The sequence below is a fragment of the Bos grunniens genome, chromosome 12, assembly GCF_055505025.1.
Source record: "Bos grunniens cultivar Pamir isolate PY7600 chromosome 12, Bosgru_T2T1.0, whole genome shotgun sequence".
In the NCBI taxonomy this organism is placed as follows: Eukaryota; Metazoa; Chordata; class Mammalia; order Artiodactyla; family Bovidae; genus Bos; species Bos grunniens.
This window is the reverse complement of record NC_141176.1, coordinates 53,443,242-53,515,330: the sequence shown is the minus strand read 5'-3', so window position 1 is coordinate 53,515,330 and position 72,089 is coordinate 53,443,242. Positions and strand designations below refer to the sequence as shown.

General features: G+C 39.3%; 1 long non-coding RNA gene across 1 annotated transcript; it reads right to left on the bottom strand.

Moving 5' to 3' along the window:
• Positions 1-21,717: 21,717 nt before the first annotated feature.
• LOC147361777 (uncharacterized) lies at positions 21,718-38,994 on the bottom strand. The gene is made up of 2 exons (XR_015137630.1): positions 38,713-38,994; positions 21,718-22,262 (listed from the first exon to the last, which is right to left on the bottom strand). It is a non-coding gene; the product is annotated as an uncharacterized LOC147361777 (long non-coding RNA).
• Between the last annotated feature and the right edge of the window lie 33,095 nt (positions 38,995-72,089).

Sequence of the window (72,089 nt, the reverse complement as noted above, 5' to 3'; positions counted from 1 at the left end):
AGCCAACTTTTTCACTCTCCTCTTTCACTTTCATCAAGAGGTTCTTTATTTCTTCTTCACATTCCGCCATAAGGGTGGTGTCATCTGCATATCTGAAGTTATTGATATTTCTCCTGGCAATCTTGATTCAAGCTTGTGCTTCCTTCAGCCCAGCATTTCTCATTATATACTCTGCATATAAGTTAAATAAGCAGGGTGACAATATACAGCCTTGACATACTCCTTTCCCTATTTGGAACCAGTCTGTTGTTCCATGTCCAGTTCTAACTGTTGCCTCCTGACCTGCATACAGGTTTCTCAAGAGGCAGGTCAGGTGGTCATGGCCATATTAAGGATTTATTCATCAATTCTAAGTTATTGTGTGCTTTAGAAAAAAAGAAAAAAAACATGATGCTGTTGTTCAGTCACTCAGTAGTGTCCAATTCTTTGAGATGCTGTGGCATGCCAGAGTTTCCTGACCTTCACTATCTCCCAGAGTTTGCTCAAATTCATGTCTATTGAGTAGATGATGTCCTCCAATATCTCATCTTCTGCCACCCCATCTCCTCCTGCCTTCAATCTTTCCAGCATCAAGGTTTTTTCCAATGAGTCAGCTCTTAGCATCAGGTGGCCAAAGTTTTGGAGCCTCAGCTTCAGCATCGGTCCTTCCAATGTACATTCAGTTCTGATTTCCTTTAGGACTGATAGATGTTGAATTTTGTCCAATGCCTTTCTTACCTCTATGAAGAACAGACATGCCCATAAGATATTTTTTTTTAAATCATCAGTCTGTTAAGGTGTTAGATTTTATCCATGGATTTTCAAATATTTAACCACTCTTTAATTCCTAAAATAACTCTTACTTGGTAAGAATTTTTAAACATTGATGAATTCTATTTGCTAGTAATTCATCTTAAGATTTTTACTTAACTATTAATAGGTAGAACTGGTGTGCAGTTTTCTCTTTTTGGTGAAATCTGTCAAGTTATGGGGGAAAAGATCTCTTACTAACTTCAAAAATAAACTTAAAAGTTTTGCCTCTTTATCCCTGAATAGAATAATTATGGAACATTGAGATGATGTGATTTTTCAACTGTACTTCTGAAAATAAAGTAAGTATGCTGTAAAGCCATCAAGTTCTTGTGCTTTTTTAAATCTACTTTCCATTTTATTCTATGGCAACTGGTGTCTTTAGCTTTTAATTTTACTGAGGTCAGTTTGAGTCAGAACTGTTTTTCTATAAAATGAAAAATCTGTTTTAAAAACAGAGACATAACTTTGCCAACAAAGGTCCATATAGTCAAAGCCATGGTTTTTCCAGTAGTCATGTATGGATGTGCGAGTTGGACCACACAGAAGGCTGAACACTAAAGAATTGATGCTTTAGAACTGTTGTGATGGAGAAGAGTCTTGAGAGTCCCTTGGACTGCAAGAAGATCAAACCAGTCAATACTAAAGGAGATCAATCCTGAATATTCATTGGAAGGACTGATGCTGAAGCTGAAACTCCAATACTTGGGCCACCTGATGAGAAGAGCTGACTCATTGGAAAAGACTCTGATGCTGGGAAAGATTGAGGGCAGGAGGAGAAGGGGACGACCGAGGACGAGATGGTTGGGTGGCATCACTGACTCAATGGACATGAGTTTGAGTAATCCCCAGGAGTTGGTAAAGGACATGGCAGCCTGGTATGCTTGCGGTCCATGGGGTGGCAAAGAGTCAGACATGACTGAGCAACTGAAAAACCACAACAAAGCTTTGAAAGAAATCTGCCTAGAGATTTTTTTTTTTTTAAATCGTACTCTAAACAACACTGAGCATGACACAGCTTTTACTCTTGATAGTGTACCACCAGGGCTGTAATAATCTCAGCATAGCGTATATTTTTTTAACTATTGGTTTTCTATTCTTAGCTATAATATATCACACTTTAAATTTTACTACTTTATGGATAGTTAAATTTGCTTAGAAACTTGCCATTATGCCAGTTTACAGATGAATTTGCATTCTACTTCTGAACAATTTTTATTGTAAAGAGATACTAGAACACCTACTAGAAATCTTTTCCACCTTTTTCAATGAAGTGTACTTTTGCATATGAAGTGAGAGAAGACATGGTTGCCAAACAAATTTTAGCATCTCTCTTTTTCAGTTCCAAGTTGCATTGAAATATTGCCTTCCAGACCTTGATAAGTCTTTCTGACAATACTTACAGAATTTATACTCCTGGTGTTTCCTCCTTTATACCTTCATCTGAACCTTCATACCTTCATCTCTTTTTCTCTTTCATATGAAAATGACCTGCTTTTATTTTCTACCTTCTAAGAAAAGATTCCCAGCCTTTTCATTTTAAAGTCTCTTTATCTCTCTTCTATATACCTCAAGATGCTGTATTTATTGTGTATTAAAGTTACATTTTTTTATCCATGCTAATTTTATCTATGGGTCTTTATGATTATAGATCTAAGGAAAGAATCTTTTTAGGATTATTAATTACACATTAATAATGACATATTATTAATACATTTCTATTTCATTTGTTAATATCTTTTAAATGTTCCTTTGTAATTTGAAGGCCGCAGATCCAGCAATTCTATGCCAGGAATCCCCATGGTAAAACATCCCCTTTCCAAGTCATCTCAACAAGAGTAAAACAGGAACTTGAAGAAGCAGTTTCCAGAGAATGTGGGAATAGCATATTTCATTATGTAAATAGATTTTTCCTGCACTGGTCTGCATTATGACCAGACGTCTGCTAATTATACCAGAGGGCAAGACTACAAAGGCCAATTTACATTCTGTTTATGGTGTCCTTGTTTCTAAATCTGTTTCTATCTTGAGAACTAGAACAAGATAAGAGGTTACAAAGTATTTCATTACCAACAGTCACTGTTTTGCCTTTGGCCAGTGGACATCAGTGTCTGTGGCTCCCACAGCACGGTACTGGTCACTCTGGGAAGGCCTTCTAGGATCCCCTTAGCATAGACACAGGATGCCGTAAGCACAGATGTGGGGCTTAGGTTTCTTCCTGAGCCATGGATGGGCACAGTACTCAGTATACTGAGGAATCAAATGAAACCAGCTGGTGTGCTCCTGTGGGTTAACAACTGCCTCCTCCTTGTGTTCTGTCCACAGCTTCCGTCATGTTTATATAACTACTTCTCTTCCCTGAAATTCATTCTTAATGAGATTATTCTCCTTGCATATCCAGAGTTCTCTCTCATTGTGTGTATTTGTGTGTGTGTGTGTGCGTGTGTGTGTGTGTGTGACTTATCTACAGACGTCATTAAAACTCAGTTTTCAAGGGACAGGAGGTTGCATCTTGGATCAAGACCCAGGGGACCTGAATTCTGCTTCTACATTTGGTTCTTATTATATGAGTGGCCTCAAACAACCTCTGTTCCTTTCTTCTCATAATTTAAAAAATCAGGTTAACAATGGATATTTTACAAGAATATTGTAATAAATAGTATACATAGAAATATTCATTAAAAATCCAAAATAACCCCGTGAAGGTAAAATGCAAATATCTCCATAGCTCTTGCTTATTTAACACTTATATATGTGCCAGGAAATATGTATATTTTAAGCATATTAAAATTTTTAATATTTACCAGTCCTCGAAAGAAGTATTATTATCCTCATTTTATATACAAGAAAATGAAGCACAGAGAGGTTAAATAACTTGCTGCAGGTCACAAGCAGGTCTGTCTACAGAGCTTTTAATCACGATACTGTACTCCCATATATACAGTGCCTTGGTCATAGCAGACCCTCAGAAAGGAGAAAAGGGTAATAATTAAACTTGGAAAATTATATCTAGTGAAAGACAGTTGTTTAAAAGATTTCAGTACTGTTCTTTGACAAATCCGCATCCTGGCCCATTAAAATAGGCCCATCAAATTTCCAGTTAACAGAGTCTAATCTTACTAGTTATTTCATATTCATTTTCAAATGTATTTATGAATGATGAAACTATGAGCTTTTTGTGGATACTAGTTTTGTAGCTGTGCATTTGGCATGCTTTGTTTTTTGTTGTGAGGAGAGTTTGGACTTTATTTTTCATTGCAGATTTATTTGGCAATGTACAATAAATTTTGTAAACCTGCATCATTTAAAGAATTATTTCAGACAAAAATTTCATGCAAGCAGTCATGAGTGCTGATTTTTTTTAATCTATATTTGTTAGAAAATTCACTGGTTATCTCAAAGTCATTTCATGTCTAATGTAAAAATCTTTATTTTTGAGTCATGAAATTTATTTTGAAATCTTTCCCATTTAAGGCAGGAGAACACTTCAATTTTCTTCTAATTCCAATTTAAACAGTATAATCCCCTTCTTATCTCCAAAGAAAGTCTATTAATTATTTCTCCTCTCATAGTTTTGGTTGCTGTTGGTACATTTGAATATTTATGAAATCGATCTATTGCTTTTCAGGCTAACCTTACCTAACAGCAGTTTAGGACTAGGACACCCTACATCTGCTCATTTGCACTCATGGTGACCCACATAGCCTGTGGCTTGATCTATTCTGATTTCATCTTCCAAAGAGTGTATTTCAGATGCCCCAAGTTGGGACATCTTTCTCTTCTCTTGTTTCATAGACTGAATGAAATGTTTAATCTGTCAATATAAGCTTTTGGCATTTTCTTATCACTTAATGTATGAGACTGAAGGACAGCTTGTGAGGCAAAGCACACCAACTTTCTTTTTTTGGGGGGTGGTTAGGTTGTGTTTAGACCTAGTAGCACCTTGTGGCATTAGCTGGGGGAAGAAAGTGAAGGATCTGCCTGTAATCTCCAACTGACTCCCTCCCCACAATCTTTCAGATGGGTAATTGATACTTTATATTGTATGAAAAAAGTGACATACAAAAACATTTTTGAGCCCTGCTTTTCAGAAATTGTGGAGCAGTCACTGTGTTTAGGAGGCCTGGATTCCCAGGCTTTCTTTTTCTGATGCCTCGGTCCCCTGGTCTGACAACTATCCCCTGACTAACAGTATAGGTGGGGAGCTGTGGGCATGTTTGGATTGTCTTCATCATCTTCTTTGGAGAAGGAAACAGCAACCCACTCCAATATTCTTGTCTAGAGAATCCTGTGGACAGAGGAGCCTGGTGGGCTGCCATCTATGGGGTCACAACAGAGTTGGACACGACTGAAGCGACTTAGCATGCATGCATAGAGAAGGAAATGGCACAGTATTCTTGCCTGGAGAATCCCAGGGACAGGGGAGCCTGGTGGGCTGCGGTCTATGGGATCGCACAGAGTCGGACACGACTGCAGCGATTTAGTAGCAGCAGCAGCATCATCTTTTTTCACGAGCACCTAAAGTTTGGGTTTACTGAACCCCAAAAGTCTTCTAATCTAACTCAGTCACAGTTTTGGTACATCTTGCCTCTCCTAATATCTACTCATGAACTATTTTCCCCATGGTTTTGTTGCTAAAAATTCAGGACAATGATGAGAGCTGTTTAACAATTTGAATTTCTGTTTAAAGATGGCTTACATGCAGTGTAAAATGTAATTGTCAACTTGAGAGACACAGGGGATATTCTAAACTAAGTTGCTCTGGATGGAGTATGTTTGCAACCATTCTACTTCTCATCCCTCTTTGGAGAACAATCTAAACCATGGTCCTTAGTTTTCCATTAGAAACATGTCCTCAGTTATGCTGTTCTCACATTAGGAGCTGAAGGACAAGTACTCATATTGCATTTATATACTTCCAGCAGGGAGGTTGGGGGGAGCAAAGTAAACCTTAAAAATGTGTAAAACCTCTATAATTCTGGGACCAACTTACTATAATAATCATCATCTGACAGTAATGAAAACTCTTTCTTCCTAAGGAAAGAACACTCTGCACGTTATCCAAGGGTGGGGCATGGGAAATGGGTCTTGTGGTTAAGTTATCTCTGGTTCCCGGACATCTATAATTCCTTTTCTGACAAGTTCATTTGTAATGTACAATGCACATGGATAAGCTATCGGTCACGTGAACATTTGAAGGAAGACCAAAAAAAACCCTGTTGAATGAAAGATCATTAATCTTTTATAACAAGGTTCCAAAGCATACTCGAGGCATAGTTTGTCCTGCTCCCTGAATGTTACATTGAGAACATCTAGTCTTTGCCGGGGAATGATGTATTAAGCCCAGATCTCCAATAAATAAAATGAAATAGAATGCTATTAAACTCAGTAGACAAATATTTGGATTGAGTATGATATATACAATGCACTGTATTTCAAAAAGTAACTAGTCTGTCCTATTTTTCTTTTGTAGAGAATTACACAAAACTCTATTTCATTGCCTATCCAAGGGCCACAGAACTGTTTGTCTAAATAAGACCATCTGTGATATTCAGGACAAAAAAAAATTAATTTAAAAATGTATACCGGTTGTGGATTCATTTTGATATTTGGCAAAACTAATACAATTTGTAAAGTTTAAAAATAAAATAAAATTTTAAAAAAAAAGAAAAAAAAATTTTTTAAGTTTTCTTTATTTAACTTAAAAAATTAAACTTTTAAAAATCACTTTATAAAAATTAAATACATCTGCCATTTTAATCTTGTCATATCATTAGCAGTATTAAGTTCACAAATGTATACCCAACTCCCATATGAATTTTAACTGAAAAAAGTAAAAAGAAGTTGCAAAGTTAAAACCACTCTCAAAGACAAGATGTACAGTTTCTTGATCATACATGGAAAAGAAACAGAAAGCAGTAGGTGGAATTCACTGGTTCCAAAATTGAAAACAGATAGAGACTGCTGACAATTTGGGCTCTGGTAATAAAAACTAAAAGTGTTACATACAACATGAGACTGTGCCAGAATTCACAGCCTAAAACTTGGAGTTTTGGTGAGTTCGCCTTGCCTTGAGCTGAAGCTCATAACAGGGGTGCTCACCACTTATGTGAACCGATGGTTAGAGCTTTTATAAAACTGCACCACTAGAGAAACAAGAGGAAGTAAGTAGGGTCTAGAAATCAAGGCAAAGACTACACCACAAGTCTGGCATCTGGTTTTGCACTGTTTACAATATCACCGTGTAACAGACATCCTAAGACACACTGCAGGACATGACAGACGTCCACTCAAGATGAACCTGGAAATCAATATCTCAAAATTCATGATGAAAAACCAACGTAGGAATGACAGCCATGAGACGAATTCAATCTGATAAAATGAAAAAATAATCAAGCAATATGAAAATCCATTTAAAGTGTATATGTTGAGTATCTTCAAAGAGATATAAGAAGGCATAAGTCCATAAGACAAAAAGGAAGGATATACAATAAGAATAAATGAGAGAAATGAAAAAAAAAATGAGAAATAAAGTAAAAATAGTACAATAATACAGTAATTGAAATTTAAAAAAAAAAAGCAGAAAATCTCTACACTGGACCCAAAAATAGAGACAATTAGTGAATAAGGAAAAAACACTGAGATGTTCTGTCAAGTCACTGTACAGGATACAGAGATTGAAAGTATAAAAACGTAGTTAATAGTGATGGAAAATGGTTTGACAGAACTCAAACATATACTAAATGGGCCTGTAAAACAAAAGAGGGAATGGCAGAAAAACAATGGAGAGCAAGTGAAAAGTGAAAGTGTTAGTCGGTTGGTCGTGTTGGACTCTTTGCAAAGCCATAGACTATAGCCTGCCAGGCTCCTCTGTCCATGGAATTCTCCAGGCAAGAATACTGGAGTGTGTTATCATCCCCTTCTCCAGGGAATCTTCCCTACCCAGGAAATGAACTGGGGTCTCCTGCACTGCAGGTGGATTAGCTAATAATTTTAACCATTTTTAGAAAGGTTCGAGTATTCAGACCATGAACACGGAGTGCTAAGCAGGTCAAATAAAAATAGTCATGTTTAAATTCACCATGGCTAAAATGCAGGTTACCAAAGATGAAGAGAGAAATCTCTTCAAGTAATACAGATAAATTACATTCAAAAAATACACCAACCAGATGGAGGCAGATAGGGAACAGGAGGGAGATTCAATGTAGTACCTGTCTCATTGAAGAAGAAGCAAGAGATAGAGAAAGAATTTGAGTTAGAGAAAACTATAGTCAAATGAATATGTGAAAACAGAGTAGAAACAGAATCTATAGCTTCCAAACTAGCAAGAGGAATATATTACCAGTCCAACAGAAAGCAGAAAGAAGAGCGTGCACGTGTGCTAAGTCACTTCAGTCGTGTCTGACTCTTTGTGACCCTACGAACTACAGCCAGCCAGGCTCCTCTGTCCCTGGGGTGCTCTAGGCAAGAGTACTGGAATGGATTGCCACGCCCTCCTCCGGAAGATCTTCCTGATACAGGGACTGAAACTGAGTCTCTTGTGTCTCCTTCATTGGTCGTCAGGTTCTTTACCACTGAGCCACCCGGGAAGACCAGAAAGAGGAGAGGAAGCATCTGAAAAAAAAAATAGAGAAGTCAAAGAGAAAAGTGAAAATTTAGAAGGTAGCTAGGATTCCAAATAAATGAATAATCAAAATAAAAATTAGTGTATTATCTGATTAAAAGACATATGATCAGTATTAAAAAATGAACACCCTTCTAAAATGAAATGACTCAAAAAGCTGAACATATAAAAGAACACATCTGACAAATACCAAGAAACAAAAATTGAATTATCAGTATTAATATCGTAAACAGCATCTAAAATATTTCCTTCTAACAATGAGACACTAACTTTCCACATCCAATTACAGATGCTGATTTCATGGTGTTTTCTTCACTACCAACTGACATGTGTGGCTTTGAGTGCAGTTCAACACACGTTGCCCTATTTTTAAAAATCTTTTATTCTCCCAGAGCTTTTCACTGATGAGTGCTAAAAAAAGGCCGTCAGTCTTTGGTTTCAACCATAATTTAACATAAAAATAATTTAACATCCAAATAGAATTTAAGAAAACCAAAACACGAATCAAGGAACATAAAATTTGTAATTTCTATATTAAATAACATAGAATTTAAAATTTCCTCTTTGCATAGAATTCAAGTCAGTACTAGAAAAATAACAATGGAATAAATCCAAATGAAGTAGAAATGAAAGAAATGGAAAGCACGAAAAAGAAGTCTTTTGAGATATTAACTAGAACTAAAAGTTAGTTATTTGAATAAATAACAAATAAATTAATAAAAATAGATTATTACAATGTGGATAAAATGATTTAGTGAGTTAAGCATTAAGATATAATATTTTCCACCTTCTTATCTTGACATATACACAATCCCTAAGTAATAGTCCTTATGTATCAATGACTATATATATTCTGATAGTTGTAAAATTTTTATTTCCAGAAAACACTCCTAAGATTTAGATCTATAATTTTGTTTGCCTCTTACTGGCCAACTATAACTGAGCAACAGTATCTCAAAACCCACATATTATTCCAACTCTACTCTTTTTTCCAGTGATCGTTTCTTGAACTTTCAATTTGAGTTCCAGTCTGGGTTGATGAAAAGGCCACCTGTCCAGATACCAGTAGGTGAAGCCTCGACTGACTCGTCTCACTTGCACTCTACCAACTTGGCCGTTTGGTTCTGTGGATTCTTCCATTAGCTATCATCAAGAAAAAATAGTACTTAAAAAACCATATTGCACAAAATATGTATTGACAAGATAAGAAATTTCTTGATGATGGCCTTAAATTTCTTTATGTTTTATTCAGCTCAGTTCAGTTCAGTCACTAAGTCATGCCTGCCTCTTTGCGACTCCGTGGACTGCAGCACACCAGGCTTCCCTGTCCATCACCATCTCCCGGAGCTTGCTCAAACTCATGTCCATCGAGTCGGTGACGCCATCCAACTTTTCCTCCTGTCATCCCTTTTTCCTCCTGCCTTCAATCTTTCCCAGCATCAGGGTCTTTTCCAATGAGTCACTTTTGTGATCAGATTTTCATTTTGCAAAAATGCATCATTTTGTTTTCAAAGACATGAATGGTATATTAAAAACTAAACAATGCCAAGTCTATGCATTATTGACTTAAAAATTTGCAATTATCCTTGCATAGATTATTCATGACATTAAATATTCCTCCTATGTTGCCAGGATATGGCAACTGAAAAACAATATTGAACCACTTTAAATAAATTCAAAGGAGCAGTGAATTTATGAGAAAAAGATTTCTTATTTTCCATTTATTAATAGATTTTTTTTTCCCCGTTCAAAGTCAGTGAATATTATGTTTTAGGTATTAACTTAATGGAGGTTACATCTGTGAGGTAATAAAATATATAAATATACACACACGCACACACACATAACATCTCCCCACAGTTCTTGGCACACAGCTCTTAAAACTCTTGCAATTTCCTAAGTGATAAGAACAGTAGAAGCATCTTTTGTTCTAATATTTGGTCTTTGACCCTGGTTCCCAACACCGAGCTCCTGAATCCCTTGGAATTTCCTGGGTGATAGAAGTGTCTATTCTTCTAACGAGGTGACCCTTGCTGGGCCTGTCACCAAGAAGACCAAGCCATGATTAGAAGTTTGGGACATTCAACACCTGTCTTCTTCTCTGAAGTGGGCCTTGAAACTGAATTAACGATTGAGCATGCCTACGTGATGGAGTCTCCATAAAAATCCCCAAAGCATTAGAGAAGGATTTAGAGAGCTTCCAAGTTGGTGAACCTATGGAGGAGGGGAGAGGAGCAAGCTTAGAGAGGGCATGGAAGCCCTGCCCCCCTGCCCACACAACATGTCCTACGAGTGAGTCTCGTCCATCTGGTTGTTTCTGAGTTGTATCCTTTATAATAAACTGCTAATCTAGTAATGAAACCATTTTCCTGACTTCTGTGAGCAGCTCCAGAAAACTAATCAAAACTGACAAAGAGGACTTCCCCGGTGGTCCAGTCTTAAGACTCCACCTTCCAATGCAGGGGGTGCAGGTTTGATCGCTGGTGGAGGAATTAAGATCCCACAGGAGGGTGGGGGGTAGGGCTGAGGAGGGCAGGTCAGTGGGAACCTCCAAATCGTAGCCAGTTGTCAGAAGCCCAGGTGACAACCTCAACGTGCATTCAGTGTCTGATGTAGGAGGGGAGGAGGCAGCAGTCTTATAGATCTGAGCCCTTAACTCATGGGATCCAAACTTCTCTCCAGGTAGATAGTGTCAGAATCAAATTAAATTCTAAGACACCTTTTAGGGTCAAAGAGAACTGCTTGGTGTGGGAAAAACTCCCCCTACATTTGGTGACCAGAAGTATCTGAAGTGTTCTATGTGAGCACTAAAGAAGAGACACACAGAAGTAAGCTTTTTTATCTATCCAGCATCTTAGTGCTAGGAGACAAATATATGAGCACATGTACAATATATCTGGTGAGGATAAGTGCAATGGACCAAAATGAAACAAGGTAAGAAGGCAAACTCTGACACAAGTACTATATATAGGATGGTTTGGGAAGTCTTTCTAATCAGGGAATATTTTTAGTCAAGGCTTGAAAGGAGTGAGGGAGCCAACTATGTGGGTATTGGAGGAAATAGCAACTCGGATGGTGAGAATAGCAAGTGCAAGAGCCCTCCAGGTTTGGCTTGTTTGAGAAAAAGAAAGGCAGTCATTGTAGCCAAGAAAAAGGAGGAAGGGGGCGAGGTAGAAGATAAGACTGGATAGACATTCTGAAAGCTGTCTTTTCACCTTGTTTATAGTTTCTTTTGTTGTGCAGAAGCTTGTAATTTTAATTAGATCTCATTTGTTTATTTTTGCTTTTCTTTCCAATATTCTGGGAGGTGGGTCATAGAGGATCCTGCTGTGACGTATGTACAGCCACTATGGAGAACAGTGTGGAGATTCCTTAAAAAATTGGAAATAGACCTGCCATATGACCCAGCAATCCCACTGCTGGGCATACACACTGAGGAAACCAGAAGGGAAAGAGACATGTGTACCCCAATGTTCATTGCAGGACTGTTTATAATAGCCAGGACATGGAAGCAACCTAGATGTCCATCAGCAGATGAATGGATAAGAAAGCTGTAGTACATATACACAATGGAGTATTACTCAGCCATTAAAAAGAATGCATTTGAATCAGTTCTAATGAGGTGGGTGAAACTGGAGCCTATTATACAGAGTGAAGTAAGCCAGAAAGAAAAACACCAATATAGTATACTAACACATATATATGGAATTTAGAAAGATGGTAATGACAACCCTGTATGTGAGACAGCAAAAAAGACACAGATGTATAGAACAGTCTTTTGGACTCTGTGGGAGAGGGAGTGGGGGATGATTTGGGAGAATGGCATTAAAACATGTATAATATCATATAAGAAATGAATCGCCAGTCCAGGTTTGATGCAGGATACAGGAAGCTTGGGGCTTGTGCACTGGGATGACCCAGAGGGATGGTATGGGGAGGGAGGAGGGAGGGGGGTTCAGGATGGGGAACACGTGTACACCCGTGGCGGATGCATGTTGATGTATGGCAAAACCAATATAATATTGTAAAGTAAAAAAAAAAAAAAAGACTGGACAGACAGTGGGTAACAGGTAGGCTGGGATGTCTAGGTCAGTCATGTGAATCTGTCCAATTGTTCAGTTGCTCAGTTGTATCTGACTCTGCGACCCCATGGACTGCAGCATGCCAGGCTTCCCTGTCAGAGTTTGCTCAAACTGATGCCCATTGAGTCAGTGATGTCATCCAACTATCCTATTCTCTATCATCCCCTTCTCCTCCTGCCCTCAATCTCTCCCAGCATCAGGGTCTTTTCCAATCTATCTAGAGCCAGATGTAATTATTTAGTGCATGTTGTAGTGACTTATCAGAATGAAACCATATACTTAAACACTCTTGGTATTTAGTGTTTCAGACTAAATTTAAAATTACATGTATTGATTGACTATTAAAAACTAGAAAAAGCCATTCTACAATGCAAACATAACATTCAAAATAACAAACTATCACAAGGGTTCTTAATGATCATAGGAAAGTGCTGAACAAACTTTTTGATTTAGGGTCAAACTGGCATTTCCTGCATTGCAGGCAGATTCTTTACCAGCTGAGCTACCAGGAAAGCCCTGATTTAGGATAGCCAGCCCATTAAAGCAACCAAATATTTACTTCCAAAAGGAACACACACTTTATGAGAAACATAAAAGTTGAACAAAAACATATTACACTTATGAAAAGAAGTATTTTAACAATATAGTGGGACTATATATTGCCTCACATTAGACAAGTTCATATAAATTCAAAATAATGCAGTTGGCCAAAGTGATCTGCATTGATGGTACAATAAGACTTTAACTTTAACCAGACAGCAAAGAAGCTGAGTTATGACAACGTAGCCCCAGAGGATGAACGAAAGGACTTGCATAAAAGTTATAACACAATAGTAATACTTTTTAATTAAAAATATAAAATATTTCTCAACTTACTTCTCACACATATCAAATACTGGGAGATCCAATACAAAATTAAGTATTGGGAAGCTCTACTCTCAAATAATTCTTGATTTAATTTTTTTCTTATAAACTAATTCCTTATCTATTTTATTTCAATAATCTCTTTGACCATCCCTGGTCTCAGACTCTTCACCAGAATTTACTCAGTGGCAGTGAAATGTAGTGTTTAAGAATGAGAGAATTTAGTTCAAACTGCCCTGGTATGAATCCCTGCTTTGTTACTTAATAGACAAATGGCCTTAGGCTTTGTTACTTAATAGATGAAAGGCCTTAGACAATTGCCCTCAACATTTATTTGTAAAATGTGGATAAAATAATATTTCTTTGTAGTGTGGTTTTTCAGGATTAACTATTAATATAGTAGTGTATTTAAAGCAAGCATGCAGTCAATAACTTGATGATGATCTTCTAAAATATGATAACAAAATGACCTAAATGATCTTCAAAATGATCTTCTAAAATATGAATCTAGTTTTACTCCTTTCTTGCTTAAAAAATCCTTCAATGTCCCTCTATCACTAAGAGATGAACAAATCCCACAGCAGACAGGTACTCTCATAATTGATTTGTGTCTTCTTTTTAAGTCTCATTTCTACTGTTCTCTATTATTAATAATCACATATTCAGGCCATCAGTTCAGTTCAGTTCAGTAGCTCAGTCGTGTCCAACTCAGTTGTGACCCCATGAATCACAGCAAACCAGGCCTCTCTGTCCATCACCAACTCCCGGAGTTCACTCAAACTCATGTTCATTGAGTCCGTGATGCCATCCAGCCATCTCATCCTCTGCCGTCCCCTTTGCCTCCTGCCCCCAATTCCTCCCAGCATCAGGGTCTTTTCCAATGAGTCAACACTTCGCATGAGGTGGCCAAAGTATTGGAGTTTCAGCTTTAGCATCAGTCCTTCCAATGAACACCCAGGACTGATCTGCTTTAGGATGGACTGGTTGGATCTCCTTGCAGTCCAAGGGACTCTCAAGAGTTTTCTCCAACACCACAGTTCAAAAGCATCAATTCTTTGGTGCTCAGCTTTCTACATAGTCCAACTCTCATATCCATACATGACCACTGGAAAAACCATAGCCTTGACTAGATGGACCTTAGTTGGCCAAGTAATGTCTCTGCTTTTGAATATGCTATCTAGGTTGGTCATAACTTTCCTTCCAAGGAGTAAGTGTCTTTTAATTTCATGGCTGCAGTCACCATCTGCAGTGATTTTGGAGCCCAGAAAAATAAAGTCTGACACTGTTTCCACTGTTTCCCCATCTATTTCCCATGAAGTGATGGGACCAGATGCCATGATCTTCGTTTTCTGAATGTTGAGCTTTAAGCCAACTTTTTCACTCTCCTCTTTCACTTTCATCAAGAGGCTTTTTAGTTCCTCTTCACTTTCTACCATAAGGGTGGTGTCATCTGCATATCTAAGGTGATTGATATTTCTCCTGGCAATCTTGATTCCAGCTTGTGTTTGTTCCAGCCCAGCGTTTCTCATGACGTACTCTGCATATAAGTTAAATAAACAGGGTGACAATATACAGCCTTGATGTACTCCTTTTCTTATTTAGAACCAGTCTGTTGTTCCATGTCCAGTTCTAACTGTTGCTTCCTGACCTCCTGAGAAACCTATAGGTTTCTCAAGAGGCAGGTCAGGTGGTCTGGTATTCCCATCTCTTTCAGAATTTTCCACAGTTTCTTGTGATCCACACAGTCAAAGGCTTTGGCATAGTCAGTAAAGCAGAAATAGATGTTTTTCTGGAACTCTCTTGCTTTTTCCATGATCCAGCGGATGGTGACAATTTGATCTCTGCTTCCTCTGCCTTTTCTAAAACCAGCTTGAACACCAGGAAGTTCACGGTTCACATATTGCTGAAGCCTGGCTTGGAAAATTTTAAGCATTACTTTACTAGCGTGTGAGATGAGTGCAACTGTGCAGTAGTTTGAGCATTCTTTGGCATTGCCTTTCTTTGGGATTGGAATGAAAACTGACCTTTTCCAGTCCTGTGACCACTGCTGAGTTTTCCAAATTTGCTGGCATATTGAGTGCAGCACTTTCACAGCATCATCTTTCAGGATTTGGAATAGTTCAACTGGAATTCTATCACCTGCACTAGCTTTGTTCGTAGTGATGCTTTCTAAGGCCCACTTGACTTCACATTCCAGGATGTCTGGCTCTAGGTCAGTGATCACACCATCGTGATTATCTGGGTCGTGAAGATCTTTTTTGTACAGTTCTTCTGTGTATTCTTGCCATCTCTTCTTAATATCTTCTGCTTCTGTTGGGTCCATACCATTTCTGTCCTTTATTGAGCCCATCTTTGCATGAAATGTTCCGTTGGTGTCTCTAATTTTCTTGAGGAGATCTCTAATCTTTCCTGTTCTCTTGTTTTCCTCTATTTCTTTGCATTGATCGCTGAGGAAGGCTTTCGTATCTCTCCTTGCTATTCTTTGGAACTATGCGTTCAGATGCTTATATCTTTCCTTTTCTCCTTTGCTTTTTGCTTCTCTTCTTTTCACATGTATTTGTAAGGCCTCCTCAGACAGCCATTTTGCTTTTTTGCATTTCTTTTCCATGGGGATGGCCTTGATCCCTGTCTCCTGTACAATGTCACGAACCTCATTCCATAGCTCATCAGGCACTCTATCTATCAGATCTAGGCCCTTAAATCTATTTCTCACTTCCACTGTATAATCATAAGGGATTTGATTTAGGTCATACCTGAATCGTCTAGTGGTTTTCCTTACTTTCTTCAATTTACATCTGAATTTGGTAATAAGGAGTTCATGATCTGAGCCACAGTCAGCTCCCCGTCTTGTTTTTGTTGACTGCATAGAGCCTCTCCATCTTTGGCTGCAAAGAATATAATCAATCTGATTTCGGCGTTGATCATCTGATGATGCCCAAGTGTAGAGTCTCCTCTTGTGTTGTTAGATGAGGGTGTTTGCTATGACCAGTACATTCTCTTGGTAAAACTCTATTAGCCTTTGCCATGCTCATTTCATATTCCAGGGCCAAATTTGCCTGTTACCCCAGGTGTTTCTTGACTTCCTACTTTTGCATTCCAGTCTCTTATAATGTAAAGGACATCTTTTTTGGGTGTTAGTTCTAAAAGGTCTTGTAGTTCTTCATAGAACCATTCAACTTCAGCTTCTTCAGTGTTACTGGTTGGGGCACAGGCTTGGATTACCGTGATATTGAATAGTTTGCCTGGGAAACAAACAGAGATCATTCTGTCATTTTTGAGATTGCATCCAAGTACTGCATTTCGGACTCTTTTGTTGACCATGAGGGCTACTGCATTTCTTCTAAGGGATTCCTGCCCACAGTAGTAGACATAATGGTCATCTGAGTTAAATTCACCCATTCCCAGTCCATTTTAGTTCGCTGATTCCTAGAATGTCAACATTTACTCTTGCCATCTCCTGTTTGACCACTTCAAATTTGCCTTGATTCATGGACTTAACATTCCAGATTTCTGTGCAATATTGCTTTTAATGCATCAGACCTTGCTTCTATCACCAGTCCCATCCACAACTGGGTATTGTTTTTGCTTTGGCTCCATCCCTTCATTCTTTCTGGAGTTATTTCTCCACTGATCTCCAGTAGCGTATTGGGCACCTACTGACCTGGGGAGTTCCTCTTTCAGTATCCTATCATTTTGCCTTTTCATATGGTTCATGGGGTTCTCAAGGCAAGAATACTGAAGTGGTTTGCCATTTCCTTCTCCAGTGGACCACATTCTGTCAAACGGCGGCTGAGAGGAGCAACCCCACGTCCAAGGAGCAGTGGCTGAGCGAGTGCAGGAGGGCCGAGAGGAGCTACTCCATGTTCAAGGTCAGGAGGGGTGGCTGTGAGGAGATACCCCTCGTCCAAGGTAAGGAGCAGCAGCTGTGCTTTGCTGGAGCAGCCGTGAAGAGATACCCCACATCCAAAGTAAGAGAAACCCAAGTAAGACGGTAGGTGTTGCGAGAGGGCATCAGAGGGCAGACACACTGAAACCATACTCACAGAAAATTGGCCAATCTGATCTCACGGACCACAGCCTTGTCTAATTCACTGAAACTAAGCCATGCCGTGGGGGGCCAACCAAGACGGATTCAGGCCATACAGAACTACAATTCTTATACTTCATCAATCCCTACTACTTTTCATTTGGAATACTGTCTCCCCACTCTTCCTTTTCTACATGGCAAACCCAGGTTTAAACATTTAGCTCACAATGTTGGATATGTTTTCCTGCTCTATTCAGTAGCCTTCTGTCATGTCTCATATGGCATATACACGTCATATGATACACAGGCAGAAATTTAGATGCAAGTTTTCTTACATTTGCTTTTCTGTTTTGAGTACTAAACACACAACTTTTTTGTAATAATAACTAAATCTAAATGTCCAAATAGTATACTTGAAGTCTGTGCATCAGAAAATATTTACATCTACAGAACCTAGATATCTGCAGCCAAGAATTAAGATTAGGTCAAATCTTCTCATTCACTCATCACTAGATTATTATTGCAGCCTATACAAATGTTGGTGTATATTTAAGGGCAGTACCACTCTTACTCCCAGGCAACCCTTGCCTATGCTGCAGGCAGCCAGGTGGGAGGACGCTGTCTTCCAGGAAAACATCTAAACCTCCTGCTGGGGCCTGGGAATTACCTGTGCAGAAACACCAAGGGTCTCACGCCAGTTCTCACCTACAAGAAAGTCATATTCCAACTCTTAGTCAGTTTGGCAGATAGCAATCCAGATGTGAGGAGGAGTCCCAGTGGGGTCATTCAGAGACCCAGTGTTCTGATCAGATTCCAGGAGGACGACCTAGCTAGGGGATTCTTTTTCTGACCAGCGTGGTAGTTCCTTCAAGTTATTTCTTGAGTTTGAGCCACCAGAATGATGCTGACATGTAGGTCTGGGGTCACTCAAAAATTGTTTATAGAGAGACCCCCACCTCATTACACACAATCACACACTTTCGGCCTCTACATTTAAAGATTGAGTAAATTCATATATGGGGCTTCTCTGGTGGCTCAGATGGTAAAATAATCCGCCTGTAAAGCAGGAGACCTGGGTTCCATCCCTGGGTGGGGAAGATCCCCTGGAGAAGAGAATGGCTACCCACTCCAGTATTCTTGCCTGGAGAACTCCATGGACAGAGGATCCTGGCGGGCTACAGTCCATGGGAGTCGCAGAGTCAGACATATTCATATTACTGACCAGTCCCCTGGAAGATCCTAAAGCCCCGGTGCGCACTCTCCGGCATGCTGCCTTGGGGTCTCGGTTGGACCACTCTGGGAAGATGAGTCATGTGATATCCAGCTCACCAATCAGAAGCAAAGATGCAACCAGGGTCCGCCCACCTTCCTACCTCTGCTAACCATCGCTCCATCTAAGAAGGCTTTTGCATCGGAGGGCCTCTGTTTCTAAGAACTTGGTGATATGATCACCTAGTCAGACTAGGAGGAGGAGAGAAGGAACCGCAGTCTGAATTCATGCGTGGTGAGGCAGCCAGTGGGACTAAGAACAAGGTTTCCCCTGCTGCTATGGATACCAGCAGTGTTGGCACCCCTTGGGCTTGGGTTCAGGCTGCTGCCCAGAGGACCCCAGTCTTCTGGCACCACTGAGCTCCTCACAGCTTGAACGCTTCCTCTAGAACCTCCCTGGTGGTCCAGTGAGTAAGACTCTACGGCTACCAATGCAGAGGGCCCACCAATGCAAGGGGCCAGAGTTGGATCTCTGGTCAGGGAACTAGATTCCAAATCATGACTAAGAGTTCAACTGCTGCTGCTGCTAAGTCGCTTCAGTCGTGTCCGACTCTGTGCGACCCCATAGACCGCAGCCCACCAGGCTCCGCCATCCTTGGGTTTCCTCCAGGCAAGAACACTGGAGTGGGTTGCCATTTCCTTCTCCAATGCATGAAAGTGAAAAGTGAGAAGTGAAAGTGAAGTTGCTCAGTCGTGTCTGACTCTTAGTGACCCCATGGAACGCAGCCTTCCAGGCTCCTCCATCCATGGGATTTTTCCAGGCAAGAGTACTGGAGTGGGGTGCCATTGCCTTCTCCACAGAGTTCAACTAGAGATCCCCTGTTTCACAAGTATCTAAGACCCAAATGCAGCCATATAGATAAATTAACTAAATTGAATATTAGAAAAATAAAGCTTCCTCCATCACAGCCTTCATTTTCATCATCTCTGGGGACCCTGACCTGCCCTCTGTAAACTGGGCAGGTTCTGACCCCGGAGGGAGAGGGAGTTCTCACTGAGACCTCAGAGGATAGTGGTCCCTAAGGCCCAGAACTGATACGTGCTCCCAGGAGCAAGGCCTCAAGGGGACAGCTCACGGGGGCCACTGGTCAGTAGACACAGTCAGACAGTGGTTCAGGGGAAACCGTGCCAACAAGCAGCACCACCAGGAAGATCCTGGCCAGACACAGAATCTTCCAACGTCCCATGTGTTTCCTAGAGCTTTCAGGATTCAGGGGTCTGAGCTTTTGCTGACGTTTACTCCAAAGTCTCAGCCCAGCAGCAGACACCATGCTGAGGCATCTCTCTGAACTGCGACATCCCAGCCAGGCTCTGCTTTTTGCAGCCACGACACCACACTGTGCCTGAACCTCCCCAGCCGCCACACAGGTAACAAGGGTACTTCGCTGCCATCCTTTTCCATCCCCTGCTGGGGGCTGGCCTGAGTCCTGTTTCTCCCACTAGACTGACCTTAGGAGGTCTTGTCTTGTGCTGTGCCTTGCCTTCCAGCCTGGTGGTAATACCATCTTCCTTGGCTCCTCCTCACCTTTTCTCTTGGTGCATTTTCCTTTCACTGTACTGTGCAGTATGTTGAGAGCATCTCCTTTGTCACATTTCTTGGCCTGAGCCTCTCACCTCTTCCATTGGGCTTTCTGTTCCAAGGGTCTCCCTCCTACCATGAGGATGATTATTTTGCTCTAAGGCGTGCTGCAATTCATGGGGTCGCAAAGAGTTGGACAGGACTGAGCGACTGAACTGAACTGAATGTATATCTGCTAATCCCATCTCCTAATTTATCCCTCCCACCTTCCTCCATCAGTAAACATAAGTTTGTTTTCCATGATTGTGAGAATTTGTGAAAGAATATATAATATAATAATATATATGAATTACTTTGCTGAACACCAGAAACTACCATGGGCATTTTAAATCAACTAGACTTTAATAAAATATAAAAAATAATTTTTAAAAATTTAAATATAGCTCAGTTTATTATATCCCTTTTCATTGAGGTGCTTTCCCCTGAATAGGGGTTCCCCCCACCTCACTACCACCCCCCACTTTGTCTCATACCCCCCAGCCCCCCGTCTTTTTCCTCTCTTTGGTCCCTGTGGATCTTTGCACATATCACTAATCATGACATTTATTTAATTTGATGTTAACTGTAGACTTCTCTGATCCTCTTCACTGTCATCACCATCAAAGGGTGACCTTCTGGCCCCTGAAAACTGTGTTTCTCATCTCTGCATTCTCATTGCCTAGTAGAGAGTCAAGCTTATACGACAGTCCTGATAATTGTCTGTTGAATGAATTTAGGCTTCAAACATGACTTTCTTCTTTTTTTTTTTTTTTGAAGAGAAGTTTCTCCTACAAACTGCTATTAAAACTCAGAGCAATTTTAAAGGTGTGTTAAGTTTCACTAACCACTGTGATGCCTATGATGATAGAAGCAACAAAACAATAACAGCAAGCGTACTTATTCTAAGAACCTTGACAAATAGTGGGCAGGTTCCATATAGGCCTGTTTTTAAACAATGACCATTTCTCAAATAAAAGTTTGTAAAAAAAAATTCTTAAACCATGTTATGGCTTTGATGAGAATCATAAAAATAAAATATAAATTGAATGATAATAATATGCATAAGCTCCAGGAGTTGGTGATAGACAGGGAATCCTGGTGTGCTGCAGTCCATGGGGTCACAAAGAGTTGGACATGACTGAGCAACTAAACTGAACTGAACTGGCTATGGATAATTAAATAGTATAGCCACAATTGCTATTTTTATTGTGGTATAACTAATATGTAACACTTTAGTTTCAAGTGCTCAACATAATGATTTGACATTCATCTATTGTGACTAAATTTTTCTGTTAGTTTCAGCAGTTACTTAGATTTTAAAGAACAAGCTTGATATGCTATTCTTATATAGCATCAACTTATAGTCTCAAAAAAATCAAAACAAAATTTTAATATCAGAATTGGTTCTTTTTCCTGCAGAATAGTGAAATTCAGGAGCAGTCTATTTAAAGACTGAAAGAGCTTATGAAGAAAATAAATTCAATTTTAACTGTTTGGCTGGTTATTTATAAAGTTTCATGAAAGCATATTTATTTGAAATAATTCCTTAAAGTTCTCAATACACTGCCTTGGTCTAGTCACATCAAAATTTGGGGCACATGATGCCTGAAATTTTTAGATCATATACCTGGACAAAGGCTGAATTATATAGAGTTCAGAGGTGAAATATGCTCTTAGTGTTTATTATGTTTAGCAAGTATTTTTATAGTGTCTTTACTGCACAGAAGACAAGGTAACAGGATTCTTGTTCCTCATAGATTTCCTAAAGCATAGAAATCCATCCTGCTATGAGTGCAATCGGGTGGAACATCATATGGAATCTCTTTGCCCCCATGGCCTGCCTGAGAGTGCATTTACCCAGCCAAGCTGCAGTCCACAATGAGATTTCTCTTCTTCAGAGTGCAGCTGTGGGAGTGGTGGGCTCTTGATGTGGGAGCCAACTCCTGGCTCTGGCAGCATCCTTCGGCTTCCTTAAATCTCAGGAAACGTGAAGTGAGGTCCGTCAGCATGGACCTCGATCTTAACCTCACCTCTCAAACTTCTCTGCATCTGCAATGCACAAAATATTGTGTAGAATGAGGCAATGGGGAACTGTATTCAGTTAAAGGGACTTATACTTTCTAGTCTATCATAATGAATGTGTCCTGGGAAGTCTCACTGTGGAGATGCTGTCCTGGTAGGTGACAGACAAACAGGAAACCAAAGGAATGCATGTTCGTATAACAAATGTAAATTAATCCCTTAGTTAATCCCTGTTCCTCATCTGAGATATGACAATATATTGTGCCTATGTGGACACTGCTGTTCTCTAGTCAGTGATTTACGTATTGGTCTTAAATCGAGTTAATTTTAGCCCAGTTAAAGATTTTAACTATACATACATACATATATATATATATATATTCTCCTGGGAGAAAGAGATATTTCATGTTTTTCTTGATGATATTGACATTAAAAAATATATTTTTTGATGCAAAGCTAGTCATTTATTTTATTAACATTTTCTACATTGGTTAAAATAGCTGCTTTGAATCAAAGAAAATGCTTGAATTTCACAGACAGTTCAATTTCATAATCTTACATTTAACAATGAGTGCATGCATGCTGTCCTTCAGTCATGTCTGACTCTTTGCCACCTGTGAACTGTAGCCCACCCAGCTCCTCTGAACTTGGTATTCCACAGGCAAAAATACTGGAGTGAGTTGCTATGCCCTCCTCTTAACAGTGAGTATCAGGACCCTATTAAAGTTCTCTTCGAGCACTCAAAATACAGATAACAGACATGGCGCTTGCTGTGGGTTGGGACTACGCGTAAATGCTTCTCTGACAGAACCCTCTTCTCTTCTGGTGTTTTAGGTAAGTGTTCTAGAAAATGTCGTTATTGAATGGGAACACAGCCGCTATCTACGTACACATAAATGTCTGCTTTGTACACAATTTACAAAATAAAATCTATTCATAGTCCTCAGATAAACAAGGTCTCTTCGTAAACAATTTTGTCAACATTTCTTGGAACTCACAGTCTGTCATCACAGTCCTCTCTGTTCTGTGTCTCTTCCCTGTGTTTCCCTTCACCTTCCTGCTCTGATGGAGCCCTGGCTTTCCCTGAAAATCCTCTGCCCCTCATCCCTCTCCTGGGGAGCTTTTTTTCTCCACAGCCTCCTTGTCTTTGGATCTGGAGATAATTCTCTGCATACCTTACTCCTCATTGGCACTGCCAGATGCTTGCCCTTCCTGACTTCTTGTAAAAGCCTCATTTTTGAAGCTCTTGTCATCATTAGAAAATTAGTCACTGTGCTTTTGTTAAACATATCTACAAATCCCTGAGCTATTCCTATAACTCCTTATAATTTGTGTGTGCATGTTTTTAAGCAGATCTCTGTCATTCTACCTTATACAATTGTCATCATTTCTAATAATTTCAACATCTAAATGTTTATCATTTTAAGAAGCTGTGCATACAATTTCCAAGACAGATGTGTTCCAGTTTCTCCACATCCTTACAAATACTTGATATGGTCAATTTTTTTAGATTTTGGTCATCCTTATAGATGTGTAGTGGTATGTCATTGTGGTTTTATTGCATTTTCTTAATGATTAATATTGAGCATCTTTGCATGTGTTTATCTATTATCTGTGTATCTTTTTTTGGTGAAGTGGCTATTTGAATACCTTCCCCCCCCCTTTTTTTTAAATGGGTAGTTTGGTTTTTTATTGAATTTTAGGAGTTCTATTAATATATTCTATATGTAAGTCCATTATCAGATACGTGAGTTGCAAATATTTTCTCCCAGTTTGTGGCTTGGCTTTTCATTATCTTACTGGTGTCTTTTAAAGAGTCAAAGCCTTTAATACTGATTAAGTCCAATTTATTCTTTTATAGATTGTGCTTTATAGTTTGTAGCTAAGAATTTTTTGCTTAACTCACAAAGGTTTTTCTTCTGTTTTCCTCTACTAGATTTATAGTTTTGTGCCTTATATTTAGTTTATGACTCATTTTGAGTTTTGTATTTGGTGTGAGGTCTGGATCAAAGTTCTTCCTTTTCTTCTCTCCTTCCTTCCCTCCTCCCTGCGTTACTTTCTATCTTACTTGCACATGGATATCCAGTTGTTATTGCACCACTTGTTGAAAGGACTGTTCTCTATCCACTGAGTTGCCTTTGCGCCTGCATCAAAATCCATTTCCCACATATGCGTGGATTTATTTCTGGACTCTGTGTCTTGTTTAATTGGGCTGTTTTTCTATCGTGATACAATGCTGTTCTGATGTGAGTAGACTTATAACTCTTGAAATCAGATATTGTTAGTTCCTCTTTTAAAAAATTATTTAGGCTTTTCTAGAGTCTTTGCATTACCATATTAAGATTTAAATAATTTTGTCATCTTTTACAAAGTAACCTGTTAGGAATTCTATTTGGATTATATTAAATCTAGAGGTCAGTTTAGGAAGAATTAACAGTATTCAGTTTTGGATTCATGTACACGAGGCAGAGGCATTTATTTAGTGACTGTTGATATGGTTAAGCTTAAATCTTTCTTCTTCTTAAGTGTTTTCTCTCTGTCCCAATCTGTTCTTTGTTCTCTTTTCTCTCTTTTTTCTGTCTTCTTTTAGATTAATTAAATATTTTAAAGTATTTAATTTTATTTTTTCTTGGTTTTTGTTATCTTAGTGTTTCTTTAGGGTTGGTATAACATACATCTTTTTAGACTCTAGTTTACCTGTAAGTAATATTATGCTACTGAACATATAAGAAACATGTGATAGTATTTTTAATTTTTTTCCCTTACTGACCTCTGTGCTTTTTACATATGATGTAAAACCTATACAGCATAGGTATACAGACAGATAGATCTGTCATTATCTTGTCTAACCTGTCAATGATCTTTTAAAGATATTTAAGTAATAAGACAGATTTGGATTTATGTTTAACTTTGCAGTTCCCATTTCCTGTACTCTTCACTCCTTGGTGTAGCTCTACAGATCCTTGTGGTATCATTTTCTTTTTGTCTTAAGAACTCTTCTTAATAGCTCTTATAGTGAGACTCTGTTGGCAGTGAGTTCTCTCAGCTTTTTATATCTGAAAAAAAATTTAATCTTCATATTTGAAAGATATTTTGATTTGGTGTAGAAGTCTAGGGTGCCAGGCTTTTTTTTTTCTTCAAGTATTTAAAATATTACTCCACTGTCTTCTCATTTGCAATGTTTCTAACTACACTCTAGTTATCTTTGTTTCTCTACATGTAATATGTTTTTTTTCTTTGCCTACTTGTAAGACTTTTCTTAATGGCTAATTTTGAGCACTTTTATTATGATATGTATTGATGTAGTGTTTTTATATTTCTTATGCTGGGCTTTATTGTGGTCCTTGGATCTATACATTTATAACTACTATCAAGTTTGGGAAACTTTTGGCTATTACTTCTGTAAATATTCTTTCTGTCTCCTGCTCTACACTTTTCTTAAGAGATTCCTTATGTGTATATTAAGCCATTTGAAGTTGTCCTACAGCTAGTAAGGCTCTGTGTGTTGTTTTGTTTTGTTCTAATTCTCTCTTCTCCCTGGGTTTCATTTTGGATAGTTTATGTTACTCTGTCTTCAAGTTTATTCATACTTTTTTATAGTGTCAAATAGCTATTAATCCTGTCTGATTTATTTTTTGTTTAACACTGTAAGTTTCATCTCTGGAAGTTTGATGTATGTCCTTTTTATTCTCTACTTTTTAAACATATGAAACACAGTTATAATCATTGTTTTTAAGTTTTTTCTTTGCTAACTCAAATGCCTGTGTCATTTCTGGGCTGGTTTCAACTGATTGATTTGTCTCCTCATTGTGAGTGGAATTTACCAGGCATGCTTATTTGCATGCCTGGTAAATTTTCATTTGATTCAGGGCACCTGGACTTATGCTTTATTTAATGTTGAGTATTTTGTGTTCCTGAAAATATTTATGAGCTCTCTCTCGGCTGTGATTAGGTTACTTGAAAACAGTTTGATCATTTTTGGTCTCATTTTTTTAAATTGTTGGGTAAAACTGAAACAGTGTCAGTCTCAGGCTATTTATTCCACATTACTGAGGCTAGATTCTTCTCTATACTTTGCCAAATGTCCTTTAAATTTTGATCCCACTGCTGGGCATACACACCGAGGAAACCAGAATTGAAAGAGACACGTGTACCCCAATGTTCATCACAGCACTGTTTATAATAGCCAGGACATGGAAGCAACCTAGATGTCCATCAGCAGATGAATGGATAAGAAAGCTGTAGTACATATACACAATGGAGTATTACTCAGCCATTAAAAAGAATGCATTTGAATCAGTTCTAATGAGGTGGATGAAACTGGAGCCTATTATACAGAGTGAAGTAAGCCAGAAAGAAAAACACCAATACAGTATCAGATCAGATCAGATCAGTCATTCAGTCTTGTCTGACTCTTTGCGACCCCATGAATTACAGCACGCCAGGCCTCCCTGTCCATCACCAATTCCCAGAGTTCACTAAGACTCATATCCATCAAGTCAGTGATGCCATCCAGCCATCTCATCCTCTGTCGTCCCCTTCTCCTCTTGCCCCCAATCCCTCCCAGCATCAGAGTCTTTTCCAATGAGTCAACTCTTTGCATGAGGTGGCCAAAGTACTGGAGTTTCAGCTTTAGCATCATTCCTTCCAAAGAAATCCCAGGGCTGATCTCCTTTAGAATGGACTTGTTGGATCTCCCTGCAGTCCAAGGGACTCTCAAGAGTCTTCTCCAACACCACAGTTCAAAAGCACCAATTCTTCGGTGCTCAGCCTTCTTCACAGTCCAACTCTCACATCCATACATAACCACAGGAAAAACCATAGCCTTGACTAGACGGACCTTTGTTAGCAAAGTAATGTCTCTGCTTTTGAATATGCTATCTAGGTTGGTCATAACTTTCCTTCCAAGGAGTAAGTGTCTTTTAATTTCATGGCTGCAATCACCATCTGCAGTGATTTTGGAGCCCAGAAAAATAAAGTCTGACACTGTTTCCACTGTTTCCCCATCTATTTCCCATGAAGTGATGGGACCGGATGCCATGATCTTCGTTTTCTGAATGTTGAGCTTTAAGCCAACTTTTTCACTCTCCACTTTCACCTTCATCAAGAGGCTTTTGAGTTCCTCTTCACTTTCTGCCATAAGGGTGGTGTCATCTGCATATCTGAGGTTATTGATATTTCTCCCAGCAATCTTGATTCCAGCTTGTGTTTCTTCCAGTCCAGCGCTTCTCATGATGTACTCTGCATATAAGTTAAATAAGCAGGGTGACAATATACAGGCTTGACCTACTCCTTTTCCTATTTGGAACCAGTCTGTTGTTCCATGTCCAGTTCTAACTCTTGCTTCCTGACCTGCATACAAATTTCTCAAGAGGCAGATCAGGTGGTCTGGTATTCCCGTCTCTTTCAGAATTTTCCACAGTTTCTTGTGATCCACACAGTCAAAGGCTTTGGCATAGTCAGTAAAGCAGAAATAGATGTTTTTCTGGAACTCTCTTGCTTTTTCCATGATCCAGTGGATGTTGGCAATTTGATCTCTGGTTCCTCTGACTTTTCTAAAACCAGCTTGAACATCAGGAAGTTCACGGTTCACAAATTGGTGAAGCCTGGCTTGGAGAATTTTGAGCATTACTTTACTAGCGTGTGAGATGAGTGCAATTGTGCAGTAGTTTGAGTGTTCTTTGGCATTGCCCTTCTTTGGGATGGAATGAAAACTGCCCTTTTCCAGTCCTGTGGCCACTGCTGAGTTTTCCAAATTTGCTGGCATATTTTGTGCAGCACTTTCACAGCATCATCTTTCAGGATTTGGAATAGCTCAACTGGAATTCCATCACCTCCACTAGCTTTGTTCATAGTGATGCTTTCTAAGGCCCACTTGACTTCACATTCCAGGATGTCTGGCTCTAGGTCAGTGATCACACCATCGTGATTATCTTGGTCATGAAGATCTTTTTTGTACAGTTCTTCTGTGTATTCTTGCCATCTCTTCTTAATATCTTCTGCTTCTGTTAGGTCCATACCATTTCTGTCCTTTATCGAGCCCATCTTTGCATGAAATGTTCCCTGGGTAGCTCTAATTTTCTTGAAGAGATCTCTAGTCTTTCCCATTCTGTTGTTTTCCTCTATTTCTTTGCATTGATCACTGAAGAAGGCTTTCTTATCTCTTCTTGCTATTCTTTGGAACTCTGCATTCAGATGTTTATATCTTTCCTTTTCTCCTTTGCTTTTCGCTTCTCTTCTTTTCACAGCTATTTGTAAGGCCTCCCCAGACAGCCATTTTGCTTTTTCACATTTCTTTTCCATGGGTTGGTCTTGATCCCTGTCTCCTGTACAATGTCACGAACCTCATTCCATAGCTCATCAGGCACTCTATCTATCAGATCTAGGCCCTTAAATCTATTTCTCACTTCCACTGTATAATCATAAGGGATTTGATTTAGGTCATACCTGAATGGCCTAGTGGTTTTCCCTGCTTTCTTCAATTTAAGTCCGAATTTGGCAATAAGGCGTTCATGGTCTGAGCCACAGTCAGCTCCTGGTCTTGTTTTTGCTGACTGTATAGAGCTTCTCCATCTTTGGCTGCAAAGAATATAATCAATCTGACTTTGGTGTTGACCATCTGGTGATGTCCATGTATAGAGCCTTCTCTTGTGTTGTTGGAAGAGGGTGTTTGCTATGACCAGTGCATTTTCTTGGCAAAATTCTATTAGTCTTTGCCCTGCTTCATTCCCTATTCCAAGGCCAAATTTGCCTGTTACTCCAGGTGTTTCTTGACTTCCTACTTTTGCATTCCAGTCCCCTATAATGAAAAGGACATCTTTTTTGGGTGTTAGTTCTAAAAGGTCTTGTAGGTCTTCATAGAACTGTTCAACTTCAGTATACAAACGCATATATATGGAATTTAGAAAGATGGTAATGATAACCCTGTAAGCGAGACAGCAAAAGAGACACAGATGTATAGAACAGTCTTTTGGACTCTGTGGGAGAGGAAGAGGGTGGGATGGTTAGGGAGAATGGCATTGAAACATGTATAATATCATATATGAAATGAATTGCCAGTCCAGGTTCGATGCATGATACTGGATGCTTGCAGCTGGTGCACTGGGACAACCCAGAGGGATGGTACGGAGAGGGAGGAGGGAGGGGGATTCAGGATGGGGAACATGTGTATACCTGTGGCAGATTCATGTTGATGTATGGCAAAACAAATACAATATTTTAAAGTAATTAACCTCCAATTAAAATAAATAAATTTATATTAAAAAATAATAAATAAAAAAATAAAAAGGTCAAAAAAACCAAATTTTGAGACTTTTCAGTTGGCTTCATGAGACAGACACTATTCTCAGTCCTCTATAAGCATTAGTCACTGTTACTTCTCATCCTTCTAAGTGATTCAAGAGCTCCAGACTCCAGGATTTTCCCCACATGCCTAGGCAGAAGTCTGCTAAATACCTGAGGGCCCCTCTGCAGAATTCCAGAGTTCTGTCTATGCGTGTCTCTGCTGCAGTGCCTAGCCATCTTGGTCTCCCAGGACTATCAGTTCTACCTTCTGAACTCAAGGAGCCTGCTAGGTTCTGGCTGGGTTCTTCCACCCTGCACCATGGCTTGGAAACTCTCTCTAGATGGTAACCTTAGAGAATTATAGGACTCACCTTTCTTGTTTCTTATCTCACATATATCAATGTCCCCTGATATCTAGTGTCTTGAAAACCATTGTGTCTCATATTGTTTTTCATTTTTAAAAGTTAGTTCAGGTGGGATGTTATATATATATTCCCTGTTATTCCATCTTGGCTGAAAGTGGAAGTCTAATAGTCTCACTAAGCTTTTTATTCCAGTTATAACTTCCCTCCCCCCTTAAGTATCTACTGGCTAATTTTCAAATAGTCATGATTCTTTTCTTTCTTCAGATTTTCTTATTTCTTGATCATTTTAATATTTTCTCATTAAATATTTCAAACACTCTAATTTTATATTCCAATAAATCACTTTTTTGATATTACCAAAACGCCATTTCTCTTTTAGCTATTCCAGTTGATTCTCTAATATGGTAGCTTCTTTCCTTATGTATATTGTAATTTTTCTAAAAAATTAATTGACTTTATTTTTTAGAAAAGTTTTAGACTTATAAAAAAAATAAATACAGTGAAGTCCCATATCCCTCCTCCCCCCACATATACACAGAGTTTTCCCTGTTGTTCCTATTATACATCAGTGTGGTACTTTTGCTATAATTGATTAAAAAAACAATGTAGATACATTGTTGTTGTCCGGTCACCAAGTCGTGTCCAATTCTTTGCCTCCCCATGGACTGAAATACACCTGTATCCCCTCACCATCTCCCAGAGTTTGCCCAAGTTCGTGTCAATTGAACTGGTAATACCACCCAACCATCTCATCCTCTGTTGCCCTCTTCTCTTTCTGCCTTCAATCTTTCCCAGCATCAGAGTCTTTTCCAATGAGTCAGCTGTTTGCATCAGGCGGCCAAAGTATTAGAGTTTCAGCTTCAGCACCAGTCCTTCCAAAGAGTATTCAGGGTCGATTTCCATTAAGATTGACTGGTTTGACCTCCTTGCTTTCCAAGGGACTCTCACGAGTCTTCTCTAGCACCACAGTCCAAAAGCATCAATTCTTCAGAGCTCTGCCTTCTTTATTGTCCAGCTCTCACATCCATATGTGACTACTGAAAAGACCAGAGCCTTGACTATTTGGACCTTTGTTGGCAAAGTAATATCTTTGCTTTTTAACACAACTGTCTAGGTTTGTCATAGCTTTCCTGCCAAGAAGCAATCAAGAGTCTTCTAACTTCACAGCTGCAGTCACTATCTACAGTGATTTTAGAGCCCAAGAAGAGGAAATCTGTCACTGCTTCCACATTTTTGCCTTCTCTTTGCCATGAAGTGATGGGACCAGATGCCATGATCTTAATTTTTTTCAATACTGAGTTTTAAACAGGCTTTTCCACTCTCCTCCTTCACCCTCATTAACAAGCTCTTTAGTTCTTCCTCATTTCCAGTATACCAGCTGTAAGAACCCCATGAACTGTATAAAAACACTATTCATATGTCTGAGTGTAAATATACCCTTAAAACAAGGTTTATTTCTAAGCTGAGAGGTTGAGCTTTTTGTAGTAATTAAAAGTGCAGCCTGCAAATACATTTGAACATTTCTATTTGGGGAAGAGCTTGTGAGGCTCAGGAACAATGTTATATATTAATTCTCTGGGACGGCTCGATATACAACTACCATACAGGTGTTTCCTGTTGAGATTCCAAGTTCCCATACGAGAACTCAGAGGCCAGCTGAGAACAAAACTTAGCCTACTTAATTATATTTGCCCAGTATGCTGCATAAAAAGTCATTGACCAAAAATAACATGTTTAAGTAATGTTCAAGTTGAGATACAAACCAGAAGCCGTCCGGAAATTCAAAATTAAATCTGATCTCCACCCTTCACTTGTCTCATTGTGCCCGGGCAGCACCAAGGTCAGAAATAAATTGGGGACACAACAAAACACACAGCCTGCAATATTTCAGCTGAGGTCACAAGAAAAACTTAGTTAAGGCCTTATTAGAGGAGTTTATAGGACCACATGACTGGGAATATGAAATTAGAATCTTGCCTTGATGTATCACCTACTCACAGTGATTTGTTGGGAATATTTTCAAAATGTAAGTGAGCATAATTAAGCTTCTGTTTTATGGGAGTCTGGTCATCTGTCTCCAGGTGCCCTTGTCTCTGTAGGTCTGACACTGCAAATGCCCAGAATATAATGAGACACATTTCAGTCACTCAGTTTTAAGTTCCTGTTTGGACATTTGTGAATTAAAAGAGGCCCTTAGAATTGACAGTACAGGTGCAATTAACATTTTTATCCATACTTTTTCTTCTGCATAAGCATAGATATAAGATAAAATTTCAAGGATAATATCACCATGAAAATTAGTTGTATACTGCATGTTCCATATTCTATCCTTCAGTGAAACCCTTGGACACCACACCCCCTACCCCTCACCCACCCCTACCCTCACCCTTCCCCCCCCAACCCCGCAAAAGAAGCCAGACTCAGCTAGGATTATAAATGCCTACTTGATTGCTAAAAATAAGTGGAGGGAAGTATTTTCTTGACTTTAGACTATTCCTTGTTGTTGTTTAGCTGCTAAGTCATGTCTGACTCTTTTGCCAACCCGTGGACTATAGCCCACATGGCTCCTCTGACCATGGGATTCCCCAGGCAAGAATACTGAAATAGGTAGCCACGTCCTTCTCCAGGGGGAGCTTCCCTACCCAGGGACTGAACCCACGTCTTTGGCATTGGCAGGCAGATTCTTTACCACTGAGCCACCAGGGAAAACTAGACTTTTCTTGAGGTGTTTGTATTTGCACTCTTTAGTTCCAGGACAAACTCATTAATTTCTTTCAGTTTTATTAGAGACACTGCTGCTTAATGTTAATTAAGCTATTTTCTTTAAATAAAAATATTTTATCTTTTTAAAAGATTAAGGAAAACAGTAAAATAGAAATGGCTATAGAAAATCAGGTAGTACCAGAAATTTGAGGGTTTTTTTCATTTAATGCTTAACCATCTATGGTGTTCTAATTGAAGAATATAATTTAATTTATACTAAAGATTCCAATCATATGTGCCAAGATTGGAACCAAAGGTAAATATGTCATTAACTCAGGTTAACTACTATTTCCTCAACTGATTTGTTTTTTTATTATATAATTTGGAGAAAATTATTTTGAATTTGGACTATATTTATTTACATTTAATTACTACACCCCCACATTGTTCCAAAAATAGATTTATGGAACTTTTTAAAAAGTCATATTGACAGAGTTACAATGTCTCTTTCAAAGTAACATTAAACATTTCCAACCCATTCTGCTCCAATTTGCAACTATTCAAGGATATTGCAGCTGCCTATATTTCTTGGTATAGAAGAAATAAAATAACCAGAAAAAAAGTACAATAACTCAAATGTTACACTAAGAGTGGCATGATGTAAAAAAACTATGTTTAATCACTCCACATATTTTAAAATTTAAAAACTAAATCTAAACATCCGTTAGCATCTATAGTTTACTTTTTACATTGCATGTATGGATTTCAATTTCTGGGTCACTGAGTTCGTTCTTTTCTCAAGAGACCTGGGAGAACGACACATTGTGAGGCTGTGCTGCGTTGCCAGGCACACGGGTTCAGTATTCAGACACTCCAGTTCAGTTCTCTGAGTTTTCTATTTAATTTTTGTCAATTGCCTTCTAAGCATCCAAACAGCAGACAAGAACATAATGATAAACTCTGTTGAAATGACTGGTTCCCTCACTACCAGGGAGTTGCCTAAGAACAATTCTGTATTCATCCTTTTCAGGCACAAAGGAAGAAAGAAACCCACCCGAAACGTGACCTGCTGCACAAAATACCTTTTGTTATCAATGCAAGTGCTCTTCTGAATCCTCAAACCACCCATTGATAGATATTTTTTCCCACATACATAATTTATGTCACCTAATTAATTTTTCATAAGTTAAACAACTGTTAATATTAGGTCCCGGCCATCATCAATGGCAAAAATTAACTTTTTTTTCCAATTCCACTTGAGAAACATTCTTTTCTTTCTTCAATACTGTACAGAGCAGAGACTTAAAATGTCTATAGCCTTCAGTGGAGGAGCAGTCGCCAGAGTCCTTGTTCAGACAAAAGCTTCCACACTGTGAGCAAGTCTTAGCAGAAGATTGCTTAAGGGGAAATCCTATACCACATGATATATCACTGACCTTTCTCCTCTGTCCTGTTGCATGGAGAACAGAACCGCTCCTCTGTCTCCATTTATAAAGTATCTGACAATGACTGATAGTTTTATTTTTTCATAGCTGTCATTGCTTGAAAATGTGGTTGCTGTTACATGGAGTAATGGAGACTACAGAGTGAGTCTGAAAGGAGCAGGAAAAAAATCTACACAAATCCTTCATCTGTTAGGATCCATTAAGATCTACTTTCTCCAATTATGAGTGACTTTTAAACTCCTGATACATAACAAAAATGAAGGACGATTATACACTGGAACAAACAGATTTCTGAAATGCAAACTTGGACTCCTCTGGCCCCTGAATGCAAGGGGAAGATTACATGTGGGTCAGCACCAAGAGGCTTGGATGATTTTTCTCTTTACCTTTATGTAGCTCAGAGATGGGCTTCCCAGGCTGCACTAGTGGTAAAGAACCCACCAGCCAATGCAGGAGACACCAGAGACGCAAGTTCAATCCCTGGGTCAAGAAGATCCCCTGGAGGAGGGCATCGCAACCCACTCCAGTATTCTTGCCTGGAAAATCCCATGGACAGAGGAGCCTGGTTGACTACAGTCCTTAGGGTCACAAACAGTCAGACACACCTGAAGCTTCTTAGGATGCACTCCTGCACAGGTCAGAGATAAGACTAGAATCCCCAATTTGGGATCACATAAGGGACTAGCATTAAAAATAAGGGCCTGATGTTAAGTGAAATAGAAACCCACTCAGTCTTGAAAAACATGATTATAAAGCACAAAAAGACCTCCACTCCCACCTCTTTTTTTAAAGTCAAAAAATCCAATTGATATCATTTTTAAGTCTCTAGAACTTGTCCACTTCCCAGTACCCTAGTTTCACCATTCTTATCTCTTCCTAGCTTCCTTCCACCACTTGTAACCAGACAGCCAACCTCCACTTTCCATACTTACAGCAGGAGTCATCATCCTATCACACAAGACAAAATGTGTTGCTTTCCTGCTTAAAATCCTTTCTTAGCTCCCCATTATTCCTGGGATGAAGTCTAAAGTTCTTAACAAGGCGTGTGAGGGCCATGGCTTATAAGGTACCTGACTTCTGCTTACATCTCCAGCTCTGACACCCTGCATTATGCCTGAAACCTCTGCTGTACTCTCCTCTGGAAAGTTTCCTGAGCTCTGCTTGGCCACCTCTTCATCAGTGCTTGGAGCTCCAACAGGTTTTTGGGGATGCGTTCTCACCCCCTCTGTCTGACTTCACTGCCTCTGTCATTTGTGCTTCCTTATCCTTTTTGCTCTCTATCTTAGGGTGCAGCGCCCTGCATTATACTTGTCGCTTTATTGCTACTCGTCTGTTTTATTCACCAGACCTAATGTTCTTTGTGGTCAGGGATCATGTTCACAGTACAATACCTGTGTTTGGCAGGGCAGCCTAGAGAGATCAAAATCAAATCTTGTTAAGGAGATACATATGCTTTCAGAGAAGACTCAAATGAATCAGGAAATAAAACCCAAAGGAAAATCAAATAATAGTATAACATTGTTATTATCAGTCTTATCATTAACATATTTATCTAATAAAATACATGTGAATTTATCAAACATCAAGCTTCACTTTTCCTTGTTCCTAAATTCCTCTTGCAATAAAAATCTTATGCTATATTCAATATCCTGTAATAAATCATAGTGGATACAAACATGAAAAAGAGTGTATATATATTTATTATTTATATTTGACTATAACATTTATATGTTATATTGATGCTTTCTAACTGTGGTTTGAAACTTTTGAACTGTGGTTATATATTGATGGTTTCGAACTGAGATTTGAAGAATTGATGCTTTCGAATGTGGTACTGGAGAAGATTATTGAGAGTCCCTTGGACAACAAGATGAAATCAGTCAACCCTAAAGGAAATCAACCCTGAATACTCATTGGAAGGACTGCTGTTGGAGCTCCAATACTTTGGCCGCCTGATGTGAACAGCCGATTCATTGGAAAATACCCTGATGCTGAGAAAAATTGAGGGCCAAAGGAGAAAAAGGCATAAGAAGATAAGATGGTTGGATAGCATCACTGATTTAATGGACATGAACTTGGGCAAACTCCAGGAGATGGTGAGGGACAGGGAAGCCTGGCATGCTACAGTTCATAGAGTGGCAAAGAGTTAGACACGATTTGGCAACTGAACATAACATCTGTATATAAACATATTTGACATATTTGAATATATAATATTTATGTAATGTATAATTATATATCTACATATATATTTAAATATAGAAAATACATTTATATATTTGAATGACTGTGCTGTACATCTGAAACTAGGACAACATTGTAAATCAACTATACTTCAATGAAATAAATCTTAAAAACATATGTATATAATCTTGTGAATTCTCCTAAAAGTTTATGTCCTTCAGTATTGTGTGGTATATGGGAAAGAGGTGGCATTTAGTAAGAAAATGTATTTTATTTTAGGTTAATTTACTATTAAAGATTTATTGCAGGGTTTATTTATAGCCCTTAATAGTATCCATTACTCTATAACTAAAGAAAATTCTTTTTTACATTTAAGCAATGCTTATTATTGATTTACTTTAAATTAATTATGCAAAGAGAAAATACTACCTGTTAACTACAGATTTTGTTTATACTTGCTACATCATGTTTGTTTGGGGAAAACAAATACTTATTAAAGTAGATGGAAATTTAGCTGTTATGTGGTCAATATGAACAGCAGCAGCAGCATTCTTTACACATACACACACACACACTCACAAACATACTTCTTCACTGTCAGCTCAGTGGTAAAGAATCTGCCTTCAATGAGGAGAAACAGAAGACATAAATTCGATTCCTGGGTCATGAAGATCCACTGGAGAAGGAAGTGGCAACCCACTCCAGCGTTCTCGCCTGGCAAATCCCATGGACAGAGGAGCCTGGTGGGCTACAGTCCATGCGGTCACAAAGAGTCGGAAACTACTGAGCAGCTAAACAGCAGCAACAGCGTTCTTTACACACACACACACTGACACACATACTTCTTAGTCTAACACAGTGAAATTTACTTGACACTTACTAGTCCACGGCAGGTGTCCCTCATCAGCCTGCTACCTTCCATGCGGTGATACAGGGGCTCAGGTTGTTTCTACCTTGTGGCCCCACCATCTATTCATGTTCATATTTTCACACAGAGAAGAGAGCCAAAATACTATCTATAGATGATAGGGTACTTATTTTGTGCTTATAGTAGACTTTGAACTTTTTTAATAACGATTTTGAGCAAAGGTTAATATTGTTCATCTTACAACATTCCAGATTAAGTCAGTGATTCCATATCAGTACACTGAAGTTTAAGTGCTGTATGTCAGTTCATTGTGTAACTTTCAAGTGTGGATTGTTTGAGTTCAGGGGTGAGAGGAAGAAGGAATGGGAGGTTGTGGCACCTTGTTTTCACATAGAAGAGAAGATCTGGTTGAACTCTCAAGACGTGATCTAGTTTCATCTCCTCTCTTTCCATAAATAATTGACCGGACCATCCTAGGCCTGTACCCTAAAAGCAGGGTTTATGCACAGGCTTAGCAGTCTATCACAGTGCCCAGCATAGCACAGGCATACTAGAGAGACTCCTGATGAGAGTGAAACAGGAGAGTGAAAAAGCTGGTTTAAAAACTCAACATTTAATAAATGAAGATTATGGCATCCAGTTCCATCACATCATGGCAAATAGATGCGGAAAAGAGGAAGCAGTAACAGATTTCATTTTCTTTGGCTCCAAAATCACTGCAGATGGTGACTGCAGCCACAAAATTAAAACTTGCTCCTTGGGAGAAAAGCTATGACCAACCTAGATAGCATATTAAAAAGCAGAGACATTACTTTGCCACAAAGGTCCATCTAGTCAAGGGTATGGTTTCTCCAGTAGTCATGTATGGATGTGAGAGTTGAATCATAAAGAAAGCTGAGCACTGAAGAATTGATGCTTTTGAAATGTGGTGCTGGAGAAGACTCTTGAGAGTCTTTTGGACAGCAAGGAGATCCAACCAGTCCATCCTAAAAGAAATTAACCCTGAATATTCACTGGAAGGAGAAGGCAATGGCACCCCACTTCAGAAGTCTTGCCTGGAAAATCCCATGGACGGAGGAGCCTGGTAGGCTGAAGTCCATGGGGTCGCTAAGAGTCGGACGCAACTGAGCGAATTCCCTTTCACTTTTCACTTTCATGCCTTGGAGAAGGAAATGGCAACCCACTCCAGTGTTCTTGCTTGGAGAATCCCAGGGGATGGGGGAGCCTGGTGGGCTGCTGTCTATGGGGTCACACAGAGTCGGATATGACTGAAGTGACTTAGCAGTAGCAGCAGCATTCACTGGAAAGACTGATGCTAAAGCTGAAGCTCCAATACTTCGGCCACCTGATGGGAAGAGCCAACTCATTGGAAAAGACCCTGATGCTGGGAAAGATTGAGGGCAGGAAGAGAAGGGGACGACAGAGGATGAGATGGTTGGACAGCATCACTGACTCAATGGACATGAATTTGAGCAAACTCTGGGAGATAGTGAAGGACAGAGAAGCCTGGTGTGCTGCAGTTCTTGGGACTGCAGAAAGTCAGACACAGCTTAGCATTTGAACAACAACACTGAGTAACAAATTACAAGTTTGGTGATTTGCAGCACCATCCATCATCCACTCTTTACCTCACAGTTACGGAGGTCAGAAGGCCAGGTAGGCTCAACTGGATTCTATCCTTAGAGGAGCAAAAAAGCAAAATCGAGGTATCAACCCTGTTATCTGAAGGCTCTAGGGAACACACTTCCATGCTCATTCAGACTGTTGGCAGAATTCAGTCTCTGTGATATTCAGGTAGAGGTTTCTCTTTCCTTGGGGACCCATATTCCTTGCCATGTGGCCTCTTCAACCTTCAAGCCAGCAATACTTTTTCAAATCCTTCTCACACTTAGAATCTCTCTCACTTCTTTTCTGCCAGCAGGAGAAAACTCTCTGCTTTAAAAGGGTTCCCGTGATTAGGTTAGGCTCGCTCAGTAATCTCTCCACTGTAAGGTGAACAGATTAAGAACCTTAACTATGTCTGCTGAATGCCTTTCACCACATAGAGTAATCACAGGTGTATAGCAAGTGCAAAGGGCAGGATGGCCATGTTAGAATTCTGCTTAGCACGCTAGGGATGTGGTTTATAATTCCTCCCACTATAGTGCTTTCCAGTGGCTATTGACTTGTGGACAAACAGATTCTTCTTGATGTCAAGTCTTAGGTGTATGCCATGAGGGCTTGTTCTGCCTTTTGTGGGTTAGTGTTCCCAAGCAAGCCTAAACTAGCTTCCCCTCTGGGGCAAAGGGGGCATCATTTTCTCCAGTTTATACCGGTGAACATAGAGAGACCTTCTGAGAGAGGTTACCTTTTCTCTTCAACTCTCAACATGGTTCTACTTAGGGATTAATTGCTCAGCATTTCTTAAGTCTTCAAAATTTTGTTTTCTTCTCCTTCTACGTGCTCCCCCCTAGGTAATCATAATAGTCTTTAAATAGCAGTGTAAAGTAAGACTATGTTATACAGTTCTGATCACTTTTCTAAGCTCCAGACTTCCTTCCTTACACATACACTTCAATTTTCTTAAGGTATGTAATCCTCACTTTCCATTCTTCCATACTCCAAACTTCTCTTCACCTTCCCCAAGTCAGTAATTGGCAAAATACTGCAAAGTTAACTTTTTAAGCCAAAAGTCTATGGGTCATCCCCAATCCCTCTCTTCCTCTCTCTGTTATCAAAATTCCATCAACAATCTTGTCCACATTATCTTTAATTTTTAAAACAATCTACTTCTGAATAATAGAACTATATTATCACTGTTTTGCACCACCAATTAACTAAGGTGTTGAACAAAGATTATCAGCAATTGCTAAAATCAAGAGACAAGCAGATATGATATGCCTCCTGATGGAAATGTAACTGCCTAAGAAAAGAAATCAAACTTTAATTCAATTAACAAAATTCTCTGTATGCCAATTTTCAGAAGATACAAGGGATAGAGGAACATATTAATATAAAATAACACCATTATAGAGGAGAAGGTAACGACAGAGGATGAGATGGCTGGATGGCATCACTGACTCGATGGACGTGGGTCTGGGTGAACTCCGGGAGTTGGTGATGGACAGAGAGGCCTGGCGTGCTGTGATTCATGGGGTCGCAAAGAGTCGGACACGACTGAGTGACTGAACTGAACTGAACTGAATGCCATTAAGAAAATCCAAACTGGTGAATACTCTTCAGGAATTGACTCAACAAATAAATTACAGGGAAAAGAAAAGATATTAGGTCTAGCCACCCTGAGGTTCTTTTTGTCCCTCAAATATGTCATGCTTGTCCCTGTCTCATGGTGTTTGTCTCAGCAATCGTCTCTGCATGAGAGGCTCTTTCTCTTGCCCTCTCTCAGACTGGCTTCATATTCTGGTTTTAGGAAGGGTTTCTCCCTGTATGCTCAGTCAATTCAGTTGTGTCTGACTCTGTCCATGGAATTCTCCAGGTAAGAACAGTGGAGTGAGTTTCCATGCCCTCTTCCAAGGGATCCTCCTGACCCAGAGATGGAACCTGATTCTTCTGCACTGGAGGCAGATTCTTGACTGCTGAGCCACCAGGGAAGACCCAGCCTTTCTCATTACCACTGAGCAAAAGGAGCCATTCCACCCTTGCTTATTACAAGACCTTGTTTTTATCAGTGATATCTAGGTAGCTAGTTTGCTAATCTACTACCATTTTTATCCACTAAAAAGCTTTATTAGAAGAGGTTTCAATAGTGTATCCCCTGTGTCTAGAACAGTCACGCAAATTTTATTTGAATGAATGAATTAATTTACATAGGATCTAAGTTTCCACTCCAATTCTACATTCTTATGAATCTTGTTTCAATGAGTTATGTGACCAGTAAGATTCAACATGGAAGAGTTAATCTCTCACACTGTAAGTGTGCAGCTTTGGAAATTAACATCTCCCAGCCTCTGTCTGCTCCTCTGTGAAATGAGGATCCTACCAGGTGGTGAGCATGGTGTGAATTATAATTCCCTGTCTTTCTCATGATGAGCCAAGCCACTGACTCCTTAACTAGTTTGTTTGTTCCAACCCATCCTTCACACTGGAGCCAGGGTTATCTTAAGAAAAATTAGATCATGTTCTATCAGTACTTGAAAGCCTTCAACAGCTTCCTGTTGCTTTTTAACATACACTCTAGGCCCTGTGTGATCTGGCCTCATTCCACATCCCCAGTCATCTTTGTGGAATTCTTCCAGAATCCTCCCTGGCTCTCACATCCTCCAAGAACCATTCTCTGTCCAGAGTACCCATTCTCTCCTCTTTTCCAGCTCTTTCTGCTCATCCTTCACATTGCAGCACTTTCTCAGAGCAGGTCAGGACACCAGATCTCCTAGTGTCCTTTTCTATTGTTAATAGTTCTTATCACATCTTTTAATTGTATATGTATTTATATTTGGACTTCCCAGGTGGCTCAGTGGTAGGGAATCTGTTTGCAGTGCACGAGACACAGGTTCGATCCCTGCCTCATTGGGAAGATCCCCAAAGAAGGAAATGGCAATGCACCCCAATATTCTTGCCTGGGAAATCCCATGGACAAAGAAGCCTGGTGGGCTACGGTTCATGGGGTTGCAAAGAGTCAGATAGGACTTAGATAGGACAACAATAACAACAGTTATATTTATTTAGGTTATATAGCATATGATTAATATCTGTCTCATCCTTGTTATGAGATCAAAGATCATGTTGTTTTACTCACCAGTGCATCCTAATACTATCACAGTACCAGGCACATTCTAGGCTCAATATATATCTACAGAATAAAGGAATGAATGAACAAGTGAATCCCTATCCTATGTCCCACCACATAGTAAGTCCAAGGAAATTTTTACTGTAAAGATGGAAATATGTAATGGTGGTAGTTTCAACATTAACCAGAAGGGTCAGGTGAAGGAGGTCATACAACCAGATCTTTGGAATTATCTCTGTCTCATATACCCCTGTTGCAGGCAGAGAACTGGATGGGGGCTTCCCACACACTCACTGTGACCCTGGTGCCCACACCTCTGGTTTGACAGCCTGAGTCTTCATTTCCTCTCTGACCCTGCCGTGGCCATCTAACTCAGCTTGCCTTAGGTTTCTTACTGCTCTCACTTCCTGTTTGCTTACTCAGGATTATACCACATCCTGATTTCTATGTTTGCACCTCAGCCTGGTAAACCTAAAAATGACTTCTCTGGTGACCTCCCGGCTTTCTAGGGTTTAAAATCCTGCTCTAACCTCTGACTAAATGAGGGCACTACAGCTCCCTGACATGAATAATGAGATGAAATCATATAAATGAAATACAATATTCTTTTTTTGTAAAATAGACATAGTAAGAATGCTTCCTGCTGTCTAACACATTTACTAAATCAAGATATCACATCAGCATATTTCATAAAAGTATTTTATTCATAAACTCTTATTGAACAAAATTTCTTGGGTTATTTCCCACCCCTTATCATATGTGTGTTTAAACTCTATTGTCTCCCATCTACCTGAATGTCTTCCTTTTTAGATTAAACAATTTCTCAAGGTCATCTTATATTGTATTCTGACTTCTGAAACAATAACTTAGTAATAATTGTTGCTTAGTTTAGTCTTAACTGAAAACTTGATCAGGAAATTGTTGACTATACTTTCTATCAGATTTATTCATTGAAGATCACCATGAGTCCAATCATTATATCTGTTTAAAGTTTTTAAAATATCAATTATGTGAAATATTTAAAATGGGATTGGAGAGTCTTTAGTAATATTAAAACATTCTTTCTCTAGAAGTATATTTGAATTTGCAGCCCCTCAGAGACAAATCTCCACTAGATAGAACATAAGAAATGCTGTTTAAAGATTATTCTTTTATCACCTATAAGATTAGGTAAACTGACATATGATGTGTGTTTTTTTTTCTTACATTGTGATTTATTGATCCTTTATTTACAGAATCTATAGGATTTTCAGTCTGAATACGATTCATTTTTTTGCATCCAAGTTATTTTACTATTTGATACATAACAGTTTCTGTCCTAATGTAGCCTCTTGATTTAGGATTCTTTTTAAATAGCATTTTAAAATCTTCAGTGTATGAAGGAAAATAGATGTCATATTTTAATGGTGGCTAGGTATAGCTTCCACTTGAAATTTATATGGAAAGCACAAGAAAAGAGCTCCTTTGACTTCAGAATGGTTGTCATGTCTTTCATAAGAAAACAAGAAATCAGACGGCATCTTGGGATGTTGTGTCTTGAAAACAGTCCATATTTTCATGCCAAGAGTCATCTGCAGAGACACAGAGGCAGCTGCAGACCCGACCCACAGCTGAGAAGAGACTTCCCAAGAATCCTGAGGAGGCTGCTGCCTGCAGTCCGTGGGGTCATGGCTGACCTCTGACCCCGCCTGACAGCCAGCCCTCTTGTCATCCTGCTGGGCAACAAGTCAAATGAGGCTCTAATTATGCTGCAGACAACAGGCTGCAATTATACATTCAAGTCCAGGAGTCTGGAAGGAGGGTGATGACTGTGGCTGGAAAGGGATGAGGAGAAGTCAAAAAGTCACAAGACAGACCGCTTTTTGATACTTTTCTCTAAAAAAGCATGACTGTAATGTGTGCTCCCTGAGGAGGAGGATCAAACCACAGTGCAGAGCAACTGTTCTCTGATTTAAAACACCACGAAAAACATGACTTTTTGCAGATGGCAATACACCAAAGGCCATGTGACTGTCTAATAAATCAAAGAAACAACAATGGTTCCCAGAAGTTCCTGTGCAAATGGTGTTTACTGATTCTAATTCATTTTAATGAAACAAACAAAAATAGATTAAGAAGAAGAATGGCGCAGACTAGGACTGGGAGGCATACGACCATAGTTTTCTTTACTTCAAAGTTTTTTTTTTTAATTGAAGTATAGTTAATTTACAATGTTGTGTTAGTCACAAGTATACAGAAAAGTGATTCAGAGATAGACACTCTCTTCCAGATTCTTTTCCGTTATAGGTTATTATAAGGTATTGAGTATAGTTCCCCATGCAGAACTATGTGTGTGTACTGTGTTTGCAACCCCATGGGCTGTAGTCCATCAGCCTTCTCTGCCCACGGAATTTTCCAGGCAAGAATACTGGAGCAGATTGCCATTTCCTACTCCAGAGAATCTTCCTGACCCAGAAATCAAACCCATGTCTCTTGTGTCTCCTGCACTGGGGCAGGATTCTTTATCACTGCATCTCCTGGGAAGCCCTGTGCTATAGAGTAAGTCCTTGTTATTTACATGTTTTGTATGTAGTAGTGTTTATATGTTAATCCCTAACCACCCCCATCCCCTTTGGTAACCATAAGTTTGTTTTCTATGTCTATTAGTCTGATCCTGTTTTGTAGATATGTAGATTCCACATGTCATATGATATTACATATCATATAAGTTATATATGATATATGGCACACATATTTTTCAGTATGTTTTACCAGGCTGACTAGTTTGTTTTTTCTATTACATTTCTAAAAATTCTTTCATGTCCAACTCTTTGCAACAGCATGAACTGTAGCCTGCCAGACTCCTCTGTCCATGGAATTCTCCAGGCAAGAATACTGGAGTGGGTTGCCATTTCCTCCTCCAGGGGATCTTCCAAACCCAGGAACTGAATTTGGGTGTCCTGTACTGCAGGCAGATTCTTTACCATTTGAGCCACCAGAGAAACCACTATAAAGTCCAGGAACTCTCTATTAGCACAAGCCACAGTTATTCTGGACAAATATTTTTAATGATCTATTTTTAAATATTTTGCACCAGAAAATTAAGTAGGTTGAACAGCATAGATATATACCAATAGAAATAGGTCTGTCCTGATTGCCTTTGAGACTATCTAAAACATTATTTGGCATCTTTGACCCTTTGGATCCAAAATTATAGATTTACCACATAATTTAGACTTTTCTCAGGGAGGAGGTAATTTGTATTTGTTGATCAGTTTTCTGATATTTGCTGTTCTGTGTGTGCTTGAATGTAGGGCTAAATATCTACCTCCTAATGGAAGCAGCCCATGCCATCCTGAAACGGCATTATCAAAAATGTCTTCCTCCTGTTAAAACAAAACGCACTGATTTAATTATCATCCACAGGCCCACCCTTTCCTTTGTATACCAGTCTCTGGACACATTACACTTGGAAAATCTCTGAATATTTGAAGATAGCTATAATTCTATTCTGTCCCACCAGAACATTCATGTTCTCTTTGACAAGATTTCAACGCTTTCAGCAATTCATGTGGACATACATGGGCTTCCCGGGTGGTGCTGGAGGTAAAGAGCCCACCTGAGTTCTTTATGCAGGAGGTGCAGGTTCAGTCCCTGGGTCGGGAAGATCCCTGGAGGAGGGCGCGGCAATCCGCTATAGTGTTCTTGTCTGGAGAATCCTATGGACAGAGGGGCCAGGCGGGCTACAGTCCGTAGGGTCATAAAGAGTTGGACACGACTGAGTGACTTAGCACACACTCACGCGCACACGGACTTACGTAACCATAGGCTCTATAGCACCTAGAATTTAAAATTTCAAAGGCGTTCAACGCAGTCAGTGGAAAACAGCCTGTCACTAATCCCCTTCATTGTTCTAATAATACTCTTAAGATCACAGAAGTTCTCTGAGCTCCCACATCAAAGGGTTGCCTCTCTTGCAGCTGATTATAAACCAAATTCCCAAAGTTTTTTCACACATGCTCCAGTGTGTGTGTGTGCGTGTGTGTGTGTGTGTCTTCCCCCACACCATTAAGCCCTTAGCTCTTATCAAGTAATTAATTCTGACACTATCTACCTGGCAATAGCCTCAGATCCCACAAAGTACCGATTCAGTCCCACAAGACTGTCCCCACTTCAGGCACCAAAAGAAGGCCGGTTTATCACCTGTGCTTCTGATTGGTTGTAAATCAGAGGTTCCCATAACCCCCCTCTTCAGGTTGAATAATTGCTAAAGTGACTCACAGAACTCAGAAAAAATGCTAGATAAACAGCGTATTATAAAAGGACATCAGAGGAGAATAGCCAGATGGAAAAATGCACAGAGAGCAATGTATGTAAGAAGGGGCGCTGTGTTTCCAAGCCCTCTCCCAGCAGGAAACTCTCCCAGAATCTCTTCATATTCACCCATTGGAAGCTTTATGGACTTGTCCTTTTGTGGTTTTATGAGGGTATTATTACAGAGGAGTGGGTAGCCATTTCCTTCTCCAGAGGATCTTCTGCACTCAGGCATTGAACCTGTGTCTCCTGCAGGCAGATTCTTTACCCTCTGAACCACCAGGGAAGCCCAATTACATAGCTATAATTGATTAAATCTCTGGTCCCTGGCAACTGATACAATCTCCAACCTCTCTCCCCTCCCTGGAATTCAAGGGAATAGAACTGAGAGTTTCAACCCTCTAATCACTTCCTTGATTCCCCTGGCAACCATCTCCCTAGTTGTAGGTTACCTAGAAACTGCCAAAAGTTACCTTGTTAACATAACAAAAGACATGTTGATTACTTTCACTGCTTCAGAAATTCCAAGGGTTTTAGGAGCTCTGTGCCAGGGACAAAAGCCAAATATATATTTTTATTATAAATCACAATTTCAGGTATGCTAAGCCACATACGGCAACCCACTCCAGTGTTCTTGCCTGGAGAATCCCAGGGACGGGGAAGCCTGGTGGGCTACCGTCTATGGGGTCGCACAGAGTCGGACACGACTGAAGCGACTTAGCAGCAGCAGCAAGCCACATACATTCTCTTGGGTATTCCTACTTTGCTTTCTTGAACCCAAGAGCCAGTTCTTACATTTATGTTTGTTAAATTATATCTTGTTCATTTCAACCTCATAGTACCAATTTTCAATATCATTCTAGACATTATTATTTAAAACATAAGTGCCCAATCAAATGTTATTAGTGAAATAAATTAAGCAAAGATACCAAAAATACAAATACATGATTTATAGTTTTATATCAATACACTAAAAATAGTATGACATTACAATTACATCATTGGGGTATGCCCTCCATAGTTCATTCAAGAAGGATTATTTAACTGAACTGAACTAAGCTCTTTCACTAATATTATGTTAATCTAGTAGCAGGGAGTAAGGTCTTGGAGACAAACAGCTGATATTCATACATTGGCATCTCTTTTTGCTTGTTGAGTAGCTTTGGAAACATTTACTTACTCTCTAACCTGCAGTTTTCTTGCCTGTAAAATCAGAATATAGCTCTCCTGAAAAGTGAAAAAGTGAAAGTGTTAGCTGCACAGTTATGTCTGACTCTGAGATCCCATGCACTGTAGCCCACCAGGCTACTCTGTCCACGGAATTCTCCAGGAATTCTCCATGGAGTGGGTAGCCATTCTCTTCTCCAGAGTATCTTCCCAACCCAGGGATTTATGAATTCTTTACCATTTGAGCCACCAGGAAAGCCCATATATCTCTCATAGACTACATTAAATATTAAATGAGATAACACATATATTTAGTACAATGCCTGGCACATACTAAGTGCTCAATAAATGATAGCTATAAGATTTTTACTAGTTGAACAATTTTGAGTAATTTTGTTCAACTCTTTCCAAATCTCTTTAACTGTTTTAAACCCAGTCTATACTTCCCAATCTCTTCCACTAAAATAGCATAATCAAACTTATCAATGCTTTGCCAATGCTTCTAAACATTTGTCATCTATCGGTTACATATCCTTGACTATTCAATAAGGTAAGCACATGAAAGAGGAACATGAGTTTAGTTGAATAGGACTTCTTCCAAATATCTTAAGGAATTCATGAGATATCCTAGTAGTTATTCCATAAATATTCATAGTCTTTTAAATATCCATTCAATATTTTGCCTGGAATGAATGTCAAATTCATATTTTTGAAATAAATATCCTTACAATAAGTTTAAATTGGGTTAAATTTTTTTCTAAATATTTATTTTCACATATTTTTCTTTACCCAAAAATAACCTTATTCATAATTACAGAAGGCAGGAAAGGAAAGTGAAAGTGAAGTCACTCAATCCTGTCCAACTCTTTGAGGCCCCGTGGACTGTAGCCTACCAAGCTCCTCTCTCCATGGGATTCTCCAGGCAAGAATACTGGAGTGGGTTGCCATTTCCTTCTCCAGGGGATCTTCCCGACCCAGGGATCAAACCCGGGTCTCTCAAGTTGTGGGCAGATGCTTTAACCTCTGAGCCACCAGGGAAGCCCACAGGAAAGGAAGATTACATGCAAAAATTCTCTGGGCTTCTCAGTTGGCGCTAGTGGTAAAAACCTGCCTGCTCACCCAGGAGACATTAAGAGATGCAAGTTCAATCCCTGGGTCAAGAAGATCCCACTCTAGTATTCTTGCCTGGAGAATCCTATGGACAGAGGAGCTTGGTGGGCTATAGCCCACAGGGTAACACAAAGCCTAATCACACATTATTCAATTTGCACAAAATTTTTTTTTCAACCAAATTTCTTCTTCTAGAAACCAGAGTAAGTGCCCAACATATATGAATATTCCAACTAGCAGAATTAATTTATGTTTTCAGAGCAATGAATTCATCCCTAAAGAACAAATTCCAAGACTAAAGGATATTTAATGTTATACACGCAGGTAAACATAGAAATATTCATACTAGTCATCACCAGTATTCATGAAAAAGTCTGAGCAAATGTTATTTTCATGTACAGGGGAAGGCATTGCATCAGAAGATCTGAGTTTAGTCACTAACTTTCAATTAACTTTAATGTTATTTCATCATGAAGCTTTGTATTTTTCCTGTATAAAATGAAATGTTTGCATAAGATGGAATTAAAACAAATATTAATATTCATGACAAAATTAATAATTATTATGTAATTACTAAAACTCTTCAAGTTCTAGAATTTTGTCTTTGATTTTGTGGTTTTCATGAACAAAATGACTCAGAATTCATTAAATGCAAGTTAGCAGATAATGTTCATCTTGTCTAACGCAGATGTATCAGTGTTAATGTAGCTTTCCCTGACCACTTAGCAAACATATCAATGTATAAAGATAGATGATTGCAGTAACTGTTGGACAGCAGAGGAAAAGTGAAAAAAATTGATTTCTTAATTGCAAAATGTCCCTTCATTAATCTCTATTGCTCTTCTCTAATGATTCTTTATATTTCAAGAAGTAGAATTCAGTACTATCCCCTCCTCCCCAACCTTGTCTACCTTCCCTCCCATTCCCTACAGCTATTTCCTCTGCTAGGTGCAGAAAAATCAGTATTTGTGGAAAGTAGTACAGTATGATTCAATGAAGATCAGGATCAAAGTGAAAATGGATGGATAGTCATGACTATGATTTATTCAATCAAAAAGAAAAGGGGAGGAGGGGGCGTGTTGTTGCAGAATCTTTAATTCTGGTTATTACTGACCAAATTCTCTAAGGAAGATAATGACCTCTCATTCTAGAGAAAATCTCATCCATTCATCTGATCTACAACAAACTCCATCTGAGGTATCTATGAAAACTTGCAAGGTAGCAAAAAGCCATGAACATTACAGTAACTCAGAGGGTTCTTTGTTTTTCAGGACCTTTATACACGTCTGGACTGAAAGTTGAATGAGAACACAAGCTTCCCCTTGTGTGTGATTTAATGACATCAACACTTTAAAGCTAGGCTGGCACAAGTCAATTGTACAAAAATGTAAAGAAACAAGTACAAAAATACAAAAACAATCCATTGATACCAAAAATAATTGGGTAAACCACAAAATGGTTGGTGCAGCTATACCAAATTTTCATTTGATTCCCTCTGTTCACTTAATTAAGCTCAACTAGACTTTATTTTTTGCAGCTCCAAAATCACTGCAGATGGTGACTGCAGCCATGAAATTAAAAGACACTTACTCCTTGGAAGGAAAGTTATGACCAACCTAGATAGCATATTCAAAAGCAGAGACATTACTTTGCCAACAAAGGTCCATCTAGTCAAGGCTATGGTTTTTCCAGTGGTCATGTATGGATGTGAGAGTTGGACTGTGAAGAAAGCTGAGCCCCGAAGAATTGATGCTTTTGAACTGTGGTTTTGGAGAAGACTCTTGAGAGTCCCTTGGACTGCAAGGAGATCCAACCAGTCCATTCTAAAGGAGATCAGTCTTGGGTGTTCTTTGGAAGGAATGATGCTAAAGCTGAAACTCCAGTACTTTGGCCACCTCATGTGAAGAGTTGACTCACTGGAAAAGACTCTGATGCTGGGAGGGATTGGGGGCAGGAGGAGAAAGGGACGACAGAGGATGAGATGGCTGGATGACATCACCGACTCGATGGATGTGAGTCTGAGTGAACTCTGGGAGTTGGTGATGGACAGGGAGGCCTGGCATGCTGCGATTCATGGGGTCGCAAAGAGTCGGACATGACTGAGCGACTAAACTGAATTGAACTGAGGGGGAGTGCTTCCTCTGTATTACATACTGTGCTATCATCTGTGAATAATTCAAAGATAAGGGTCCTGTCCTTAAAAGCATACAGTCAAAGAGCTTAGTGTCTCCTACAGAATACCACTTGCAAAATTGACATTTACACATTACTACAAATTAGAAAAAGTCTATGACTTAGGCAAAGCTTTTTTGGTGACATGAAACAGAAATTCACACAATAAGTAGAAAGTACTATAAAAACTCAGTGGACTTCTGAGACAGACCAGAAGCAGGAACACAGCCAGGGTGGCCCAAGAACTAGAGTTTGAACTGGGAAGCTTTTAGGAACAAAGGCTGTTCTCCAGAATTGAAAATACAGCTATCTTTCTCCTGTTGTCTCTACTTATCCTGCTTGGTGCCAAAGACCAGGTCTCTGTGCTTCTCTTTCAGAGTGTGTTGTCCCAAAGTCATTACCCAAAGGCTGCCTCAGCCCCAGAACACTACATTTGCATGTCCTTCAATATCTAGCATGCACAGTTGGCCCACATTGCTGTGTTCCAACTCCAAAATCAGGAAGAAAGAATATAATTGGCCCAGCTGAGCACTTGTTTCCCTATGATCCAGTCATCCATAGTGAGCGATCAAGTCACACAGTTTTTAAACGCAGCTTTAGAGACGCACCCGTGTGCATGACAGTTTTCCTGCAAGAAATAAGAACTGGACAGGCACCAGAAATTGTCTGACTATCATGTCCAATCTACAACTTCTAGCAGATATCTTCTTATATGCAACTCAAGGTAGGCTACAAAGAATAAATAGAAGGTATAAATCATTTGAAACAAAGTATATTTTATTTCCTCAGCACATACTTTCCAGGCTGCTCCCCAAGCTTGAAGTCATCTAAAGATGAAATCATGTATGTTATAAATTACTAATGGAAACAGACTTATCTTGAAACATTAGATTAGATTTAGGAATAAGATTAACAACTAATGAAGAAGACTAAAGTGTTTATGCCTGTTTCAAACTCAAAATCCGTTCATAGGTTCTGTGATAAAGAGATTTTTTTTTTCTATTCTTGAACACTTTAATGACATATGCTGGCATACTTTGTATCCCTGTGTTGACCTATTGAATACCTAAGTGAAACCCACTTGGGTGGGGGTTCAAAACTCCAATGCTACTGAGATAATTATATTACAATGTGGACAAGGTTACTAGTGGACAACTTGAGACCTTCCCTCTGCACATGTGTTGGGCTGGGAAATCTCCTTGACCACAAAAACGAGGGGGTTGAGGTGGGTTGCTTTGCCTTTCACCCAGTCAGAGCCCATCCTCCCAACAGTAGTTGATCTCAAATGGTCAGCAGGAAACTGGTTGCAGCAGGTCAACCCAACACATATCAATCTCCTGGGCTTCCCTGGTGGCTCAGTGGTAAAGAATTCACCTGCAAAGCAGGAGATGCAGGAGACGTGGGTTCGATCCCTGGGGCAGGAAGATCCCCTGGAGGAGGAAATGGCAACCTACTCCAGTATTTTTGCTGGAAAATCCCATGGACAGAGGACCCTGGTGGGCTACAGTCCATGGGGTTGCAAAGAATCAGATACTACTGAACAGAGCACAGGACATATCTATCTCCTAACTCAAAGCATATGCTCCTTGGTTAACATGGTCAGAGTTTCTTGCTCAGATGCTACAAAGTCTCTGTCTTAGATGCCAATCCTCCCTGCACATGGCCTCATTAGGTGCAAAACAAGGAGGTGGCTTTGCGTTCTACCTACTGCCTATGCAGCAGGAGGCTATCCTTGGGCCCAGCCATGTCTTTCCTGCCTCAGAGGTATTTCTTCCCTGTTTTACTTATTACACCTTAGTATTATGATTCAAATAATCAGCCTTTTCAGATATTTGAACTGTATTTAAACCCATTCTGGGTTACAGCCAGGCACTGAACAAGTTGAAAGTATAGGCAAGAACAACAAAAATGGGGAATGGAGACTCTATATTTGAAAATTGATTTAAAACATCAAAATTAGATTTTTAAGTTTTAATTAGATTTCAAGTTAAAATTATGGCTAACAAATAAAAATAGTTTACTTTTGGTATTACACTCCTCAATATATCATACCATGGCTTCCCAGGAAACTCAGTGGGTAAAGAATCCACCTGGGATGAAGAAGATGAGTGTTCGATCCCTGAGTTGGGAAGATCCCCTGGAGAAGGTGTGGCAACCCACTCCAGTATTCTTGCCTGGAGAATCCTATGGACAGAGGACCCAGATGGGCTACAGTCCATAGGGTCATCAAGAGTAGGACACGACTGAGGCAAATTCACACACACACATGCATACCAACTATAAAATCTTAGCAATAAAAATAAATTATTTGAGAAATAGGTTTGTTGCATAGGTACCTGAGTGAAAGACTCAGCTGTAAATTAATAACCCACCAGTTAATGAATAAGAGGCTAGTTCCCACTTTCAACAACAATAACTTCTTCTCTAAGGAGACAGGCAGTTTTCTTTTTTGAACTAATCTGTTCTAAATTTAAAAAATGGAAATGGAAAATAGGAAGAGGAATATCAAGTTAATCACTGAATATTTTAATTTTCTTGTATAGTGAAAAGGGATTCCCTCATGGCTCAGACTGTAAAATGTCTTGTCTACCATGTGGAAGACCCAGGTTCGATCCCTGGGTCAGGAAGATACCCTGGAGAAGGAACTGCAACCCATTTCAGTACTCTTGCCTGGAAAATCCCATGGACAGAGGAGCCTGGTAGGCTACAGTCCATAGGGTTGCAAAGAGTCAGACACTGAGTGACTTGTCAAAATAGAGAAAGATAAATTTGTATTTTAAATACTATTTACAATTTAATTATGTAGAATTGGGGGGGAAAGCAAAGAATATAAATAACTAGAATGGAATTTTATTTTGTTCCATTCTTTTACAAGAAGAACACAAATTAAATTAAGCTGACATCAGGATCATGTTAAGAAAAGAACACATAAGAGAAGTAATGTCATACTCTGTATTTCTTCTCTCTTCTGTCAGCAAAGGACTGTATAATGACAAGTATTATACAAAGGGCATAGAAAACCCCAAAGTGCCTTTTAAATAAAAGACATTAAATTAAAATCAGTAGAGTTTTTTTTTCCAATAAGTGGCTCCATTATGAAAATATGGAAATAATACAAGAAACGTGGCTGAAAATGTATATACTTTAGTCTTACTGTGTGTGTGTGTGTGTTATTCACTCAGTTGTGTCCAACTCTTTGTGACCCCATGGACTGTAGCCCACCAGGTTCCTCTGTCCTTGAAATTCTCCAGGCAAGCATACTGGAGTGGGTTGCCATTCCCTTTTCCAGGTTAGTCTTACTACTTCTTGATAATTATAGTTAATTTTTTTCAATCTGCTTTTTCCAGCTATGAAAAAAAAAAAAAGAACTAATTTTAGGGATCTTACATAAAGTATTTTGTGTCCAGACTTCAGTGTGCTCCCCTTTTTTCACTTAACATTATATCATGTTTTTCATTCTATTCAAAAACATTTTTAATTGCTACATGTTATTTGTTCAAGTGTAAAGATAACAAATTTCTTAATTCTGCCTCTATGTTTTGACTTACAGTTTGTTTCCTGTAACAAAATAACTGTTTGTTATTATAAGGAATATGTGATAAATATCTTTAGACACAATTTTTTTTAATTTCCTAATGATACATTCTCAAAAGTGAAATGTTGGGGTCACAGAGATGTTTTAAGTGTTTATGTATTGAAAGTAACTTAGCATAATAAGATGAATATACATCTTAATTGGAATACAGAGACATGAGCTCTAATCCCAACATTTTTTTCTAATTTAGTTGGTAACGTTGCTCAAATGAGATAACTTTTCTGGTCCTCAGTTTCCTTACTTGTACTATAAAGATGACTGAACTAAAGTATTTTAGAGTTTTAGGGTTCCTACTGTGGTTATCTATGACTGCATAATAAATTATCTCAAAATCTAGTGCCCTAAAACAACAATCACTACTGTTTCTCTTGATTCTGTGGGTTGACTGGGACTCAGCTGTATGGTTCTTCTGGTCTTGCTTGTAGTTCCTTAAGCGACTTCAGTCAGATGGTGGCTCCACATTCCATGTCAAAGATGGAATGTCCAGAATGGCTTCAACTAATGTGCCTGGCAACGGAGAAGCCAATGGCAACCCACTCCAGTGTTCTTGCCTGGAGAATCCCAGGGACGGGGGAGCCTGGTGGGCTGCGGTCTACGGGGTCGCACAGAGTCGGACGCGACTGAATTGACCTAGCAGCAATGTGCCTGGAAGAGACAGCTGGGCTTAGCTGAGATGCTGGGGCAGCTGGATGTTTTTCTTTCCCTCTCTCTCTCTATAATTTTTATCTCTATCTCTATTTCTCTATTTCCACCCAGACTCAGTGTGTCTCTTCTTCATATATGCTTTCTATATAGTATCTTCATGTGGTCTCCCCTTCAGAGAAATATGACCTGTTACATGATCACTCAGACTTTCGGAAGTGCAAACACTTCTTCACTTCCACTGCCTTCTATTGAAAAAAGCAATTCTATCAGCCTAGCCTCAATATGAAGGGGACGGTATGAGGTCATAAATATTGGGAAGCGTAGTTCATTAGAGGCCATCTTTGGTGAGTGAATGCCACGCAGAATGTGATGGGAACAGTGTCCTCAGAGCTCTCAGATATTAATTGTATGAAAATTTGTAATCCATAGATAGCAAGTACTACGACAGTCTATGGATAGCATTAAAGACAGTGTGGTGGTCTGTATTGCCAAGGATGCTCATTTCACCAGAACACTCAATTCTCAACCCTTCTGGGGGTGGGGGAGTGCACTCTGTAATTTTCTCCAAATAATTGCACTATGTTCTTTGTGCTGACAGCTCACATGTCAGCCCTCAGAGGCACAGCAGATATAAACAGACAGAAGCTCCCCATACCCTCCCCCAAGGAGAGTACCTGGGAGGAGATTCAGCCTGTCTGAGAGTAACTGTTTCCTCATGTGGAGTTTACAGGAAGGTAAATCTGACTGGATTTTACTGATACTCCACATGATTGGGGAAATCAGAAAGAGATTAACCAGAAATGAGTCCCCAGAGTAATGGAAAATGAATCAGCTTTGCTTGGCCTCTCCTAATAAAAGATAATAATCCTTTCAATACATTGATTTTGTTACGGGATAGCTAACTATGTACGCTCAGTTCAATAGAATTAAGACTGCCAGGCTGTGATAAAACCAAATAACCATTGTTATAAACAGAGAGCAGAGCCAGACTCAATAGTATTTTATTAATCTTTGATGCCAAATTACACATGCTTGAGGAGAATATGCTTTTTCTCCCATGCTATGGAAAATAGCAGCTATTTATTAAGTCTATCTCTTAAAACTTAAACATTTGCTCTTTCTCCCCACTGCCTAACAGTGAGAGCTAAAGCTTCTGGAGCATTTTATTTATTTACATGGCATTTGTCTTGATGTTTCCTCAGTAATAATACATAGTAACAGAGACAGATGAGAGTTCTGTATCATCCTTTCCCTCAGGGCAAACCAGGCACAAATAGACCTCTAAAGAAAAAAATCCACTGAGCAGGACAATAAATAATGGGGCATAAAATGGGGGAAATAGTTTCCAAGTACAATCTTTAAAAAATACAGAAGAGAACACTTTAACTTTCACGTTTTACAGTAGGTTTTAGCTTCATTACTAGATCCTTCCCCACTCACCAGGTTCTAAATCTTTTTTTTTTTTTTTTAAGTTTCATGAAATTGCAAGGACTTCTACGGTGCTTGATTAACAAAATGGTACTTGTCCTAAGTAGTAGCTGAATTATACAGAGATTTTTAAACAAAATATAAATATGATTGTTCAAGCCATGCTTATTTCCTAATAAGAAATTAAGCCTTTATTCAACAAATATCTTAGGAATGTCAGCTCTACGCCAGACACCACGCTGCTGCTGCTAACTCGCTTCAGTCGTGTCCGACTCTGTGCGACCCCAGAGACGGCAGCCCCCCAGGCTCCCCCGTCCCTGGTATTCTCCATGCAAGAACACTGCAGTGGGTTGCCATTTCCATCTCCAATGCATGAAAGTGAAGTTGCTCAGTCGTGTCCAACTCTTAGCGACCTCACGGACTGTAGCCCACCAGGCTCCTCCGTCCATGGGATTTTCCAGGCAAGAGTACAGGAGTGGGGTGCCATTGACACCACGCTAGGTCATAGGATTACATAAGGGAGCAAGATACTGTTTCTTCCTTGAGGAAACTTCACTGTAGTGGAGGCAATAGAGCATTAAGGTGGCTAGAGTCCAAATAAGTGGTATCTAGTCCCTCTAAGGGCTTCCCAGGTGGCCCTAGGGGTAAAGAACCAGCCTGCCAATGCAGTAGCTGCAGGAGACTTAGGTTCAATCCCTGGGTCGGGAAGATCCCCTGGAGGAGGTCATGGCAACCCACTCCAGCATTCTTGCCTGGAGAATCCCATGGACAGAGGAGCCTGGCAGCGTCCACAGGTTCATCAAGAGTAGAATATGACTGAGGCGACTTAGCATGCACACACGCAGTCTATCTAAAGATTCAGGGAAGGATATTCAGAGATAAAATTTAAGCTGAGATAAGAAAGATGCAGAGAAGTTGGTCAAGGAAAGAGCAGGGGTTGTATAATAGGATTCTACAGAAAAAGAACATTATATTGAGTGGGCCAAAAATTTCATTTGATTTTTCCCTAAGATGACAGTAGTAGCATTTAGTTGTCTTTTACTTCATCCAAAATAATTTTGTTAGATTGTATTATCATAGCTATCGTATCAGCATGCATTAAAAGACTTGTCAAAATTGGTTCATTTTTGTGTAGCCATTTTAATATTGAAGATGGAAGAAAAAAAGCAACATTTTTGGCATATTACACTTTATTATTTCAACAAAGATAAAACCACAGCTGAAATACACAAAAAAGATTTGTGCAGTGTATGGAGAAGGAGCTGTGACTGATTAAAGTGTCAAAAGTGGCTTTTGAAGTTTTGTGCTGGAAGTTTCTTGCTGGACAATGCTTCCAGGTCAGATATACCAGTTGAAGTTGATAAAACTCAAATCAAGACATTAATTGAAAATAATCAATGTTATACCATGCAGGAGATAATTTTTTTTGCAGTCATAGATAACCACACAAACACACATCTTAGTGTATATAGAGAGATTCACTATAAGGAACTAACTCATATGATTTTAGAAGTAGACAAGTCCCAAAACCTGAAGTTGGTGGTTGGAGACCCAAGAACGAATAATGTAGTTCCAGTCCATGTCTGGGGGCCTGAGAACCAGGAGAGCCAATCTACATTCCAGTTAGGAAGCTATCAGGCTCTAGACCCAAAAGGAATGGATATTTCAGTTTAAGTCTAGAAGTAGGAAAGGACTAGTGTCTTATCTCAACAAATCAGGCAAGAGGAGTGGCCTCTTCCTTGAAACAGAGCCATTTTGTGGGTTCAGATTTCAACTGATTGGATGAGGCCTACCCACATTAGGGAAAACAATCTGCTTTACTCCCAACTCAAATGTTAATCTCATCTAAAAACACCCAGAATAGTACTTGGCCAAATATCTGGGCACCTTGTGACCCAGTCAAGTTGACACATAAAATGAACCATCAGCGAGGTATTATGGTAGAGCAAAACAAGGAGGCTGGGTCGGGGGGTGGGACTGGTCCTCAGGGAGGAGGTTTTTAAGAAAAGGAGCAGCACATGTAAATGCCTTCATGGCCAAAGGTGGTACTAGAAGGTCTCTGGACTTTGGGCATTCAGAAGCTAACACTTAGCAGTTTATAAATACTTCAGAAGATTCAATTCTATGCTAAGACTGAGAGAAGAAATCACACATGCTGCAAAAGCCCTAAACGTCTTACTCCTGTGTGCATGTCCTTCAGCTTTTGCATCCTGTAAGTGTAATTTGTATTTCACCAGCTTGTCCCCTACCTGCTCCTGAAGGGCCTTTAGTTTTCCATGAAGTCCACCCAGTATAGTTATTTCTGAAAATCCTTAGAGGAGATTAAAACTGTCTGCATAGATTGGTGTTCCTAACCAGGGATGATTTTGTTCCCCAGGGGACATTAGGCTACCTAGCTAGTAAGACATTCAGTTCTCCCACTTGGAGGAGGTGCTACTAGCATCTCTCCAGTAGAAGCCAGGGATGCAGCTAAATTCTCTTCAATATATAGGATGCCCCAATCCCAGAGAACTGTCTAATCCTCAAGATTCAATAGACAAGTGCTATTGGTCATCACTAGTACTTCAGGGTGATCAGCCAAGTCTAGATATGGAGCTTCTTCTATCTAATACCCCACCTATAAGATTGTTTGGAACTGCTCCACAAGTGCCCAGGACTACAGGTCCTCATGTGCTTTGGGGGTGACTTTAACAGAAGGGTTGCAGAAGCATTCATCACTAAGACTTTTATGCCATTGTCCTCTTCTTGCCTTGACTTCCTCCAACAGAGTCCATAGCCTTTGCCACAGCAGAGGTTCTTGCCCTGAGTACCTGCAACCCCACCAGCAGTGTCTCCAGTGTACACCAAGATGTATAATAATAATAATTAGCCCTTCAAGGACATCCTTAGAAGATTCTGTTCTAAATACTTTATAGACATTATTTCGTTTATTCCTAAAGCAAACAAGTAAGTTTTCAAATAAAGCTATTAACACTGAGGAAAGTCAAGAAACTTTCCCAACTTGTACTGCCAACTGAAAAAAAAAAAAAAATCTGGAATTTTAGTTAGAACCAGTTCTATCTGACTCCTAACCTGTGTTCTCATAAATGAACTAAACTGCATGAAGATCAGACTGGTGACCAACCTCCACCCTTGACTGTGGCTTTGCCCTGTGTCCATAATGAGACCCTTCTCACATTCTCTGTTTTCTCACCCTAAAAGAGATCCAGCTTAACAAAACATGAGCAAATAGTGTGACTTTTGGGGAAAACAGGGAAATTTTTTCAGTGTAAACTTTTTCAACTTTTATTTAATCTACATGTATTCTTTCCTCAAGGCCCCTTTCCAATCCAAGTTTCTCTCCATCTCCTCAATTCTACTTCCATCTGCCAAGACACATACACACAATATTATTTCTTGTTGTACTAAACAACTTGGCTTTCACTCTTGGTTTGGGAACCCCAACAAGTTATAAAAAAAGAAAAGGAAAGGAAATCAGAAGTTAGCTGTTCTTTTCCACCTTAAAAGTTATGTTATCTATTGTTTCTTAAGACTGTGTCTTGGGAGTTTCTAAGAACTTGTATCAAAACTATCATTCAAAAAAAAAGAGAAAAATCCCAGCCTAGATTTGAGGGAAGAGAGTTCTATTGCTAAGAAAATAAAAATTCTCTGTCATTAAAACATTCATAATTTAACCAGCCTTTGAATTAGCCTTTAAGATTCCCTCTACTTAGGTAAAAGAGCCTTAAGTAATAATGGTGGTCATGTGAACTAGTCCTTAGATGTGTCAGGCATTAAGGTAATTCATTCATTTAATAAAGGGGTCAACAAAGTACAGTCCAGCAGCCAAATCTGGTCCATCGCATGTATGGCCCACAAGCCATATATATAAGAATGAATTTTAAATGTTTAAATATTTTCATTTTAAATAGTTAAATATTTTCATTTAAATAGTTATTCCATTATCCACATACCATCCTCAATTCTGCCTCTTGGCCAGTACCTGATGTAAGTCAACCATTGTGTGAAGTAGAAACTGTCACTATTCCCATTTTGTAGATAAGAATACTAAGGCTTGGGGTGATTTATTAAGTGGAGGTTAAATGACTTATCAGTAGTCACATATATGGAAAATGGCAAATCCAGGATTCCAATGTACATCTTTTCATTCCAAAGCCACCACTTCTAACCACCATACTAATCCAATGTCCCGGAGCCAAGAGCCTGTCTATTTTAGTAAAGTGAAACATAATGTGAAGCAAGAGGTTGTCCTTGCTGAAGCCCTGATTGGGCAGCCCGCCGTCATCCCGGGGCAGCACCACCAATGTGATCATCTGCAGGTGCCCACAGTAGCACGTGCCAGACTCATCATCCTGTCACATGGGTTTCTGCACCCAGCAGAGAGAGAACCTCATTCCCAGAAATCAAGAAGAACCAAAGAAGTATTCCTCATGCTCTGGTCTCACAAACTTCCTACCGAAACAGCCCCACCTCCCTTGTTGAATGTGAGCTTGGCTGCATGAGCACCTGAGTCAGGAGATAAATGGATGAAGCCAGATTGCCTGCTAAATTTGGAATTGTCCCTCTCCACTGAAAGCCAAAGCTTTTTTTTTTTTTTAACTAAGTATCTTGTCCACCTGTGGGGAGTCCTTGCTCAGGAAGTTCTCCAGCCCCTCCACCAGGTTCATACAAAAAACACAGCACAGGGCTCTGCTGAAAGAGCCAAGCTTGGATCCCACTATACATACATATTTTGTTTGTTTGTTTAATATATATTTATGTAAGAACTAAGGAAACATCAGGGAAGTGTGACAAATCAGCACGTATATCGGAGACTATAATGACAGACTCCAGCCCATTATTTTTGTTTTTTGCCTTTCCCTGTGAGTCTGGGTGAACTCCGGGAGTTGGTGATGGACAGGGAGGCCTGGCGTGCTGTGATTCATGGGGTCACAAAGAGTCGGACACAGCTGAGCGACTGAACTGAACTGAACTGATAGAGTTAAATAGAAAAACACATTTCTGTTCACTTCAGAGGAAGCTCTTTATGAAATAAGACTCATCCTCAAATAGTCCTTTCTCCATAGTCACAAGGTTGTCCCAAAGACATGACATGAAATACTGCTTCTGACCATGATTCTGTACTGCTTGAAAGTTCAAACCCTAGCTCTGTGGTTCTGAAACAATTCAACCCTTCTGTCTCCTTTTGTGTAAAGTGGGACAGTAACAGTGCCTGCCTTACTGGTCATTGTGATGATTATAAATGTAAAACACTCAGAATTGGAAATATAGGGCACTAACTATGCCAATAAATGCATCAAATATACCATGCAGCTTCCACATTTCAGGACAAAAATGAGACTTTCCCACAATTTTCACTTAGTGTTCAATTTCCATTATATTCAATTATGTTTTTCTGAGACAGAGAAGTATACTAGGTTCCATAAAATATATAATAATGCTCAGTATGAGCTCTGAAAGGACATTAAAGAAAAAGTGCTTAAAAAGAAGTCTTTAGAAAGCATATTTTGAAAAGAATCAGCTATTATAATGATATAAAGCTATGTGAGATGCACTGTAATTTTCCATCTTTAGAAATTTCAAAGCACATTATATTTTGACACAAGCTTGGTAAAGCTTCGTCTCCTCTCCCATGCTTTTTGCCAGGTAATTATGGACTCCGACTTCTTTTCTATTAGTATAATTTAAAATATCAAGCTATAAAAAAAATAATAGGATTGAGTTTCTTTGTATCCTCTGAACTTTTTCATTAAAGATGGATAATAAGACAAAAGAATTACAAAGATAGAAAATCACTGACTGAGAAAAGCCTGAATGTGCTGGAGTGATTCGGTGGTCGCTCAGTGGGTAAGAAACGGCCTGCAATGCAGGAGACCCGAGTTTGACCTTGGTCGGGAAGATCCCCTGGAGAAGGGAATGGCTACCCACTTCAATATTCTTGCCTGGAAAATTCCATGGACAGAGGAGCCTGTCGGGCTACAGTTCATGCAGTTGCAAAGAGTCAGACATAGCTGAGCAACTAAGCACTACTCAGACCAGGCTGAAAGGAGCACGAAAGGAAAGAAAGAAGGAAAGAGGTGCTTTTGTCCTTCTGAGACCCTTTCTGTCTGCATGTTCTCTCTGAAGCCCTTCTCAGTGGAACAGTACCTAGGCCTTTGGCTTTTAATTGAAGTATAGTTGATTTTCAATGTTGTATTAGTTTCTGATGTACAGCAGAATGATATATGTGTGTGTGTGTATCTGAATCACTTTTCAGTTTTTTTCTGTTATAGTGCATTACAAGGTATTGAATATAGTTTCCTGTGCTCTACAGCAGGACAATGTTGTTGTGGTTTTCAATAGATAGTAGTCTGTATCTGCTAATTCCAAACTCTTCCTTTCTCCCTCTCCCTGCTTTCCCCTTTGGTAACCATGAATCTGTTTTCTATGTCTGTTTTGTGCATAGGTTCATTTGTATCATCTGGGTCTTCTTTTCTTTTGTGTTTCAGCTCTATTGCTTAGCCAACTTAAAGTGCCTCTGTCTTACATCTTAGGATCTCAAGGTACTAGAGATAAAAAAAAAAAAAAAATAATACAATTATTTTAGCTTATTCTTGGAAATCGAGAGTTTTACATATGCCCCTCTCAATTAATCTCCAGTGGTAGGACTGTGGTGCGTGGCAGGCACTGGGAAGGCTGTTTTAGGGAAGGGACACGCCTCAGATCCTTGTGATGACAGACCACTGTGTTCCGGTGAACACAACACCGGGCTGGTTACAGCACCTGGATCCTGAGACAATGAGGCAACAGGAGAGAAAGTGTTCTGGTGAACACAACACCGGGCTGGTTACAGCACCTGGGCCCTGAGACAACGAGGCAATAGGAGAGAAAAGAAAATAAGAGAGGAAGAAAACTTTACTTTTTGCTTCCTACACATAAAATGTTTCTCTCTCCTCTAATGGGAGGTTTGAGAAGAGGGTATGCTTCATCCATGCAATGACTAGGGATGAGCCAGAGTGGGGAGGGGGAGTTGATTACCATCTAGTATGATTTTAGGTTCATTTTATTGTGAAGAACTTTGCCTCTACTACATCAAAAAGTGAAAGAGAAATGTATGTATTTTCTCTCTTTCCAGTTGTTGTAGCTAGATAATAATCACATAATTTTTACCTTAAATTTTCATTTTTGATTTGTTCTTCTATTCTATTTAACATGGCCAGACTTTTCAAAACAAAACTATAACCCATCAAGTGCCCTTTCAAGAATTCTACTTAAGGAAGAATACAAACCTTAATGTATTTTTAAAACTTTAATATACATTAAAATATACATTTATATATATATATATATGTATATATATAAAACTGACAGTGTGTCTATGGCTAAGAATGTTTTAGGGGAAACAAACCTATTTCAAAGTCACTGAACATTAGATTAGGAAGATAAGGGGATGACAAGATGAGATGGTTGGATGGCATCACCGACTCAATGGACGTGAGTTTGAGCAAGCTTTGGGAATTAGTGATGGACAGCGAAGACTGGTGTGCTGCAATCCATGGGGTTACAAAGAGCTGGACATGACTGAGCGACTAAACTGACTGAACTGAACATTAGATACTTTATTCTTACAAATTCTTGAGGCACTCAACTTTCCCTCTTAACAAGAGATGGATAAAATAAAGTGACGTACTTTAAATACTGTGACATTATGCATCGAGACATTCAAAGCCATAGTTAGACAGCTCATGACTTTGAATCTGTTGAGCAAGGTAAAGCTTTCAAAACATTTTTATCTAGCATTACGTTAATTGCATTTCCCTAAAATACAAAAGTATGTGCGGTGTTGGAGAACAAGTTGGCGGAGGAGTAGGTGGATGTGGAGTACATCTCTCTCCATGAATACATCAGGAATACACCTTCAGACACAGAAGTACATGCAGAACACCAGCTGAGTGGACAGGAATACCTGACCAGCAAAAAAGAATATATGGACCCACACAAAACTCAGTAGGATGAATGAACTAGGGGGAAAACAGGAATGTTAGTAGGACTGGACCTCCCTCAGTGGGTGGGGGAACTGAAGCAGGGATCTGATCCCCACATTGTGGCAATTGTCTACTCAGATCTGTGAGTAGACAGATCTGTGCCACAGATCTAAACAGTTGATCTGTGGCAGCCTAAATGGAATGAGAATCAGACAGTCCTTGCTGCAGCCATACATACCCCAAACAGCGCAGTGGCTAGGAGCTGGAGTTTAGGAATTGTGGAGCAATCCCCAGGTGAAGGCTGCTGTTGAGTGTGGAGAGACTGATAGAGGGGGTGTGAGGGAAGAGATTGTGGTGAGAAATACCTGTGGAGGAAAGCCGGGTAGCCACGAAAGCAAGCCAGTAGTGCTGAGTCACCCTTAGAGGGTGGAGCATAGCCTCTCTCTCCATCCACACGCCAGTATCAACAGCTGAACAATAGTGAAGCTGGCCCATCAAAAGCCTGAGGCACCGAACAACAGAGCAGGACCCCACCCAGGGTGCCCCTTTAAGTGCCTGACACGCGGATCTACAGAGTAAGACCCCAGCTGGGGGGCGAAAGGAGGAGGTGGTGAGGGGGCACTTATGTGCCTGACATGCTGAACAACAGAGAAGGACCCCAGGCAAGGGAGCCCTCTAAGTGCCTGAACGGGCAGAGCTACGGAGAAAGACTCGCCAAAGAGGCCTTCTGATGGCCAGCTACAAGAGGCTCAAAAAAGACTCTGATAGAGGAGAGGCAGAGGCAGTTCGTGTCCCTGCACACTTGGTGCTGCCAGGGTCCCTGCAAGCCAAGCAGCTGTGCCACCTTCACACTCAACTCTCACTGGGGCAGAGCTGCCACAGGCAAAAGAGTCTTGCGCCTATGCATGTAGGGTCATTTCGGTAGCATCTGACTCTTTGCGACCCTGTAGTCTGTGGCCTGCCAGGCTTCTCTGTCAGGGAGGGGGAGTTCTCCAGGCAAGGATACTGGAGCATATTGGCCAATACTGGTTGCCATACCCTTCTATGGCCTACTATATTTCTACTGCCCTAGCCGCCAATTCCCCTGACTACCTGATGCTCCTTCTGGTGCTGCCAGAACCCCTGCGACCCAAGCAGCTGCACCACCTCCACACCTGGCCCTCACAGGGGCAAACCCAAGTTCTCCAAGGCAGCCTCAGGAGCAAACCCCAGTGGATGACCCACATGCAGAGGTGGAAATAAAACCACAATTAAAACACAGGAGCAGGGTGGCTAAGGAAGAAGACCCAAAACCACCAGCTGTACAAACTGCAAATTAAATCCACAGGATCAACTAGGCAGACTCTGTGTCTATGGAATATATAAAAGGTCACTGAGAGCTCACACACACACACACACACACACAAAACACACACTAGTTCTGATAGCTGTGGACATTGGAGGCACGAATACAGAGGAGTAGGACCAGATTAGAATCTGAGCTGCCCCCACAGCAGGTCCAGAGATCTGCACAGTGTTAGAGGGCATCCTAGGGAGGTGAGGTGAACTGTGACTCCCAGCAAGGGAAAGGACTCTGACAGCAGTGACTCAAGAAAAACATTTATTATTCTTAAATTTTGATTGTTCTGTAGATTCTTTTGGATTTTTTTCTTTTTTTCCCCCCTTTGTTGTAGTTGTCAATTTTATTGGCACTATGAAATTTAATTAAGCTTTTGCTCTATTTTTTTTTCTTTTTTTTTTCTCACTCACATTTTTTATTGTTGTTATAAACTCTGCCTCTGTGTTGGACTTTTGCAGTTCTGGGGAGTTTTTTTGTTTGCTTGCTTTTTTTTTTCTTTTCCCTTTTTTAATTTTAATTTTTAATTTTTTAAACCAATTATTGTTTTTTCTACACTTATTCCTTTGTTTGATGCTCCTACTTGCAGTTAATCTTTGATGTATGTAAATCTTCTTTATCTACTTCTCTTTAACTTTGTATATCTATTCTTTTTTTCTTTTCTTTTTTTCCTTTCCTATCAACATATTTCTTAGTTTTATTTGCATTGCTTTATTTCCCAACAGTCACCTTGCTTTACTTTTGTTTTCCAGTTGGTACTTTAGTTAGTTTTGTTCTGGTAGACATAATCTTTGGTTCACTTTGTTCACCGGGTCAATCTAGTGTACTTTATTTTTGTTGGACTGTTTTGATTTTGCTTATGGGTGTATATGTATATGTGTATATTCAGTCACACTTTTTATTGTTGTTATAAACTTCTGCCTCTATGTTGGGCCTTTGCAGTTCTCTGTAGTTTTCCTTTTTTTTTTTTTCTCATTTTGTCTATCTTCTTCCATTTTTTCTTCTTTTTTCTTTTTTATAGTTCTAACTTTTAATTTTTTTAACCTATTATATTTTTTGTACATTTATTCTTTGTTTGCTTTCTACTGCCTTTTTTCCACTTGCAGTTAATCTTTAATGTATGTAAATCTTCATCTACCTCTATTTAACTTTGCATATCTATTCTTTATTTCTTTTCTTTCTTTCCTTTCCTCTCAACATATTTGTTAGTTTTACTTTCATTGCTTTATTCCCCACTTGGCAGCTTGCTTTAGTTTTCTTTTCCAGTTTGTGCTTTAGTTAATTTCGTTCTTAACTGGTAAATATAATTTTTTATTTCCTTTGTTTGCTGGGTCAATCTATTGTACCTTATTTTTGTTGGACTGTTTTGACTTTGCTCATGGGTGTATATGTGTATGTGTATATTCCATTATTTTAATTATTATTTGCCTGATTTTGTAATTTCCATTTGTCTGGGGTTCTCTTTAGTTTCTCATTTTTGGATATTTGCTTTAATCTTACTTAATGCCATAACAAGCCACTTGTGGAATCTTCCTTCCTGACCAGAGATCAAGCCCTGAGCCTTTGGAGTGGGAGTACTGACTCCAAGAACCTAGACTACCAGAGAACTAATCCTATGTGGTACCAAATAGTGAGAACTCACACAAAAGAAACCACTGGAATACAAGACCCAGTGTCACCCAACCACCAATTGTACCCTGTGCAGGATGCCTTATCTAAACAACAAACAAAACAAAAATACAAACCCAATCACCAGCAGGCAGGATTACCACCTCATTCAGCCTTGCCCATCAAAGGAAAAACAAGCAAACAAACAAACAAAAACTCAGCACAAATCTCACCCTTTAAGAAGTTTACATAAAACCACTGAACCAGCCTTAGGAGGGCAGAAACCAAAAGGAAGAAAAAATTCAACCCTGAAGCCTGGGAAATGGAGACCTCAAACACAATAAGTTAAAAACAATAGCAATAATGAAAAGGCAGAGAAATACTACACAAATGAAGGAACAAACTAGAAACGTAGAAGTCCAAATAAATGAAGAGGAAATAGGCAAACTACCTGAAAAAGAATTCAGAAAAATGATAGTAAACATGATCAAAAATCTTGAAAGCAAAATGGAGAAAATGCAAGAATCAATTAACAAAGACCTAGAATAATTAAAGAATAAACATACAGAGACAAGCAACACAATTACTGAAATTAAAACTACTCCAGAAGGAATCAACAAAAGAATATCTGAAGCAGAAGAACTCATTGGTGAGCTGGAAGATAAAATGGTAGAAATAACTTCTGAAGAGCAGAATAAAGTAAAAGAATGAAAAGAACTGAGGATAGTCTCAGGACCTCTGGGACAATGTCAAATGCAAGAACATTTGCATTATAGGGGTCCCAGAGGAAGAAGAGAAAAAGAAAGGATATGAGAAAATTTTTGAAGAGATTATAGTTGATAATCTCCCTAACATGGAAGAAGAAATAGTCAATCAAGTCCAAGAGGCATAAAGAGTCCCATATAGGATAAACCCAAGGAGAAACATGCCAAGACACATACTGATCAAACTAACAAAGACTATACACAAAGAAAGAATATTAAAAGCAGCAGGGGAGAAACAGCAAGTAACATACAAGGGAAACCCCATATGCTTAATAGCTGATCTTTCAGCAGAAACTCTGCAGGCCAGAAGGGAATGGCAGGATATATTTAAAGTACTGAAAGGGAAAAATCTACAACCATGATTACTGTACCTGTCAAGGATTTCATTCCAAATTGGTGGAGAAATAAAAAGCTTTTCAGATAAGCATAAGTTAAGAGAATTCAGTACCACCAAACCAGCTTTATTTACAACAAATGTTAAAGAGACTTACATAGTCAAGAAATACAAGATGAGAAATAAGATCTACAAAATCAACCCCAAACAATTAAGAAAATAGGAACAGGAACATATATATCAATAATTATTTTAAATGTAAATGGATTAAATGCTCCAACTAAAAGACACAGAATGGCTGAATGGATGCAAAAGAAACCCACTTGAAACCTAAAGTCACATATAGACTGAAAGTGAGAGGATGGAAAAATATATTCCATGCTAATGGGAAGCAAAAGAAAGCTGGAGTAGCAACCCTCAGACAAAATAGACCTTAAAATAAAGATTACAAGCGATAAGGAAGGACTACATAATGATCAAGGAATCCATTCAAGAGGAAGACATAATGATTATAAATATCTATGCACAACATTGAAAACTTGAGGGCAGGAGGAGATGGGGACGACAGAGAATGAGGTAGTTGGATGGCATCACTGACTCAATGGACATGAGTTTGGGTAAACTCTGGGAGTTGGTGATGGATGGGGAGGCCTGGCGTGCTGCAGTCCATGGGGTCGCAAAGAGTCGGATGTGACTGAGCAACTGAAATAAACTGATGCACAACATAGGTGCACCTCAATATATAAGAAAAACACTGACAGACATAAAAGGAGAAATAACAGTAACACAATAATAGTAGAAGACTTTAACACCCCACTCACACCAATGGACAGATCATCAAAACAGAAAATTAATAAGGAAGCACAAATCTTAAATTATACATTAGATGAGATGGACCTCGTTGATATCTTCAGGACATTCCATCCAAATGCAGAAGAATATCCCTGCTTCTCAAGTACACATGGAACATTCTCCAGGATAGACCACATCTTGGGTCAAAAATCAAACCTCAGTAAATTTAAGAAAATTGAAATCACATCAAGCATCTTCTCCAACCAGAATGCTATGAGACTAGATATCAATTACAGGGGAAAAAAAAAACTGTAAGAAACACAAACAAATGGAGATTAAACAACATGTTTCTAAATAACTAACAGGTTACTAAAGAAATGAAAAGGGAAATCAAAAAATTTCTAGAAACAAATGACAATGAAAACATGACAACTCAAAAACCTATGGGATGCAGAAAAAGCAATTCTAAGTGGGAAGTTTTAGCAATACAATCCTGCCTCAAGAAACAGGAAAAACATCGAATAGACAACCTAACTTTACACCTAAAACAACTGGAAAAAGAACGAAAAGAACCCCAAAATTAGTAGAAGAAAATAAACCATAAAGGTCCAAGAAGAAATCAATGAAAAAGAAATGAAAGACACAATAGTAAAGATTAATAAAATTAAACACTGGTTCTTTGAGAAGATAAACAAAATTGACAAACCTTGGGCCAGACTCATCAAGGGAAAAAGAGAGAAGAATCAAATCAGCAAAATTAGAAATGAAAAAGGAGAGGTTACAACAGACAATGCAGAAATACAAAGGATCATAAGAAACTATTATGAACAGTTATGTGGCAATAAAATGGATAAACTGGAAGAAATAGACAGATTATTAGAAAAGTTCAAACTTCCAAGACTGAACCAGGAAGAAATAGAAATTATGAGCAGCCCAATTACAAGCACTCAAATTGAAGCTGTGATCAAAAGTCTCCCAAAAAACAAAAGCCCAGGACCAGATGGCCTCACAGGAGAATTCTATCAAACATTTATAGAAGAGCTAATGCCTATACTTCTGAAACTCTTTCAAAAAATTGCAGAGGAAGGAACACTTCCAAACTCATTCTACGAGGCCACCATCTCCCTGATACCAAAACCAGACAAAGACAACACAAAAAAAGAAAACTACAGGCCAATATCAATAATGAACATTATTGATATGTTCAAAAATATATAGGTGCAAAATACTCAACAAAATTTTAGCAAACAGAATTCAGCAATACATCAAAAAGGTCATACACTGTGATCAAGTTGGATTTATTCCAGGGGTGCAAGGATTCTTCAATATGTGAAAATCAATCAATGTGATGCATCATATTAACAAATTGAAAGATAAAAACCATATGATAATCTCAACAGATGCAGAAAAAGCCTTTGACAAAATTCAGCACCCATTTATGATGAAAACTCTTTAAAAAATGGGCATAGAAGGAACATACCTCAACATAGTAAAGGCCATATGTGATAAACCTACAGCAAACATAATTCTCAATGGTGAAAAACTGAAAGCATTCCCCCTAAGATCAGGAATAAAACAAGGGTGTCCACTTTCACCTCTATGGTTCAACATAGTTCTGGAAGTCCTAGCTACAGCAATCAGAGAAGAAAAAGAAATAAAAGGAATCCAGATACAAAAAGAAGAAGTAAAACTCTCAGTGTTGCAGATGACATGATACTGTACATAGAAAACCCTAAAGATAGTATCAGAAAACTACTAGAGCTAATCAGTGAATTTAGTAAGGTTGCGGATACAAAATTAACACACAGAAATCACTTGCATTTCTATACACTAACAATGAAAAATCAGAAAGAGATATTAAAGAGTCAATCCCATTCACCATTGCAACAAAAAGAATTAAATATCTAGGAATAAACTTACCTAAGCCAATAAAAGAACTGTACCCAGAAAATTATAAGACACTGATGAAAGAAATCAAATATGACAGGAACAGATGGAGAAATATTCCATCTTCCTGGGTAGAAAGAATCAATATTGTGAAAATGACTATTCTACCAAATGTAATCTATGGATTCAATGCAAATCCCTATCAAATTACCAATGGCATTTTTCACAGAACTAGAACAAAAAATTTCATAATTCATATGGAAACACAAAAGACCCTGAATAGCCAAAGTAGTTTTGAGAAAGAATAATGGAACTGGAGATTATACTACAAAGCTACAGTCATCAAGACAGTATGGTACTGGCACAAAGATGGAAATATAGATCAATGGAACAAAACAGAAAGCCCAGGGATAAATCCATGCACCTATGGACACCTTATATTTGATAAAGGAGGCAAAAATAATCAATAGAGAAAAGATAATCTCTTTAACAAGTGGTGCTGGGAAAAGTGGTCAACCACCTGTAAAAGAATGAAACTAGAACACTATCTAACACCATCAGATCAGATCAGATCGTCCGACTCTTTGTGACCCCATGAATCGCAGCATGCCAGGCTTCCCTGTCCATCACCAACTCCCGGAGTTCACTGAGACTCACGTCCATCAAGTCAGTGATGCCATCCAGCCATCTCATCCTCTCTCGTCCCCTTCTCCTCCTGCCCCCAATCCCTCCCAGCATCAGAGTCTTTTCCAATGAGTCAACTCTTTGCATGAGGTGGCCAAAGTACTGGAGTTTCAGCTTCAGCAGCATTCCTTCCAAAGAAATCCCAGGGCTGATCTCCTTCAGAATGGACTGGTTGGATCTCCTTGCAGTCCAAGGGACTCTCAAGAGTCTTCTCCAACACCACAGTTCAAAAGCATCAATTCTTCAGCGCTCAGCCTTCTTCACAATCCGACTCTCACATCCATACATGATACAGGAAAAACCATAGCCTTAACTAGACGAACCTTTGTTGGCAAAGTAATGTCTCTGCTTTTCAATATGCTCTCTAGGTTGGTCATAACTTTCCTTCCAAGGAGTACGCGTCTTTTAATTTCATGGCTGCAGTCACCATCTGTAGTGATTTTGGAGCCCAGAAAAATAAAGTCTGACACTGTTTCCCCATCTATTTCCCATGAAGTGAT